This window comes from Drosophila novamexicana, unplaced genomic scaffold (genome assembly GCF_003285875.2).
Source record: "Drosophila novamexicana strain 15010-1031.04,08,12 unplaced genomic scaffold, DnovRS2.1 tig00002069-arrow-arrow-pilon, whole genome shotgun sequence".
NCBI lineage: Eukaryota > Metazoa > Arthropoda > Insecta > Diptera > Drosophilidae > Drosophila > Drosophila novamexicana.
The window spans coordinates 112853-183475 of record NW_020824935.1 but is presented as its reverse complement, the minus strand read 5'-3'; the positions used below and the strand labels follow the sequence as shown (position 1 = coordinate 183475).

Here is a 70623-nt window from a genome sequence, read left to right as displayed (position 1 = left end):
GTAAGGATCAGTACTATCGACTGGCATCAAAACAATGAAAATCTAAATTTTGACCCAAATCGACCAAAATGGCAAGGGGTTACATCACGTTTTTTATCAAAATCGGGGTCGGTTCGAAAATCAAAACTTTTTTGATGATTTTTTTGAATATCTCGGGTAAATAACGTCTGATTTTCAAATATTATACCTTTTTGAATTTGTACGGATCCCAACTATCAATTGACATTCAAACAAATTAAAAATCGGTGGGTTAAAAAAAGTTGTGGACCCAAAAACGATTCGTTTGTAAAGTCAACCTTCTTGATGATTTTTTTGAGTATCTGGGCCAAATAATGTCCGATTGCGGAATTTTATACCATTTTGGACTCGTAAGGATCAGTACTATCGACTGGCATCAAAACAATGAAAATCTAAATTTTGACCCAAATCGACCAAAATGGCAAGGGGTTACATCACGTTTTTTATCAAAATCGGGGTCGGTTCGAAAATCAAAACTTTTTTGATGATTTTTTTGAATATCTCGGGTAAATAACGTCTGATTTTCAAATATTATACCTTTTTGAATTTGTACGGATCCCAACTATCAATTGACATTCAAACAAATTAAAAATCGGTGGGTTAAAAAAAGTTGTGGACCCAAAAACGATTCGTTTGTAAAGTCACTCCTTCTTGATGATTTTTTTGAGTATCTGGGCCAAATAATGTCCGATTGCGGAATTTTATACCATTTTGGACTCGTAAGGATCAGTACTATCGACTGGCATCAAAACAATGAAAATCTAAATTTTGACCCAAATCGACCAAAATGGCAAGGGGTTACATCACGTTTTTTATCAAAATCGGGGTCGGTTCGAAAATCAAAACTTTTTTGATGATTTTTTTTGAATATCTCGGGTAAATAACGTCTGATTTTCAAATATTATACCTTTTTGAATTTGTACGGATCCCAACTATCAATTGGACATTCAAACAAATTAAAAATCGGTGGGTTAAAAAAAGTTGTGGACCCAAAAACGATTCGTTTGTAAAGTCACTCCTTCTTGATGATTTTTTTGAGTATCTGGGCCAAATAATGTCCGATTGCGGAATTTTATACCATTTTGGACTCGTAAGGATCAGTACTATCGACTGGCATCAAAACAATGAAAATCTAAATTTTGACCCAAATCGACCAAAATGGCAAGGGGTTACATCACGTTTTTTATCAAAATCGGGGTCGGTTCGAAAATCAAAACTTTTTTGATGATTTTTTTGAATATCTCGGGTAAATAACGTCTGATTTTCAAATATTATACCTTTTTGAATTTGTACGGATCCCAACTATCAATTGACATTCAAACAAATTAAAAATCGGTGGGTTAAAAAAAGTTGTGGACCCAAAAACGATTCGTTTGTAAAGTCACTCCTTCTTGATGATTTTTTTGAGTATCTGGGCCAAATAATGTCCGATTGCGGAATTTTATACCATTTTGGACTCGTAAGGATCAGTACTATCGACTGGCATCAAAACAATGAAAATCTAAATTTTGACCCAAATCGACCAAAATGGCAAGGGGTTACATCACGTTTTTTATCAAAATCGGGGTCGGTTCGAAAATCAAAACTTTTTTGATGATTTTTTTGAATATCTCGGGTAAATAACGTCTGATTTTCAAATATTATACCTTTTTGAATTTGTACGGATCCCAACTATCAATTGACATTCAAACAAATTAAAAATCGGTGGGTTAAAAAAGTTGTGGACCCAAAAACGATTCGTTTGTAAAGTCACTCCTTCTTGATGATTTTTTTGAGTATCTGGGCCAAATAATGTCCGATTGCGGAATTTTATACCATTTTGGACTCGTAAGGATCAGTACTATCGACTGGCATCAAAACAATGAAAATCTAAATTTTGACCCAAATCGACCAAAATGGCAAGGGGTTACATCACGTTTTTTATCAAAATCGGGGTCGGTTCGAAAATCAAAACTTTTTTGATGATTTTTTTTGAATATCTCGGGTAAATAACGTCTGATTTTCAAATATTATACCTTTTTGAATTTGTACGGATCCCAACTATCAATTGACATTCAAACAAATTAAAAATCGGTGGGTTAAAAAAAGTTGTGGACCCAAAAACGATTCGTTTGTAAAGTCACTCCTTCTTGATGATTTTTTTGAGTATCTGGGCCAAATAATGTCCGATTGCGGAATTTTATACCATTTTGGACTCGTAAGGATCAGTACTATCGACTGGCATCAAAACAATGAAAATCTAAATTTTGACCCAAATCGACCAAAATGGCAAGGGGTTACATCACGTTTTTTATCAAAATCGGGGTCGGTTCGAAAATCAAAACTTTTTTGATGATTTTTTTGAATATCTCGGGTAAATAACGTCTGATTTTCAAATATTATACCTTTTTGAATTTGTACGGATCCCAACTATCAATTGACATTCAAACAAATTAAAAATCGGTGGGTTAAAAAAAGTTGTGGACCCAAAAACGATTCGTTTGTAAAGTCACTCCTTCTTGATGATTTTTTTGAGTATCTGGGCCAAATAATGTCCGATTGCGGAATTTTATACCATTTTGGACTCGTAAGGATCAGTACTATCGACTGGCATCAAAACAATGAAAATCTAAATTTTGACCCAAATCGACCAAAATGGCAAGGGGTTACATCACGTTTTTTATCAAAATCGGGGTCGGTTCGAAAATCAAAACTTTTTTGATGATTTTTTTTGAATATCTCGGGTAAATAACGTCTGATTTTCAAATATTATACCTTTTTGAATTTGTACGGATCCCAACTATCAATTGACATTCAAACAAATTAAAAATCGGTGGGTTAAAAAAAGTTGTGGACCCAAAAACGATTCGTTTGTAAAGTCACTCCTTCTTGATGATTTTTTTGAGTATCTGGGCCAAATAATGTCCGATTGCGGAATTTTATACCATTTTGGACTCGTAAGGATCAGTACTATCGACTGGCATCAAAACAATGAAAATCTAAATTTTGACCCAAATCGACCAAAATGGCAAGGGGTTACATCACGTTTTTTATCAAAATCGGGGTCGGTTCGAAAATCAAAACTTTTTTGATGATTTTTTTGAATATCTCGGGTAAATAACGTCTGATTTTCAAATATTATACCTTTTTGAATTTGTACGGATCCCAACTATCAATTGACATTCAAACAAATTAAAAATCGGTGGGTTAAAAAAAGTTGTGGACCCAAAAACGATTCGTTTGTAAAGTCACTCCTTCTTGATGATTTTTTTGAGTATCTGGGCCAAATAATGTCCGATTGCGGAATTTTATACCATTTTGGACTCGTAAGGATCAGTACTATCGACTGGCATCAAAACAATGAAAATCTAAATTTTGACCCAAATCGACCAAAATGGCAAGGGGTTACATCACGTTTTTTATCAAAATCGGGGTCGGTTCGAAAATCAAAACTTTTTTGATGATTTTTTTTGAATATCTCGGGTAAATAACGTCTGATTTTCAAATATTATACCTTTTTGAATTTGTACGGATCCCAACTATCAATTGGCATTCAAACAAATTAAAAATCGGTGGGTTAAAAAAAGTTGTGGACCCAAAAACGATTCGTTTGTAAAGTCACTCCTTCTTGATGATTTTTTTGAGTATCTGGGCCAAATAATGTCCGATTGCGGAATTTTATACCATTTTGGACTCGTAAGGATCAGTACTATCGACTGGCATCAAAACAATGAAAATCTAAATTTTGACCCAAATCGACCAAAATGGCAAGGGGTTACATCACGTTTTTTATCAAAATCGGGGTCGGTTCGAAAATCAAAACTTTTTTGATGATTTTTTTGAATATCTCGGGTAAATAACGTCTGATTTTCAAATATTATACCTTTTTGAATTTGTACGGATCCCAACTATCAATTGACATTCAAACAAATTAAAAATCGGTGGGTTAAAAAAAGTTGTGGACCCAAAAACGATTCGTTTGTAAAGTCACTCCTTCTTGATGATTTTTTTGAGTATCTGGGCCAAATAATGTCCGATTGCGGAATTTTATACCATTTTGGACTCGTAAGGATCAGTACTATCGACTGGCATCAAAACAATGAAAATCTAAATTTTGACCCAAATCGACCAAAATGGCAAGGGGTTACATCACGTTTTTTATCAAAATCGGGGTCGGTTCGAAAATCAAAACTTTTTTGATGATTTTTTTGAATATCTCGGGTAAATAACGTCTGATTTTCAAATATTATACCTTTTTGAATTTGTACGGATCCCAACTATCAATTGACATTCAAACAAATTAAAAATCGGTGGGTTAAAAAAAGTTGTGGACCCAAAAACGATTCGTTTGTAAAGTCACTCCTTCTTGATGATTTTTTTGAGTATCTGGGCCAAATAATGTCCGATTGCGGAATTTTATACCATTTTGGACTCGTAAGGATCAGTACTATCGACTGGCATCAAAACAATGAAAATCTAAATTTTGACCCAAATCGACCAAAATGGCAAGGGGTTACATCACGTTTTTTATCAAAATCGGGGTCGGTTCGAAAATCAAAACTTTTTTGATGATTTTTTTGAATATCTCGGGTAAATAACGTCTGATTTTCAAATATTATACCTTTTTGAATTTGTACGGATCCCAACTATCAATTGACATTCAAACAAATTAAAAATCGGTGGGTTAAAAAAAGTTGTGGACCCAAAAACGATTCGTTTGTAAAGTCAACCTTTCTTGATGATTTTTTTGAGTATCTGGGCCAAATAATGTCCGATTGCGGAATTTTATACCATTTTGGACTCGTAAGGATCAGTACTATCGACTGGCATCAAAACAATGAAAATCTAAATTTTGACCCAAATCGACCAAAATGGCAAGGGGTTACATCACGTTTTTTATCAAAATCGGGGTCGGTTCGAAAATCAAAACTTTTTTGATGATTTTTTTTGAATATCTCGGGTAAATAACGTCTGATTTTCAAATATTATACCTTTTTGAATTTGTACGGATCCCAACTATCAATTGACATTCAAACAAATTAAAAATCGGTGGGTTAAAAAAAGTTGTGGACCCAAAAACGATTCGTTTGTAAAGTCACTCCTTCTTGATGATTTTTTTGAGTATCTGGGCCAAATAATGTCCGATTGCGGAATTTTATACCATTTTGGACTCGTAAGGATCAGTACTATCGACTGGCATCAAAACAATGAAAATCTAAATTTTGACCCAAATCGACCAAAATGGCAAGGGGTTACATCACGTTTTTTATCAAAATCGGGGTCGGTTCGAAAATCAAAACTTTTTTGATGATTTTTTTTGAATATCTCGGGTAAATAACGTCTGATTTTCAAATATTATACCTTTTTGAATTTGTACGGATCCCAACTATCAATTGACATTCAAACAAATTAAAAATCGGTGGGTTAAAAAAGTTGTGGACCCAAAAACGATTCGTTTGTAAAGTCAACCTTTCTTGATGATTTTTTTGAGTATCTGGGCCAAATAATGTCCGATTGCGGAATTTTATACCATTTTGGACTCGTAAGGATCAGTACTATCGACTGGCATCAAAACAATGAAAATCTAAATTTTGACCCAAATCGACCAAAATGGCAAGGGGTTACATCACGTTTTTTATCAAAATCGGGGTCGGTTCGAAAATCAAAACTTTTTTGATGATTTTTTTTGAATATCTCGGGTAAATAACGTCTGATTTTCAAAAATTATACCTTTTTGAATTTGTACGGATCCCAACTATCAATTGACATTCAAACAAATTAAAAATCGGTGGGTTAAAAAAAGTTGTGGACCCAAAAACGATTCGTTTGTAAAGTCAACCTTCTTGATGATTTTTTTGAGTATCTGGGCCAAATAATGTCCGATTGCGGAATTTTATACCATTTTGGACTCGTAAGGATCAGTACTATCGACTGGCATCAAAACAATGAAAATCTAAATTTTGACCCAAATCGACCAAAATGGCAAGGGGTTACATCACGTTTTTTATCAAAATCGGGGTCGGTTCGAAAATCAAAACTTTTTTGATGATTTTTTTGAATATCTCGGGTAAATAACGTCTGATTTTCAAATATTATACCTTTTTGAATTTGTACGGATCCCAACTATCAATTGACATTCAAACAAATTAAAAATCGGTGGGTTAAAAAAAGTTGTGGACCCAAAAACGATTCGTTTGTAAAGTCACTCCTTCTTGATGATTTTTTTGAGTATCTGGGCCAAATAATGTCCGATTGCGGAATTTTATACCATTTTGGACTCGTAAGGATCAGTACTATCGACTGGCATCAAAACAATGAAAATCTAAATTTTGACCCAAATCGACCAAAATGGCAAGGGGTTACATCACGTTTTTTATCAAAATCGGGGTCGGTTCGAAAATCAAAACTTTTTTGATGATTTTTTTGAATATCTCGGGTAAATAACGTCTGATTTTCAAAATTATACCTTTTTGAATTTGTACGGATCCCAACTATCAATTGACATTCAAACAAATTAAAAATCGGTGGGTTAAAAAAAGTTGTGGACCCAAAAACGATTCGTTTGTAAAGTCACTCCTTCTTGATGATTTTTTTGAGTATCTGGGCCAAATAATGTCCGATTGCGGAATTTTATACCATTTTGGACTCGTAAGGATCAGTACTATCGACTGGCATCAAAACAATGAAAATCTAAATTTTGACCCAAATCGACCAAAATGGCAAGGGGTTACATCACGTTTTTTATCAAAATCGGGGTCGGTTCGAAAATCAAAACTTTTTTGATGATTTTTTTTGAATATCTCGGGTAAATAACGTCTGATTTTCAAATATTATACCTTTTTGAATTTGTACGGATCCCAACTATCAATTGACATTCAAACAAATTTAAAATCGGTGGGTTAAAAAAAGTTGTGGACCCAAAAACGATTCGTTTGTAAAGTCACTCCTTCTTGATGATTTTTTTGAGTATCTGGGCCAAATAATGTCCGATTGCGGAATTTTATACCATTTTGGACTCGTAAGGATCAGTACTATCGACTGGCATCAAAACAATGAAAATCTAAATTTTGACCCAAATCGACCAAAATGGCAAGGGGTTACATCACGTTTTTTATCAAAATCGGGGTCGGTTCGAAAATCAAAACTTTTTTGATGATTTTTTTGAATATCTCGGGTAAATAACGTCTGATTTTCAAATATTATACCTTTTTGAATTTGTACGGATCCCAACTATCAATTGACATTCAAACAAATTAAAAATCGGTGGGTTAAAAAAAGTTGTGGACCCAAAAACGATTCGTTTGTAAAGTCACTCCTTCTTGATGATTTTTTTGAGTATCTGGGCCAAATAATGTCCGATTGCGGAATTTTATACCATTTTGGACTCGTAAGGATCAGTACTATCGACTGGCATCAAAACAATGAAAATCTAAATTTTGACCCAAATCGACCAAAATGGCAAGGGGTTACATCACGTTTTTTATCAAAATCGGGGTCGGTTCGAAAATCAAAACTTTTTTGATGATTTTTTTTGAATATCTCGGGTAAATAACGTCTGATTTTCAAAAATTATACCTTTTTGAATTTGTACGGATCCCAACTATCAATTGACATTCAAACAAATTAAAAATCGGTGGGTTAAAAAAAGTTGTGGACCCAAAAACGATTCGTTTGTAAAGTCACTCCTTCTTGATGATTTTTTTGAGTATCTGGGCCAAATAATGTCCGATTGCGGAATTTTATACCATTTTGGACTCGTAAGGATCAGTACTATCGACTGGCATCAAAACAATGAAAATCTAAATTTTGACCCAAATCGACCAAAATGGCAAGGGGTTACATCACGTTTTTTATCAAAATCGGGGTCGGTTCGAAAATCAAAACTTTTTTGATGATTTTTTTTGAATATCTCGGGTAAATAACGTCTGATTTTCAAATATTATACCTTTTTGAATTTGTACGGATCCCAACTATCAATTGACATTCAAACAAATTAAAAATCGGTGGGTTAAAAAAAGTTGTGGACCCAAAAACGATTCGTTTGTAAAGTCACTCCTTCTTGATGATTTTTTTGAGTATCTGGGCCAAATAATGTCCGATTGCGGAATTTTATACCATTTTGGACTCGTAAGGATCAGTACTATCGACTGGCATCAAAACAATGAAAATCTAAATTTTGACCCAAATCGACCAAAATGGCAAGGGGTTACATCACGTTTTTTATCAAAATCGGGGTCGGTTCGAAAATCAAAACTTTTTTGATGATTTTTTTTGAATATCTCGGGTAAATAACGTCTGATTTTCAAATATTATACCTTTTTGAATTTGTACGGATCCCAACTATCAATTGACATTCAAACAAATTAAAAATCGGTGGGTTAAAAAAAGTTGTGGACCCAAAAACGATTCGTTTGTAAAGTCACTCCTTCTTGATGATTTTTTTGAGTATCTGGGCCAAATAATGTCCGATTGCGGAATTTTATACCATTTTGGACTCGTAAGGATCAGTACTATCGACTGGCATCAAAACAATGAAAATCTAAATTTTGACCCAAATCGACCAAAATGGCAAGGGGTTACATCACGTTTTTTATCAAAATCGGGATCGGTTCGAAAATCAAAACTTTTTTGATGATTTTTTTTGAATATCTCGGGTAAATAACGTCTGATTTTCAAATATTATACCTTTTTGAATTTGTACGGATCCCAACTATCAATTGACATTCAAACAAATTAAAAATCGGTGGGTTAAAAAAAGTTGTGGACCCAAAAACGATTCGTTTGTAAAGTCACTCCTTCTTGATGATTTTTTTGAGTATCTGGGCCAAATAATGTCCGATTGCGGAATTTTATACCATTTTGGACTCGTAAGGATCAGTACTATCGACTGGCATCAAAACAATGAACATCTAAATTTTGACCCAAATCGACCAAAATGGCAAGGGGTTACATCACGTTTTTTATCAAAATCGGGGTCGGTTCGAAAATCAAAACTTTTTTGATGATTTTTTTTGAATATCTCGGGTAAATAACGTCTGATTTTCAAAAATTATACCTTTTTGAATTTGTACGGATCCCAACTATCAATTGACATTCAAACAAATTAAAAATCGGTGGGTTAAAAAAAGTTGTGGACCCAAAAACGATTCGTTTGTAAAGTCACTCCTTCTTGATGATTTTTTTGAGTATCTGGGCCAAATAATGTCCGATTGTGGAATTTTATACCATTTTGGACTCGTAAGGATCAGTACTATCGACTGGCATCAAAACAATGAAAATCTAAATTTTGACCCAAATCGACCAAAATGGCAAGGGGTTACATCACGTTTTTTATCAAAATCGGGGTCGGTTCGAAAATCAAAACTTTTTTGATGATTTTTTTGAATATCTCGGGTAAATAACGTCTGATTTTCAAAAATTATACCTTTTTGAATTTGTACGGATCCCAACTATCAATTGACATTCAAACAAATTAAAAATCGGTGGGTTAAAAAAAGTTGTGGACCCAAAAACGATTCGTTTGTAAAGTCACTCCTTCTTGATGATTTTTTTGAGTATCTGGGCCAAATAATGTCCGATTGCGGAATTTTATACCATTTTGGACTCGTAAGGATCAGTACTATCGACTGGCATCAAAACAATGAAAATCTAAATTTTGACCCAAATCGACCAAAATGGCAAGGGGTTACATCACGTTTTTTATCAAAATCGGGGTCGGTTCGAAAATCAAAACTTTTTTGATGATTTTTTTTGAATATCTCGGGTAAATAACGTCTGATTTTCAAAAATTATACCTTTTTGAATTTGTACGGATCCCAACTATCAATTGGCATTCAAACAAATTAAAAATCGGTGGGTTAAAAAAAGTTGTGGACCCAAAAACGATTCGTTTGTAAAGTCACTCCTTCTTGATGATTTTTTTGAGTATCTGGGCCAAATAATGTCCGATTGTGGAATTTTATACCATTTTGGACTCGTAAGGATCAGTACTATCAACTGGCATCAAAACAATGAAAATCTAAATTTTGACCCAAATCGACCAAAATGGCAAGGGGTTACATCACGTTTTTTATCAAAATCGGGGTCGGTTCGAAAATCAAAACTTTTTTGATGATTTTTTTGAATATCTCGGGTAAATAACGTCTGATTTTCAAATATTATACCTTTTTGAATTTAAACGGCTTCCAACTATCAATTGACATTCAAACAAATTTAAAATCGGTGTGTTAAAAAAAGTTGTGGACCCAAAAACGATTCGTTTGTAAAGTCACTCCTTCTTGATGATTTTTTTGAGTATCTGGGCCAAATAATGTCCGATTGCGGAATTTTATACCATTTTGGACTCGTAAGGATCAGTACTATCGACTGGCATCAAAACAATAAACATCTAAATTTTGACCCAAATCGACCAAAATGGCAAGGGGTTACATCACGTTTTTTATCAAAATCGGGATCGGTTCAAAAATCAAAACTTTTTTGATGATTTTTTTTAATATCTCGGGTAAATAACGTCTGATTTTCAAATATTATACCTTTTTGAATTTGTACGGATCCCAACTATCAATTGACATTCAAACAAATTTAAAATCGGTGGGTTAAAAAAAGTTGTGGACCCAAAAACGATTCGTTTGTAAAGTCACTCCTTGATGATTTTTTTGAGTATCTGGGCCAAATAATGTCCGATTGTGGAATTTTATACCATTTTGGACTCGTAAGGATCAGTACTATCGACTGGCATCAAAACAATGAACATCTAAATTTTGACCCAAATCGACCAAAATGGCAAGGGGTTACATTACGTTTTTTATCAAAATCGGGGTCGGTTCGAAAATCAAAACTTTTTTGATGATTTTTTTTGAATATCTCGGGTAAATAACGTCTGATTTTCAAAAATTATACCTTTTTAAATTTGTACGGATCCCAACTATCAATTGACATTTAAACAAATTAAAAACCGGTGGGTTAAAAAAAGTTGTGGACCCAAAAACGATTCGTTTGTAAAGTCAACCTTTCTTGATAATTTTTTTAATATCTGGGCCAAATAATGTCCGATTGTGGAATTTTATACCATTTTGGACTCGTAAGGATCAGTACTATCGACTGTCATCAAAACAATGAACATCTAAATTTTGACCCAAATCGACCAAAATGGCAAGGGGTTACATCACGTTTTTTATCAAAATCGGGATCGGTTCAAAAATCAAAACTTTTTTGATGATTTTTTTTTAATATCTCGGGTAAATAACGTCTGATTTTCAAATATTATACCTTTTTGAATTTGTACGGATCCCAACTATCAATTGACATTCAAACAAATTTAAAATCGGTGGGTTAAAAAAAGTTGTGGACCCAAAAACGATTCGTTTGTAAAGTCACTCCTTGATGATTTTTTTGAGTATCTGGGCCAAATAATGTCCGATTGTGGAATTTTATACCATTTTGGACTCGTAAGGATCAGTACTATCGACTGGCATCAAAACAATGAACATCTAAATTTTGACCCAAATCGACCAAAATGGCAAGGGGTTACATTACGTTTTTTATCAAAATCGGGGTCGGTTCGAAAATCAAAACTTTTTTGATGATTTTTTTTGAATATCTCGGGTAAATAACGTCTGATTTTCAAAAATTATACCTTTTTAAATTTGTACGGATCCCAACTATCAATTGACATTTAAACAAATTAAAAACCGGTGGGTTAAAAAAAGTTGTGGACCCAAAAACGATTCGTTTGTAAAGTCAACCTTTCTTGATAATTTTTTTAATATCTGGGCCAAATAATGTCCGATTGTGGAATTTTATACCATTTTGGACTCGTAAGGATCAGTACTATCGACTGTCATCAAAACAATGAACATCTAAATTTTGACCCAAATCGACCAAAATGACAAGGGGTTACATCACGTTTTTTATCAAAATCGGGGTCGGTTCGAAAATCAAAACTTTTTTGATGATTTTTTTGAATATCTCGGGTAAATAACGTCTATTTTCAAATATTATACCTTTTTGAATTTGTACGGATCCCAACTATCAATTGACATTCAAACAAATTTAAAATCGGTGGGTTAAAAAAAGTTGTGGACCCAAAAACGATTCGTTTGTAAAGTCACTCCTTCTTGATGATTTTTTTGAGTATCTGGGGCAAATAATGTCCGATTGTGGAATTTTATACCATTTTGGACTCGTAAGGATCAGTACTATCGACTGGCATCAAAACAATGAAAATCTAAATTTTGACCCAAATCGACCAAAATGGCAAGGGGTTACATCACGTTTTTTATCAAAATCGGGGTCGGTTCGAAAATCAAAACTTTTTTGATGATTTTTTTTTAATATCTCGGGTAAATAACGTCTGATTTTCAAAAATTATACCTTTTTGAATTTGTACGGATCCCAACTATCAATTGACATTCAAACAAATTAAAAATCGGTGGGTTAAAAAAAGTTGTGGACCCAAAAACGATTCGTTTGTAAAGTCACTCCTTCTTGATGATTTTTTTGAGTATCTGGGCCAAATAATGTCCGATTGCGGAATTTTATACCATTTTGGACTCGTAAGGATCAGTACTATCGACTGGCATCAAAACAATGAAAACCTAAATTTTGACCCAAATCGACCAAAATGGCAAGGGGTTACATCACGTTTTTTATCAAAATCGGGATCGGTTCAAAAATCAAAACTTTTTTTATGATTTTTTTTTAATATCTCGGGTAAATAACGTCTGATTTTCAAATATTATACCTTTTTGAATTTGTACGGATCCCAACTATCAATTGACATTCAAACAAATTTAAAATCGGTGGGTTAAAAAAAGTTGTGGACCCAAAAACGATTCGTTTGTAAAGTCACTCCTTGATGATTTTTTTGAGTATCTGGGCCAAATAATGTCCGATTGTGGAATTTTATACCATTTTGGACTCGTAAGGATCAGTACTATCGACTGGCATCAAAACAATGAACATCTAAATTTTGACCCAAATCGACCAAAATGGCAAGGGGTTACATTACGTTTTTTATCAAAATCGGGGTCGGTTCGAAAATCAAAACTTTTTTGATGATTTTTTTTGAATATCTCGGGTAAATAACGTCTGATTTTCAAAAATTATACCTTTTTAAATTTGTACGGATCCCAACTATCAATTGACATTTAAACAAATTAAAAACCGGTGGGTTAAAAAAAGTTGTGGACCCAAAAACGATTCGTTTGTAAAGTCACTCCTTCTTGATGATTTTTTTGAGTATCTGGGGGCAAATAATGTCCGATTGTGGAATTTTATACCATTTTGGACTCGTAAGGATCAGTACTATCGACTGGCATCAAAACAATGAAAATCTAAATTTTGACCCAAATCGACCAAAATGGCAAGGGGTTACATCACGTTTTTTATCAAAATCGGGATCGGTTCAAAAATCAAAACTTTTTTTATGATTTTTTTTTAATATCTCGGGTAAATAACGTCTGATTTTCAAATATTATACCTTTTTGAATTTGTACGGATCCCAACTATCAATTGACATTCAAACAAATTTAAAATCGGTGGGTTGAAAAAAGTTGTAGACCCAAAAACGATTCGTTTGTAAAGTTACTCCTTCTTGATGATTTTTTTGAGTATCTGGGCCAAATAATGTCCGATTGCGGAATTTTATACCATTTTGGGCCCGTAAGGATCAGTACTATCGACTGGCATCAAAACAATGAAAATCTAAATTTTGACCCAAATCGACCAAAATGGCAAGGGGTTACATCACGTTTTTTATCAAAATCGGGATCGGTTCAAAAATCAAAACTTTTTTGATGATTTTTTTGAATATCTCGGGTAAATAACGTCTGATTTTCAAATATTATACCTTTTTGAATTTGTACGGATCCCAACTATCAATTGACATTCAAACAAATTTAAAATCGGTGGGTTGAAAAAAGTTGTAGACCCAAAAACGATTCGTTTGTAAAGTTACTCCTTCTTGATGATTTTTTTGAGTATCTGGGCCAAATAATGTCCGATTGCGGAATTTTATACCATTTTGGACTCGTAAGGATCAGTACTATCGACTGGCATCAAAACAATTAAAATCTAAATTTTGACCCAAATCGACCAAAATGGCAAGGGGTTACATCACGTTTTTTATCAAAATCGGGGTCGGTTCGAAAATCAAAACTTTTTTGATGATTTTTTTTTAATATCTCGGGTAAATAACGTCTGATTTTCAAAAATTATACCTTTTTGAATTTGTACGGATCCCAACTATCAATTGACATTCAAACAAATTAAAAATCGGTGGGTTAAAAAAAGTTGTGGACCCAAAAACGATTCGTTTGTAAAGTCACTCCTTCTTGATGATTTTTTTGAGTATCTGGGCCAAATAATGTCCGATTGCGGAATTTTATACCATTTTGGACTCGTACGGATCAGTACTATCGACTGGCATCAAACCAATGAAAACCTAAATTTTGACCCAAATCGACCAAAATGGCAAGGGGTTACATCACGTTTTTTATCAAAATCGGGGTCGGTTCGAAAATCAAAACTTTTTTGATGATTTTGTTGAATATCTCGGGTAAATAACGTCTGATTTTCAAATATTATACCTTTTTGAATTTGTACGGATCCCAACTATCAATTGACATTCAAACAAATTACAAATCGGTGGGTTAAAAAAAGTTGTGGACCCAAAAACGATTCGTTTGTAAAGTCACTCCTTCTTGATGATTTTTTTGAGTATCTGGGCCAAATAATGTCCGATTGCGGAATTTTATACCATTTTGGGCCCGTAAGGATCAGTACTATCGACTGGCATCAAAACAATGAAAATCTAAATTTTGACCCAAATCGACCAAAATGGCAAGCGGTTACATCACGTTTTTTATCAAAATCGGGGTCGGTTCGAAAATCAAAACTTGTTTGATGATTTTTTTGAATATCTCGGGTAAATAACGTCTGATTTTCAAATATTATACCTTTTTGAATTTGTTCGGATCCCTACTATCAATTGGCATTCAAGCAAATTAAAAATCTGTGGCATCAAAACAATGAAAATCTAAATTTTGACCCAAATCGACCAAAATGGCAAGGGTCGTTTCAGATCTCCGCGCGGAGCTATGTCGTTTTGGAACGTCATATCTCCGCGCGGAGTTATGACCTTCCAAATCATCACGTTTTTTTTCAAAATCGAGGTCGGTGCGAAAATCGAAACTTTTTTGATGATTTTTTTTTAATATCTCGGGTAAATAATGTCTGATTTTGAAATGTTATACCTTTTTGAATGCGTACGGATCCCTATCATCAATTGGCATTCAAACAAATTTATCATCGATGGGTTAAAAAATGTTGTTGATAAAAAACCGATTCTTTCGTAAATTCAACCTTTTTGATGATTTTATGGAATATTTCCATCAAATAATGTCCGATTTTGCAATTTCATACCATTTTTGACTCGTAAGGATCAGTTCTATCGATTGGCATCAAAAAAAGGAAATCCAAAACTTTGACCCAAATCGACAAAATCACGCTTTATTTTCAAAATAGAGGTCGGTGCGAAAATCGAAACTTTTTCGATGATTATACCCTGAACCCATCAAAAATGGGTATAAGGGTATATTGTATTTGTGCAAAATCCAAATGTATGTAACAGGCAGAAGGAAGCTTCTCCGACCCTTCTTGATCAGCATCAATAGCCGAGTCGATCTAGCCATGCCCGTCTGTCTGTCCGTCCGTCCGTTCGTATGTATGAACGCAAGGATCTCAGAACCTATAAGAGCTAGAGATTTGAAATTTTAGATGTAGGTCCTCCTAGTGCCTGCGCAGATCGAGTTTGCTTCCGATAATCGATAACTTACTCCGTTTCCAAGCAATCGATAAAAATCGATATCGATATCATGTTTTTTGGGGCAATTATGGTAAATAATAAGACTCACCAAACTTGACATATAGCATCTAAAATAGAATATATATATGCATTTGATGTTGAAAGAAGACGGTTCAGGGTATCCCCTAGTCGGGAGCTCTCGACTTGAGCCTCTTGTTTTATAATTGTTTATTGTATTGAATCAAAAGTAGCATACATTTTTATTATAACACAGTTGACTAAGGTGATATTTCGCCATGCCTTGTTGGGTCCTCAGGCTTTAATGTGGACAAACGTCAAAAGCGTCTTTAAAAACGGCTGCATCGTCACGTAGGTAGTCGGTGTGCTCTGGAGCGTCTCCTGTGTCGTGGTTGAAGGAGATCATTAAAGGATCTTCTCTTGAGCCTCCTGACTACACACCTCCCAGAGAGGTCATTTGCTACCCGATTGCAGTGTCGCTGCAAGCGTTCGTTGCATCGGTTGGCGAATGCTTTGGCTTTTCATAGTCTCCATTTTGCAAGGTAGAATTTCTGACGTACCAGTCAGCACTGAACGGCACAAGGCCAAGTCATCGAATCAGTTTTTGGTCAACCACTTTTTTTAACCCATCAATTTTTTTTTTTTTTTTTTGTATGCCAATTGATAGTAGGGATCCGTCCGAATTTAAAAAGGTATAACATTTCAAAATCAAACAATATTTCCCGGAGATATTCAAATAAATCATCAGCAAGTGCCGATTTTTGAACCGACTCCGATTTAAAAAAAAAGTGGCTTTTGGTCGATCTTTGATGCCAATCGATAGTACGGCTCCTTAAGAGACCGCAAAAAAAAATCGGACATTATTTGGCCAATATATTCCAAAAAATGATCAGTATTATGTAGAGCTTTGAAAATAACTTTGAAGCAAATCGGACAAAATTTACATCAGCAAAAAATATCTTAGAATTGCACTTCCCACTGAGGAAGCTTTAATTTTTTACGAAAAATGTGAAGCACGTCTCAAGTAATTTCTCATATAGATCTTAGGAAATGAGTTTGAGCACGAAACATCATCCACCAAATCTTTGATCGCCCTTTCCACCAAGGAGGAATGCATTTATCAAAAAGGGTGAAACATTCATCAGATTAATTTAAACAATGATCTTTTAAAATGATTTTGAGGCCAATAGAATGGTAACCAAAAAAGCTTCATAAAAATGTTTTTCGCAATTTTTCCTCTCATGTTGATGGAATTTCTCGAAACTCAGCTTAACGTGCACCTTCATCATATACGGTAGCTACTGTGACAATTTCAGCTTCCTGGCTCTTACGAGGAACACTTTTTTAAAAACCTAATTTAAAAAACCTAAAAAAACATTTACCCCACGAATTGCAATTATTAATTACAGAGACATTCAATATTAATCACCGAACTCTGTTAACAAGCATTTAAAATGTAGCGCTTCGCTTGATCATAAGTAAATGTATGTGTAGGTAGTTTGCAGAACAGCTGATAACTTATCGATATTTGCTGTTAATCTTGATAGCACACCAGAGAACTCAAAGATATGGCCGATGCTGAAACGCGTTTATTAAACGCAAATCTCAATGGAATTTAAAACTGCAAAAACTCTCAAGGACGAAAAATCTCCGACGATTACAACTGACATAACACCGCTCGATAAATGTCTGCGAGGTGGCATTAGACCAGGCAAAGTATACGAATTGGTCGGCAAACCAGGTACAGGAAAGACCCAATTATGGCAAGTAACAACAAATGCTTTATTTAAAACATGCACTAAGCAATCGATATTCTAGTATGAAGCTCTGCTTAAATGTTCAAATACCCAGGTATGCTTGTGGTTTAGCGGGCAAGGCATTATATTTTGATACCCGTAAGGATTTTAATCCAGCTAGACTAAAAGGTTTGTGATAAGGTGTTTTACAGCCATTGATCAAATTTTTAATCTACCCTATTTCATGCATACAGAGTTGGCCGAAGACCTTGCTGCGCGTCTCAGATGCACATCTAAATCAGCACTCACAGCAGCCCAAATGCTGCAGAATGTGTATTATATAGACTGCCGCAATACTGCTCAACTTTTGGCTGGCTTATTGAATTGCCATAAGTACCTAGAGAAGGAGCCCAATGCACGCACACCAGCGAATGCTCGTCTATTAGTAAATAAGCTTGCTAAAGAAAACCTTTTTTACCCTTGCAGATAAAACTGATCATAGTTGATTCAATATCGTTTGCAATTCGTATGGTAAATAACGTCTCCGATCGCACAGAACTCCTGATGGAAGTACACGATGGTATGCGTCAACTGCAGCGGATGCACGATGTAGCTGTAAGTCCTGATATTTCAACTAGTGTTGCCAATTCAGCTATTTTCGAGCTGAATTTGTCTATTTTCAAAAGGTTAGCCAGTGAGAATCGTTTATTAAGTTTGTCCTTTTTAAAGAAATTTTGATTATTGGCAATTTAAATTCTTAGTTAACTTTTATTATACTATATATATATTATTATTAGATTCGGCTTATTTTTTGAAGTGACAGTTGGCAACACTGATTCCGATCTTTATTCATATCATAAATTTGATAACTGATTACTTCTTCGCAGTTCGTCCTAACTAACAATCAAGGATATCGACGGCGAATGAGTCGCTTTCAATTAGAGGCCGTCCTAGGTCAAAAGCATTCGCAATTGATAAATAAACGCATCTGGCTTACAGAAAACGAATGTTTTGTAGGAAAAAGGTCGAAAACAAAGAGATTAATTTGCAAATTATTTAAATACACATTATAATCAGGCGTTTTTAAATAAAAAGTCTGATTGGGTTAGCTTGCATACTATTGAGAGGTACATGAATCTTGTTTATTTTTTAATTATATAAACAATGTAAGTACATGATTATTTGAACTCGTTCGAATTTCTGTTCAAACAAAAAAAAACAGCTTAGTATATTTACGTAAAGTCGAAGCCTAATCTTTTTTGGTATTTTTTTGCACATTTTCATCGGTCACACGAAATAGGGCGTTTATTGGAAAATAAGTAACAGTTAGACAAAGATTAAAAACAAACCCATAGCGAAGCCTTTTATCGAAGATTTTACAAACCAGATCAACAAAGTGAAAATGGCACAGGCGAAGACGTCGCAGCCAAAATTCTTGCCCCGTATCGAAAAGAGCTCCAATACTTACGTTGCCACTGCCGGCGGAAACCCATTTGATGAGGCAGAAGATGAAGAAATATTCAGTAAGCGCAGGATGACACTTAATATACCCAGCAACTGCAGCGGGGACTTGATGCATTTGATCGTCGCAAACAACTGGCTGTTTTGTTTACTATCAGCAGAAGGGCGGTTGACACTGCTGCGATTCTTTCTACCTCGCGCAATTCCACCAGGCCGTGAGCTTAGCCGTTTTATATCGATTACGTATCTTAAAAATAATGATTCTGCACTTGCTTACAGAAACTGCTTTAGAAAAATATCTCGCTGGCTATAAAATTACAAATATTTTTCTTGATACTACCGGCCATCACCTCATTGTTTCATTAGTGCCCAAATCACCAGGTGTCTCGTCCGATTTTCTCTACATACACAGTACGGAATCGCCCCAAGGACAACAGCTTAAAGTGCGTCGAATTGAGAAGCTAAAAGATCACGAAATCACATCGGTTGCTTTTAACACATACCACGGTGACAAATCCACGACAGGCTATATACTAATGGGCACCAGTCGCGGGCTCATCTTTGAGACAGAACTGGGACCAGCTAGCGATACGCAGAAAAAACAGCTCTACGACCTGGGTCTGGGTCTCAGCAAATATCCCATTAATGGGCTGGAGGTGCTGCGTGTGCCTAATAGCAATCGTTGGATAGTTGTTGCCAACACACCGGACAGTATTTACACATTCTACGAAACGCTAAAGCCAGAAGAACGTTCCCTGCAGCCCATATTTGCGAGCTATGTAAATGGCGAGCGGGAGCTGTCCCAAAAACAACAAAAAACCGATTTGAGTTACTCAACGCTTCGGTTTTTTGCTCCTCCCAATAGCAAGTATCCAAAACAATGGGCCTGGCTGTGCGGCGCTGGCATACGCATTGGTGAGGTAAGTGCTACTGTCATACAATCGCTATATCCAATAGAAAAACGGCTATCATCGGTAATCCGAAGATTAAGAGCCCATATAATCATGTGGCTCTCAGTTTTGTACATATGTAAGAGCGATAGTAATTGCTGAGTTTGCTCTAGATATTGTGCAAACCAACACTTTTTCATTCGAAAACTTATTTTTCGACCGACCATTCCTCTGAGCTATGTAATTATATTATTTTGTTATATATTATTTTGTTATTAATGAGATATTAAGGCTGGTCAGATAGTAAAATATTAACCCGATCTGGCGAGTTCCGACATATGTACTGCCTGTGACGGACATACAACAAGATTTTACGACTAAAAAAGATTCCTAAAAACATACTTATAGACAGACAGACATGACTACAACATTTGATAAAAAATATACATACTTTTATATGCGTTACATATTTCCATAAGGTATCTACAGTTATTATTAAATACTGTTCGTTCCTGATTATAGCTTTCAATAGATCCTAAGAGTAGTGAACCGCTGATGGGCGACACGTTAATCAATTTGGATTTGGAAAAAGGCAAACATTTGTCTTATGACGAGCGCCGTATACATGTGCCCAAATCCTTCGTGCTGACGGAGTATCATGCCGTGCTACTTTACGCGGACTACATAAAAGCCATATGTTTGCTTAACCAGGAGTTAGTCTACCATGAATCATTCGATGAGGCCAGAGTTGGGAAGCTTTTAAATATGGAACGGGACCTTGTGACAGGTGCCGTATATGTTTATACAGACAAAGCGGTCTTTACGCTAAAAATCACCCACGAGGAGCGAAACATATGGCGTATATATTTAAATAGGGGCCAATACGAACTGGCAACGGCGCATGCCGCCGGAGTGCCCGAGAATCTACAGCTGGTATTGGCGCAGCGTGCCGAGGCCGCATTTAAAGAAGGCGCTTATGAGGCGGCCGCAAATTATTATGCAGAAACCAATGAAACATTTGAAAAGGTGTGCTTAAAATTCATGGTGCTGCCCGATAAAAGACCAATAGTTAACTACGTTAAAAAGCGACTCACTAAGCTGACCATGATGAATGTGGAAGAACGGGCCGAACATCAAGCTGATGCCATCAAGGCCCTAATCATCTGGTTGATCGATCTCTATCTAACGCAAATTAACACGCCCGGCAACGACGAATCCTTGCGCCAAGAATGGCAAGCGGAGTACGATGAGTTCATGAGTGAGCCATCTGTTTTGGCATGCACAAATGAGCAGCGCCTTGCTGTGCGACAGCTCATTGCAGAGCATGCGGATCCGCACAACTTAACGCAATTCGCAATCTCTATAGACGACTACGAGGAGGTGATCGGACAACAGCTGAAAGCAGAAAGGCATGCTGAAGCGCTGCAAACGCTGTGTAAGCAGCGAGATCTGACGCTCTACTACAAGTATGCTCCTCAGCTGATGAAACGGCTGCCAAAGCAAACGATCGATGCCCTGATGGCACAAGGCTCGAAATTAGACATTGAGAAAGTAGTGCCCACCCTTATTATAATAGATACGCAGGAACAGCGGGAGCAGGTCATACGCTATCTCGAGTTTGCCGTCTATAAGTTAAATACCTCAAACGATGCCATACATAATTTCCTCCTGCATCTATATGCGCAATACGATACAAAGCAGCTAATGAAATACCTGGAGATACAGGGCCGGGATGAGACATTGGTTAATTACGACATTCACTTCGCATTGAAGGTCTGCACTGAATTGGATGTGAAGGTGGCCTGTGTGTTCCTGCAGTGTATGCTGTGCATGTGGACAACTGCTGTCGACTTGGCGCTACAATTCGATATGAAGTTAGCCAAAGAGACGGCATTAAGGCCACAGGACAGTGAGACGCGCCGCAAACTGTGGTTACGCATAGGTAAATATATTTATTGCAGGCGTGACAACCCCAATAAAATTATCCATGGTTTTTAATAATCTTGTAGCCTACCATGAAATTAAGGGTACGAACGATGTAAAAAAGGCCCTGAGCCTGCTAAATGAAAGCGAGTTGTTGCGGATTGAGGATCTGCTGCCATTCTTTTCAGATTTTGAGAAGATCGACAATTTTAAAGAGGCTATTTGTGATGCTCTAAAGGTAAGCTTGACGTATACAGCAAATCATATATATTAATTCCATGTTCCCTCCTTGCAGAAATACAACGAGCGCATACAGGTCCTGCAGAAGGACATGGCTGAAACAAGGAAGCAGTCGCAACTTGTGTGCAAGGAACTGCGTCAACTGAAACAACACAGCATTCGAATGGAGGCACAGGACGTGTGCGACATCTGTGATCTTATACTGCTGGTAAAGCCGTTTTTTGTGTTTATTTGTGGGCATAAGTTCCATAGCGACTGCCTAGAAAAACAGGTTTTACCAATGATCAATAAGGAACGCAGTCGCCGACTTACAATGCTGAAGCAACAAATGGAAACTTTAATGGCACAAACAATAGGCTCGACCAATCACACACCCGAGCAACAAGTGAAACGCGTTGATCTCAAAACAGAAATCGAGGAAATACTTGCGTCCGATTGCCTCTACTGTGGCCTGTTGATTGAGACCATAGACCAGCCTTTTTTCGACGATTGGGATCAGGTGAACGTCGAGTGGGAATAGCAGAGCCTTAATTATTGCAACGTATACATGTATATACTAGAATAAACTACCCGAATCGCACGATTCTGGTTCCAATGTTAAAAATGCAAGTGGTGCCGAAATTTGTTGTTATTCGTGCCAACTGCAGGCAGATAAAATGGCAATACTGCTTTACGGTTCAGGCTGTGCGTACATCAAAGTTCCATGTGAGGGCAAATATTTTTCAGTTATATATTTATATATATATATATATATATATAGTATCTAAGGCAATTATTATTAAAATTGCATTTGCGTATGTACATCAGTAAAATCGGTAATTGGACCAGGACGCATTCACTTATCAGCTTATCAGTCAACAATTTGCATGCGCAGTTCATTGGTAACAAACGACATAATTGTACTGAGCACAGCCTGTTGAACGGAGGCGTTCTGCGTTATCAACGGAAGCAGCATTACCAAGTCTGTGGGGTGTACCTCGGCGACGGCTTTTGTCACATGCTGCACTAGCTGCTCGCGCTGCATGTCTGTCAAATCGTTTAATATTACCTCTCCCAGCGGCTTAAATGTGCCTGTTAACAAAACCAATTAATAAAGTGCAGCACGAGTCGTGATCAACACACTCACCACAGGTCACTTTGTAAGCGGCAATTCCTCCCGCAGCGCCACCAACAGCTAGGCCCACTGGACCCATCAGTAGGCCACCTGCAAAACAGCAGGCAGCACAGATCGCTGTGCCCTTTGCAGATTGTTTCACAGCTACACGTATATTCTGCTCATCAGCAACAATTGCAATAGCTTCCATTAGCTCACGCGTATCAATCGGCATTTTGATTATCTATTTTCTATTCCTGTTAAAATAAAAGGTGATGAAATAGTTTTGGTTTGGCACAGATGTATGTATGGCTTAAAAAATCTGCGTACTTCTTCGGCTCCGTTATTGTTGGTTATTGCTATTGTTGCTTGCGATTTATTAATATTACGCGATATTTCCTCAAATAACATCTGATGTCGCGTCATGGCACAAGGAACAGTTATTATATTGCTATTCCTGCAAAAAGACCTTTTTACAGAAAGAGACCGATATATGGTGTGGGCAAAACCGATAGTTTTAATATTTATAAAAAAAACAACGCAGCATTACTCATTCCCAGAATATTAAAAACACATATACGATAGTGTCATCGAGATTCTAACATCTCTAATGATACCAATTAAAATATGATGTCATTGCGAAAAGAAATTTAGTATTTTAACACACACAAAAATGCCGAAAAATACTGCATTTCTAGATTATATTACCATGTTTAGTATTTTAGTACATGAAAATCGCGCTTACTTCTTGCTGGCAGCCTTAAAACACTGTTGCGTGCGTATTGTTGTCGATAACATACGCTGTTTCTTGATTTTGTTCAATATTTCGGATTAAACTGTATATTACTAAATTTATGTTAACAAATGTATCAATTTGCTTTTTAACATAAAAAACCACTGACTGATATGACTGAAATTTGTTCTGTAGTGTTGTAGTTTTTAGCATATGCAAACAATATAAGAGATTAAAAATGTCAATAGTATGATCATGTTTTGTTTTTAAAACATACAAATGCTGATTTATCAAATCGCAGTTGTCGTCGCGCTTCAACAAAGGCAATGGTTGATTGTAAAGTTGTAAGTCAATCGCGCATACGCAATATGTTCAAGTGTACCCACATATGTACTGACAGTCATATATGCATGTATATTTATGTTTGCTAGTATATGTCAACTTTTATGTGTACTTTAAGCTTTATTTGCAGTTGCATGCACATAAAATGCATTTCTAGAATATAATTTAACAGCGATTAAAACTCACGGCATATTTATTTGTTTGTATATCGATCATTTTAATGTGAGGATCATATTGTAATGGATAAATATTGCGAAAAAATACGACGTCAAAATATTTATTTGTATAATGTGTACATACATACATATTTTTAACATATATGTACGTACATACATACATACGCGAATTCTCGCAGATTTAATGTTAATATGGCTTTATTAGCAAACATCCATTAGTTCTCGCATAAACATAAAGAAATAATTCAATCTGCGGCAATTCGTTAATAAATTAAAGAATTAGCAAACCGGCGTCATGTGAAATTTACTAGAGTTACTAAAATACGCTGAACAGATTGTATATATTCATGTGTACGTATGTATGTGTGTGTTTATCTATGCATCTTTCTCATAAGGAAAAAGTACATGTATAAACGTTTACGTACATTTATCCGGACTTCGTGTGTATATCACATAATAAATGTGTATGTGTAGGTACATACATACGTAATTACTTGTTGATATAGCCTTCTGTGTCTGAGGCGCGCCTTCGACTCGCGCGTTATTCAGTCGCCTACGTCTATCACCAGTGTTGCTTTACATAGCTGAATTGGCTTTATTAGCACAATGTGCCAATATGATGCTATAAAACGCTAACTGTTTCTGCCCCACGGCCACTGTAAGTAGCCAAATAAAGCTAGAAAATAGCTGAACTGGCAACATCACCAGCAACACTCAAGTCAATTGCCGCAACCGCGGGCCAAGCCTTGTTCTTATTGAATTACATGTGCGCTAATTAATTGTGTAAACATCCCGCTGGCTGGGCCAAGCGCCGTATTATTATTTGAATATCCGTTTTGTGGCTATCAATAGACAATTTCAATAAAATTCGCGCCCCTTATCCTGTCCTTGCAGCTGGTCTTATTGTTAATGCTGCTGGCCCTAGCATGCGCGCGTCCCGAGCAGCAGGTGACGGTGCCGCCGCAGTCTCTGGCAGCAACCTCATCAGAGCCGGAGTCCCCGTTGGTAACCCAACCGATAGAGGTGTCTATGGTATCGGCGCCATCGCCCACATCGGCACCTAATCTGCATCGTGTGAACGAAGCAGTCAACGCAGATTCATTGCCAGCTATAACACCGATGACCAGTACGACGGCTGCTACACCATCAGCCGCAGTGTCTTCCGAATTGCCCGAATATCTGAGAAATTGTTTTTATGCGGAAGAGGAGCTGTGCCTCAACTGGCGCCGCCACAACGCTAGTGGCGATGATCCACACATACCCGACCGAGCGGATATTCTGCTAGATACTGGCGCCGAAAACATAACTGCAGATAATATGACTGCGTACAGTGGACAAAATGGCAGCCTGTCACAGGCTCACGGTCAGCAGAGTCCTGGAGAGCGCGACTCCAACAGCTGTCAGTGCCGTGAGCATCCGACGCGTGCCAACTCTTGGTACTGCTGCAACATTACGCATATTTCAATGATCTCAAGTTGCAGCAACATATCGAAATGGGCAAACCTGCATGTACGCAATCTTACCGTGCAGGCTATGAACCTCTCCAATCCAATATATCGATCGCTGCAGTCACTTGCCGTCACGGATGGAAATATAATGCAACTGACGAATGCCTTCCCGCGACACTCCAAGCTAAAGTGCCTTAACATATCGAATAATAACATTTCAGAGATCGCATCACGGGCTGTCAAGGATGTGCCCCACCTAGAATTTCTTGGCATATCGAACAATCTGCTTTCCCGTGTGCCAAATCGAAACCAGAACAAGAACATTGCCTTGGACATTAGGTGAGTGTTGGTTGTCCTAGATTTGTAGAGAGTATTTAAGATTATTTTTGAGATATCTTGAAAAAAGTTGAGTAGGGAAGATTAGTTATCAGGACTTTACTAGTATTTGATAGCTACCGATCACCAGGATCCCAGATTAATGCAAACAGGGCAACTTACAAGAATTATTCCTGTACATATTCGATTCTGTCTTAATAATTATAATATTATCATATCTTACAGTGGGAACATGCGTTTGCTTTGTGAGCCCCTTAGCGAGATCATCTATATCGACTCATTCAACATTGTTAATCCGGAACACTCATTTTGTTTGTATAACGCGACACACAAGTGGTTTAATTCCACAGATCTGGTTTCCGTTAAACAACTTGAAAGCATCAAGAAATGTGGTACCAAGTGTCCGAGTATACCGAATTATGGCAACTGTTCTTGCAATATATACAGTATCATGATAATACAGGGCGATCAATCCAGGACCGTGTGTAATGTCGATTGTTCTAACCTTGGCTTGGTTGAGCTACCATCCCAGTTACCGGACAACACGTTTACGTTAAACATAAGCAACAACAAAATAAGCAGCCTGGGAGATCATTTCCATACAAATCCCACCTATTACAATATTGTAAAACTGGTCGCCGATAATAATCATATATCTTCTATATACGAATTTGAGGGTACCAAGTTCATTGAGCAATTTCAACGCCTCTACATGCGGAACAACTCCCTAAGTAAAGTGAGCAAACGATGCCATTTCTACTTAACATGGATATACTGCTGTTTGCTTTCTTCCAGATTCCCGAATATTTTTTGAACAATGCTCTTATGGATACGGGCATTGGACGGCGCATTTATCTGGCTGAGAACAGACTGCAATGTGACTGCAACTCGGCAAAAACGTTGCAAAACTGGCTTAAGGAACGCAGTACCGATATACCCGACTACATGGACATAAGATGCCGCAATTTACCTCAAAGCGTCATTGAGCTGCAGGAAACAAAGCTGTGCCAGTCACCGCCCGACTGGACGGACTACATATACTATTTAATAGCAGCGGAGGTAATTCTTCTGCTAGCTCTGATCACAAAGGTTTCCTACGACTACTGGGTTTTCAAGACAGCCGGCTACTTACCATGGCCAGCAAGTAAAATGCCGAAACTGCCCTGCGACTGGCTGTGCGAGTCCTAGATTAACTAACCGATAAATAGCCAGACTGAACGTGGACATAGCATATCGGCTTGACACTTCACCATGAGCGACTATAACGAATATCGATTTTGATGTGCCTTCTTACATATGCCTATATATACATAGATTTATTTATATTGCATCTATTTGCTGCAATAAAATGTTGTGTACAATCTAAACGATATGTACCTATATATATATACCTATAGCCTGACTGGACGTCACCATGACACACTATGACGGATATCAATTTCAATGTGCCTTCTACTATCTAGTTTTTAAATAACCCCTTATAATGAAAAGTTATGTATATTTGTTGTCAATTATTGTATGTAAATTTGCGTATTGTCGTGAAATATCTAGAATTTACTGCGCTATATAAAGAAATAATGAATATCCAAAATCGTATAGTCTTAGTTACTTAGTACGGTTTTGCAGGATTCGCTTTTGTGTATGTACATGTAAGTACGCCTTCTAAAAATTCGATTGAAATCAGTACAGCTGGCTACTTTGCGTATGATATTTATTGTTGTGGTTTCTTGCAATTTAAATATGTATTACAATAATTTTAAGAAAAAAATGCGCTTTTTTATGTTCACATCTATGCATGATGATTTTGTATAGTTTTTTTTTTATATTTTTATTATTGTTATTAATCTTTATAGTACCTACTTTATGCCATGTTACTAGACGTATTGCCACGCATGTTTGCAGTTGATTGTGTAAATGTTTGTGCCTAATAAGAAAAACATTTACGTATACATACATACATACATTCAATACCATTGATTTTGTGGTGTTTTTGCATAACTATATTTTAAAATATGTTTAATAAGTTTTATCATTATTATGTTTGCCGCTTTATAGTATTTAAATACTTTCACATATGTAGTTTCGTACTTATCGCTGTAATCAATTCTTTTGAATGTATTTTCGTTGCGTAACGTTTTTTTGTATGCTATACATATTTGTCAAAATGTGAAAATAAATTAAAATCAAAGTGCTTTCATTATTGAAAATATGTATTAATATTGTATAAATATTTTGAGCGCATCTTTTTATATTCGTTATATTTGTATATATGAATAAAAAGTCAATTAATTAATTTGTATTGTGATGTGTAATTTAACTATAATAAAAAATACTCAGTATTCGTCGATTTTGACGTAGGTCGATTTAGAAAGTCGAGCTACGTTAAAACCAAGCAACATTTTGTTTGTATAATTATGTTTTTCTGAACTATGAAATATACAAATAACGATTTTTACAAAATATGCTTATTAACTGAAAAATGTGTATCATTGGCAGGGCCAGTGGACTACGAAAATTTAGGAATAGTTACATGTAACCGGTTTATATATACATATAAAGGCATAAATACGTAAAATTACATCCAAAAACTGGGAAATGCATTTTAAGTTTATATAAAAATCTGGTACAAGTGCAACAAATTTTTAATTGTATATATGAATATGTACATCTAATACCCTTATGGTACGTGTATTATACTAAATGTATAATAAAACATTTTATATATGTTTGTAAGTATGTATGTACATATGTATGTCAGTGTACACATAATTTATATTTCAAATGTGCCTTTTTATCAATAAATCAAAATCATTTCAATTTGCTAAAAACATTTAAAAACTTATAAGTAGTTAAAAATGACTAGCTATGAAGAGCTGTGCTATGAAATATATTAAATATACAACTTGGAAAAAACTGAGTGCCTAAATATATAATTTGTATAATTAAAAAAAAATAGCATTGATTAGGTGCACTAACAAATAAATGGGCGGACCGACATGGCTCTAATGAGATGCACATTCGTACAAATTAATAAATATTCCCATTTAATGGGAGTACGGTTTAAGCAATAACATTTCTTTTCGGTATTCCGAAGAAATCGACTCTTCCCATAAACGTAATGCACCTTAATAGTATTGGTTTTCAAGAAAACGCTTTTTGCGAATTGGGTGTCGTCGATTTTGGAAAGAGTACACCGTGTCGGGGATAAAATTAGCTAGTTTTATTTTCTAAGAAATATAATCGTATCTATTGATTACTTAAGTAATTATTCATTACTTTTTGATGACCTAGATATATAGAACTATCAGTCTCACGTCCCATACCAAAAAAAAAAAAAATCAAGTAACTAAATATTTTAACCTAAATATTTAAGGACCAAAATGTTATTATGTAATGTTTTTCTTTGACATTGTGGTCTGCCTATTTATTGTTCCTTAAGTGTGCGACCAAAAAGACTGTAAAGACCAGTTATTTTTTTTCTGAACCAGGTTATAAATATTTCTAATGGATAATAGGTAGATATTTCATGCGTTAGGGTTCTTTTATATTCTACTTTGGATATTGTCCAAAATCTTTTGAACAGGGACATATGTAAGATGTACTCATGTGCATACATACATATGTGCTATGTGCTGCTATGTTGGGTGCATGTTTCAAAGTTTTTGATTTTTATTTGGCAATGGGTACATACATACAATAGCATATACACGTATATGAATTTATATATATATGTATGTACGACATTTAGATCTAACCCGTATAATTACGAGTTTAGTTTCTTAACATTTCTTAACAAGTATTATTCAAGTATTAATGATATTACAGAGTCCGAAGGCTTGTCTAAGTCTTCATATGTTAATGACGGCTGTTAGCAAGAGTGACAAAGATAGTGATATACGCATAGAGCTGAAACTCGTGCAAGTGACAGAGATAGACACATAATGCTTCAATTAACCGGGCGCTACAACAGATTAAATATCAATTTTGGTTTCGCTCCATGCCAATTTCCAGTTGTGTTAAAGTATTTCCGTCTCATACACCTGCTTAGTGGTCATTGTAGCTGTTTGTAATTGTGTGTTTGCAGCAGCAGCAGCAGCTCCTGTACCAACCGTCCCAACAACAACACCACCGCCACCAACAACGCCGCCGACCACACCACCCGTAGCATCACTGATCAACACACCATTTGTACCCACAGTAGTCTCAGCCGCCGCAGCATCGCCACCACTACCGAACTCACAGGCCAGGTTCAATGCGGCGATTTTTTGCTGTATATTTGATTCGCTGCCCAAGTGTTTGAGCATTGCGTTCGCGTTACCACCGCTGGCTGCGTCTTGTGACGGGCAGGATATGTCCACCGAGGGTATCTTGCTCATTTGTTGCAAACGCTGGTATTGCTCCTGCAATAGCTTCTGCTTCTTTAATAGTTCCTGGTGCCGCATTTCAAGTGCAACCTGGCGCTGGGCATGATCGTTGCCGGACTCATTGCCGCTGGAGTTGTCGCCACTGGAGGTGTCGCCGCCACCGGTAACGACAGTTTCGATGCTGATGATATTGTCACCAATGTTATTGGCAGCACCTGCGGCAGCTATGTTCTGTGGCACATTTGGGCTTGTCGGACTGGCCAGTGGACTGCGTGAGCTGGTACGCGGCGGCGGTGGTGGCGGTATGCGTTTGTGACCCACTTTAGTTATTAAATCGGCGTTACGTTCAGGGACTGGTGGTTTGATGATGCTGCTGCCACCACCATTAGCGAGACTGTCACGCGGACCAGGGGCTGGGAATTCGTTGTCCGATTCGCTGGGGAAGGAGTGCAGGCGACGTAAACTGCCCATATTGGTGTGCACCATTAGCTGCTGCTGCTGCTGGGACTGGGACTGGGACTGTTGATGGGTCAATGGGCCACGTGAAAGTTGTGCAGCACCTGTTGCCACAGCCATGACCATGCTGTTAGTGTTAGCCTGTTGCATATTTACGTTGGATTCAGTGAAAAGGCGAGCCTGGGATATTTGCGTGGTGACGGTACTCTGTACAGCAGCCTGGGCGCTCTCATCGGATGCCGATTCTTCGGGGCGTACCTTTGTCAATACACTCGGTAGAGGTCAATAAATCTATATATAATATGTTTAACTAACAAGCCTGTTTAAGATTTTGATTCTTGATTTCGCATGCACTTTGACTCGATTTGCTTTTGCTGCTTTTAATTCTGAGGTTAAATCGATTTCAAACAGGTTGATTGGTTTGTTAACCGAAATCATTTTTACTCAGGCAACACTTTGGAATACGGTAGATTCGAATAGAATTTATGTAAGGAACACCAAATCATTATGATTCCAAAATCTTTCATCAGAATCGAAATCTAAAATAGTCCCGTAAATCACTTACCTCGAATTGTTGTTTTTGTTGTTGTTGTTGCTGTTGTTGTTGGGCAATTGGCTTTGAAAATGTCTTCAGCTCGTCTAGCAGAGCATCGAGTGCGTTTTCGGGTGCGAATCCCCCGCTGACAGTGAACGACCCCATCCTGGGTGTTGGGATTGGCTACAAAAATATATAATTGTACAATTGTGAATGCATAAATTATGGCCGAAAATTGAATGAAAATTGAAGATTAAAACATTTATACATAGGTATTGTATGTATATACTTCATGTGGTAAAGTATTGATAAATAAATACATTTTGTACAACTTTTAAAAACCCATCAAGTTAGTGGCCAAAAGAAAAATGACAAAGCCATGGTGCCTCAATTTACAGGTTGCATACAAATGAATCATGCTGTGCACAAGGACAATAGTTATTATAGGACATCTAAGAATCTATAACATCAATACTTTACAGAATTACCTCGTTCTTGGATTCACAACAAAAATAAGTGTATATAGTATGTTATTAAGAGACCTACTTGAAAAATAATACAAATCAATGTTTAATGGGTACAAAATCAGAGACCAAACTAAAACTTAGGCTCGATTAAGATTTTATGTTACGAATTGTTTTGTTTTTAGTTTAATTTACAGCTTACTTGTCATGCAAAAAATTAAATAAATAAATGTGTTCCAAGCCTTTCCATACTGTAATTAAAACTGTTTTTTTTTGTTTTAAACAATAACTTTATAAGCTAATTGGATTTTGTTTATCTATAACTTCGGACAGATGTGGCTGAAAATATGTATGAATATTTTTTAAGGTTTGAAATTAGACCAGTTTCATGCAGCAATATGTATGCAAATTGTATTTATAAAGTACACAGAGTATGCGTAATCAAACAAAACAAGCTCTTACATTTGTGATTAAAAAGTTTTCAAACAAATTAGAATGGGAGGAGGTTGACGTTAATTAGGGCTTAGCGTTCAAGATCTGTGGTATTAGACTATGTGAGGTTAAACAGAAATACATAAGCGACATGAAATATGTAAGATGTATATTAAACATAGCTCCAAATGAAGTCTTCACCGATTAAATATTTGGGTAAGTTCAGGATCAATTGTATATTATTAAATAAATAAGCTAAAGTATGTATTGACTTAAGGTTTATAAATTGTTTTTTTTTTCTTTTTTGGATAGATAGCATCATAGTTAAAAATAAATATATGTATATATTAAGGCGTCGATGACTGAGTGTACGATGATGGGTAAATAGATGGTTAAAACTTCAAAGACAACAATCGATGAGTGAGAACATAAGTGACTGACTGCTTGCATACATTAATTTTTAAAAACTTGGCCTTTTATTTGTTTTGATTTGGTTATTTTGATAATGATATATTGACTGCACGCTTTTAAATGATTTGTGTATGCATAAACAAAGGTACATTTAAGTTGTTACGAATCTTTATAAAGACATACTCTTTTTTAACTACAACATTAATATACAGATATTATTTTCTTATAAATATTTTTTTTTGTTTACTAACTTTTGGCTAATAATAAATATTGAAAACAAATTCTTGAAAGCAAATAAACATTCTATAAATATGTTTGCATATTTGAAGTCTTCGGAACACCGAATCTTACTCTTTCCAAAAGTTGCACAATTTTAATTTAATATTTTAGCCAATCAGAAAGGCAAAGGCAGTTTGTTTAGGAATTTTTTATTCTAGTTTTTAAGGCCACCTACGAAATCATAAATTCCAATTACTAAGAAAAGTCAGCGGCAGTCATCAGAGGAATAATAAAATGATAATAATTGAACAGTGTTATTTGTTGTTGTCTTTTAAATAAAAAAAATATATATATTTGCAATTGTTTCTGTAAACGTTATGCATGTATGATGAAAAAGAAAATCTGAATTGCCATCATCCTTTATCTTTTTAATGAGTAAGTAGAAAGTGAAGGCTGGAGAAGCCCCACATACATACATGCATGCACACAAGTTAATGAATTTGTTTCAGTTATGGTAAACTTTTTGCGAAAGAGATTTTTACATAAATAATTGACAAAAACACAACAGAGGAGTTGAAGAAGAAACAGATTGTAAGTATTTTGTAAAGAATATGAAAGTCGTCTCGAATTGTCAAAGAACAGCAAAACATTACTGTTGAAATTTACTAATCATTTCGGAGCTAATACATACATATCGACTGTTTGTAAATAATAATATCCGAACCAATGCATTTATAAACAAAAGACGTACTTTCTTATCATAAAGCATTGGTGCCGACAAATAAACAAGATAGCTGCATTTGGCTTAGCAGGAGCTTTAGCACAACACGTACTACATTGGTCTTCTTAGGCTGAATAATGTAATCTCTTTTACGATTTAAAATATATGAAAATAAATAAACCTATATTGGAACATAATTACCAAAAAACCATACATGAGATACATAGAGAGCTCACTGTACCTATACACATCAGAGCATAATATTTCTATAGTCAAATTGAAGATGGAATATTGCAAATTATAACTCAGCATACAACATATTTAATCCCCTTATAGCGGGTATTATAATTATGACAAGCAATGCGTAACGTATAGAAGAAGACATCTTCCAGTCCATTAGGTATATATTCTTGATATGTATCAACTATTCTCTCAGTCATTAAATTCTTCAGTATTCCTTTCAGAACTTACGTCGGAATTTGCCGAATCGGACTATTATATCATATAACTTCCTTTGGAAAGATCTGTCGGAAATGAATTTCTTGGTTATCCAGATATCTTGAATTTATTAGTTTGACAATGCTCTTTACATATGAAAAATTTTAATAGCATTGGATGACTACATCATATAGGAGCGATCAGGAATAAGGTTTTTTATAGTCATTTTTGTGATATTTGTTATTTTTTGGATATATTTTCTATTTATTCCTCTCGCATATTTCCTAAGCCTTAAGTCATATTCCTACAAGGGCTTCTTCTTCCTAGATTTAAATGTTTTTGTTTTATTTTGTTTGCAAATATATATGTATAAGTTTTTTCAAATCATTTTGTTGATAGTTTTACAATCCAGACTGTATAGAAATAGTAAGATGTGTAGAGGGGTGCACGGGCAGACCACAGACGAAAGCAATGAAAACAATTATTAAAAATATGAATATTTGAGCACACAAGGAGGTGTTTAGGAGCACATTTGAATTTGTGTTATTTTTATTTATAGGGACATCTGGGATTTAGTATTTAATGGAACGGGGGGATAAAAACGATATTTCTACCACAGAGGTTGTAGCTGTTAAGTCTTTCAAAACATGTATAAAAAATTTGTGTCAATTCCATTTACCTTTATTTTTTTTGCTTGCCTGTCATTGCCTACGTTCAAGCATTGATTTTGATAAATTTTGACTACAAAATTGGCGATCTATTATTATATTTAGGTACTTTGATCCGTAGCTTTTTTTTAACATTTTTAGCTGTTCATATCATTTGTAATTTGTAATTCCTTTAGCGATGAATATATAAAGGAATTGTAGCCCAGAAGTGCACACACACACACACACACGCACGCACACACACACACACACACGCACACACACACACGCACACGCACACACACACACACACGCACACACACACACACACACACACACATACACACACACACACACACACACACACACACACACACACACACACACACACACACACACACACACACACACACACACACACGCACATTCAAGGTGTATTGTTTTGCCTAGGACAAACCCCTTTTGGAAAGCACATTACGCACACACATTCATGTGTATACACATAAGTTATATATTATATATGTAACTAATGATTATTGCAGTTGGTAAGTGTGTGTGTTTCGGGCTTATATGTAGCTTTTTATATAAGTTTTAAAATGGTTTTTGAGTTTAGTATTAATTAGAAGTTTATAGCAGTAGTAAGTAGTATACAAAAATATAAACTAGTTATGTTTAATGCGGAGCAAATAATGTTTAGCTAAAATAAAATGGACATAGTTTTATGAGTTCATCATTTTAAAAATGGTTTTTAGTAATTTTAGTTTTTATGTTTTGGTTTTTTGTTTTTTTTTTTTAATATTTGTATTTTCAGTCATTACTCAGTAATTGCCTCTTTGAAGTTAGAACTCCATCGCCAGTTAAACTATGTGGTTGTTGTTGTTGTTGTATACGATATCAAAATTGTTAGTTCCAAAAAAGGCAAGAAGAAGAAAATGAAATCACTAGGTAAACCTCATTTGATAAGACTTTTAGCTTTGATTGGTGTTTTGTCATCATATCAATATGAATAGCGTGTTCAATACGTAAAACGTTTTTTCGCTTTTATTAAAAATAAACTCATCGGTGAAGCTTCGGTATGGCGCACGAAACTGCACTTCGCCTTTAAAAAAAACTTGTGGGATTTGGAGTTAACTATCTAATCAAATAAAGCATAAAGAAGGTGTCGCAGTATGAACAAAAAACTACTTATTAACAGCCAATTGCAACTTGTTTATAGTAATCTGCACAAAATAATTAAAAAAAAAAAAACCAAAAAACAAAAATAAAGCATACAAACCAAGTAGTTAATAAATTATTATGATTGATTTACTAGATAGCACTAAATAGCTTGCTTATTGAACCCTTGCAAAGTTTCGAATTTCAATCAAAAATAACCGTTTATAGTCGATGCGCACTATTAAAGATGAAATTTGATTAAAATAAGTTGCACATTCCTTTCATATATACATACAAATTAGGTAACTATATTTTTTTGAATATTCCAAAAGATTACGTTGTTTGCACTTTACTTAGCGTAACTGCAATATCTGAAGGTAAACATGACATTTACTTGAGGAGTAATCACATTAAGTGTAAGTCTCCTACAATGATTACCTCAGAAAAACTCTTTGAGATTTGCAACTTATGCGGATGATATGAGACGCACAAGTGAAACTCATTCAATTGCTGATTTTAAAGTTAATTTGGCCTATTTACCTTTCATGAATTGGGTTACAGACAATAATTTTAATGAAAATAAAGTATGAGTATTTAAATTTTTCCTTTTTTAATAAATTGTAAGCATTTATACATATGTTGAAACATAAACATGATTTAATGCTGAAATTTTAACCTAGTAATCTACTATGAATGAATATTTGTATATACTATTGTGTATGTAAGCATGTATATAAAAAATATACAATTCATTTACCAAATTGAAATGTAATTAAAAAAGGGTTTAACAGTTATTGTTGAATATGATGACACATTTTTGTTTTTACTAGATTTGCTTTGTTTGTTTCTCATGTAAATATTCACTTACCTAGTTCAAAGGCAAGAGTACCTATTCTTTTACAAACAATAATATTAAAAGTATTATTATATTGTAATCAGCAATTGAATTGTTAAATAATTTCATTTTCATCTAACAATGATTTTCGTTTTGCAGACAGACTTTATGACCGATCAATAGTCAAAGGTAATGTTGTTTTACGTTTCATCGTTTGTATTAAGTGAAATCTCGAAAATATCCCAAATTTCGCAAGCAAAGTTACCTCTTAGATACTCTATGTAAATTGATCATATATTTAGTCTGCGGGTTTTACGATATTTAGCAAGGTTACTAGTGTGCAAAAGAAAAGTTCATTTTTAAAAATTAAACTTGGCCAATGCATACTTCTTTCGGTCAAAAGCAACTAGTTTTTGTCATCGAAAAATTACAAAGAATATTTTTAAACATTAGTATATATATTTTAATATGTATGACACGGTATGGTACGGTGTTTTATGCGTAAAAATAGCAATGGCAGTACAGCCCTAGGTGTTTTGTTAATAACTATTTTAGTGTACTCGTTTTTCAAGAATATATTTTAATGGGCATCTATGGAGGGACTCACCTTGTCAGGCACCGAAATATCGGCGGAACGTAAGGACTCTTCATTTACTGACGGCTCATTGGGTGGTAATCGTTGTTCCTGTACGCTGGCCAAACTATTCGGGGAAGTGTATATTAGCAATAAATAAACATCTTTGAAAGTAAAGTCTAGCATCGGTTAATTAATTTGCTTTCATTTCGGATAGACAACTTGAGAGAATCAAAATATCAAGTAGGTCGAGCTACAAAATTTGACTTTTGACTTGTTTGACCGAATTAATTTTTCAAGTATCCGAAACGCATTCAATGCAGTGTTCTTTTTGAAATTTACAAACCGTTTAAGTGTCACTAACGTGCCCGTAAGCTTTTTGCAGCGTCGCAAGGCCGACTCCAGGCGGTCGGGCTCTTCTTTTAGGAACTTTTCTTCACGTACCACCTTCTCCATCTCGTTAGATAATATGCACCGCAAACCATTTGATAGTGTCGGAAATTTAAGCTTCAGTTCAGCAACAGTTTTGCTATAATACGCCAGTAGTAAGATCAGAGTTGGTTGCATTTTTGAACATTAACTTGTTGTACATACCTTGCACGACTTAATACCAGTGCCATGTCCTCGACAGCTGTCATATTGACGCGCGTGCGTCGATTGATTACCTCGCCGCGTAAGTTCTCCACCGAAGCTTCCAAATCACTTAGATCCTTTTCAAGACGTATGACCTCCTGTTTGTATAGTTCTTCTTCCCTCGAGATGCGCGTGGTGTCCTGGTCGCTTTGCCCCCAAAAGTTGCCACTGCTGGCCAACAATGTGGCACGTATGCGCATAAAGGTGCTCTTGATATCTTCCCGTACGGCTACAGACTGGGCCTGCGATAACCGCCTCAAAGTTCGCACTTCCATGCGCAGGTCCTTTGCCTTTTTTTGCAGGCCACGCAAATGATTGTAGACCTCTGGTGCGAGTGCAATGTCCGCGCGGTAGCTGGGATGGGAGGACTGGGCCAACACAATGGGTTTTGGCGGTGGAGGGGGCTTTAGGCGATCGCGCTCTGCGGGTTGTTTTAATTGTAAGTGAACGAACAGCAATTAAAATCATTTAGGAATTTGATTAGTTGTAAAAAGTATATTTTAAGTGATTTTCGTTTAAAGCATGCGTGATTATTGTAACTCTTTTAAAGTAGCCCTGCGTTTAAGAAATGATTCCTTTCGTTTCTTTTATAGCGCTCTTACCTTGAGACGACGTACGTGGCAAGGTAGACGATTTGATTGCTGGCTTTGTTGGTTTCGTATCAGCTTTGGGTCCGGTGCAGAATTATTTGTTTGAATAGGGATGCGTGTTAATAAAATGGCAACAAGTTTGGAACAGTAGTCTTTGGTTCTACTCTAAGGGTATATCAACTTTACTACAATTGTCTAAGTGATTTATGATATATATCTGAATGATATATAAACAAAACAAAGTCAAGGAATGCAATGTCAATGTCCACACCATTGAGATTATTAAACATCGTTTAACACAATTCATGTGATGTTTCAACAAAAACCAAATGAAGCAAAAAAGCGAAAATAAAGAATGAAGCAAAAAAGCAAAAATAAAGAATGATGTATAAAATTTTGATGATAATTAATTTCTTGGATTTATTTTTATTTACCGGCATGTAGGGGACTATGAGACTTGGGTATTCCCTGTATATCGTCGCTAAATGAAACAGATTTCTCAAAGGACACGGATTTTTCTGAAAAAAGCACATGTCTGGGACACTGATGTATGTGCAAAAGTTGGACAACACTTACGACAGGAGTTCTTTCCCAGTTTGGGTGCCTTTTCTCTTATATATAGTTCATCAGCGGAACCATTAGCTAAATAAAAGTATAAGGTAGAGATTAAAAATCAGAAATCGTTACAATTGTATACATAAAAGTATATACTTTTTTGTGTCAACGTTTGGTTGACGAAAGCATTCAAGCAAATCAAGTCCTACCCGTTCGAGTCGCATGTTTGGTCAAGTCAATTTTTTGATTGCAACTCAATGAGCTCGAGCCGAAAAATGTAGTCTTAACTTGCTTGAGCATTGTTCGAGTTCACGATTGGGTTACCTTAGAATCATAAATAAAACTACTTACCTTGCATTTGTGATGGCACAACGAGATAGTTGGAATCTAATGTGGGCACAGTCATTGGCGCAATTTGGGGATTTTGATTGACTAAAGCCTTCTGGACCAATCCAGTCAGGTTGGCCAATTGACGCTCCATATGCTCAACGCGTATGCGATGTAAATCTTCAGGTCTGTAAAGATAAATAAGAACATTCGACACGCTATTGAACAGATACAGTTTATGATTTACACACAAGTTTGGCCCGCAGTTGTGACAAGCATATTCAGTCGCATTTCCACCGCGAGGCGAGTTCTAATTGAGCAACCAAGCCTAAAAACAGGCGTCGGATTTTAAGCTTGAAAGTCGAAATAATTTACTCAGGCAAGCGTTACAAAGACGGCTGCACAAATTGTACTCCAATCGCATTCATGGCCATTTGTTTACAAACAGTCGCTTCTTGCAGGCCCACGTGCCAGGCAGAACCATGGCCTATTGCAGCGGTAGATATTCACGCGATTAACCAATAATCTGAACCAATTTACTCTGATCAATATCTTGTTGCTTAACAGTGACCAGCACGCCACAACGCTTTGCAAACTGTTTGTCAAATTTTCAAATACAAGATTTGCTTGTGTTGAAGAAATCAATGGAACTCATGACTCGCGCCGAGAGTCAGCGCGGAGACCTTACCGATGATATTGCAAGTTGCACCAATACGACTGAGCCCCAGCGCATGGCTTTAATGGCTGCCGATCGGTAGGTCGGTTAACGCACTTCTTCAGATCATATTCACAATCTTTTCATAGGGGTGACCATGGCATGTCGGGCGGTGGCAGCCAACAGCCCTGGCAAAGTGATCCGGCAGCCTCCTGGGTCGAGGAGAAGCCATCTAAGCTGCAGACATTGTTTCAAATAAGCATTACTGCCTTGGCTTTTCTTTCGTTTGGCGGCTATTTGCTTTGCCTCATAGTTCAGGCCATTAAGAGCAAAGGCACAACCTATTTTCATCCGGTGGCCACAGCAACTACAACTAATACAAATGGGAATGTGAAGCGTATAAAAATTTACAGACGCAGTAGACGTAGACGCAGCATCAAGTCAGCTCACATCTCAAATATACTCTTGGCGGACTATGCGACTTATATGGAATCTGTACGAAGCCAGCGTTTGGGCTATGCTCACCTGGTTGGGTCGTAGATCTGATTACCACGATGCGGCAGACGGTTAGGGCCCACTTTAATGCCGTACAACGAGTACTGGTCTTCCGCGAGGGCCACATCGCTGTAAAGATAGTAGAAAGAGAAGGATTATACTGCTGAATGCATGCACATACATATATGTATATAGATTAGAATAAACTCCCGGCATTGACCGGGTCACGCAAAGCGCCAACCTAAGGCTGATAGAATGTCACTCAAGCTCCCATTCCGCGGCTATGCACATTGAAAACAGATATTTTGTCTACACGGAAGCCTACTCTGCTACTCAATACACTGATTATAATTATTATTGTTAACTTTCATTCGATTATTTTCCATTTCTTTATTTATTTATAACAAACTAAATAATCAGATATAGAAATTGCTGCTTGATTTGAACCGACGGCCTTTCGCTTATTAGTTTGATGCTCAGACACCTATTTTGCTAAATGTTTTTCATACTCATTTCAGTCTAAAAATAAGCTTAAGCAGCTTCCCAGCTCTAACAGAGTCAGTTGGCTGTTGGTCTCCATCAAGTCAGTAAGTCTGGACAGTAGGATAACATATATATATATATATCTTATAGCTAACCTTTGTTCCTCGTCAATGATGGGAGCCACAACAGCGCCGCGAGTACCGTACTGGCTATAGTATGGTTCCTCATAGTTGCCACGTACGCTCCGTTCTGGAGAGCTGGTATATCCGTCTGCAAGATCAATTCAGTTAAAAGTGGTCTATCGTTGGCGACTTTCGTGTGTAACTTTAATTTTTGTAGTATATAGGATACAAAAATAAAAATAAACACTATTCATACAAGACAATAACAAAAAAATATATTTACGAATTAGTTAAATATATAAATCTTACTAATTTGTAACTGTCACGCTCAATTTTTGAACCCATAAAAAGCGTAACCAATGCATTGTATACATGAACTTATATTATATATGAATGTACATGGAAAAAAGTTATTTGTTCTTATCGTAAGTAAAGAAAAAGAGGTATATATTCGTGTACCTGGTATACTGTATAATTGATCCGAGGAATATGGAAACAGGGGTTCCATGCTACCCCTTCGATTAATCGATCTGAATGGTTTCACAGGCGTTCCTTTCATATTTTATTTAATTATACATAATATATTTACGCATGGGGTTTTTAAACAAAGCATGTTCAACAATTGTATGTATAAATATGTATGTATTCTATTATTCATACATATTTATAAAGATAGAATATAAAACAAACTCTTTTATTTATACCCAATATTTGTTATAACGTGAATTAACTTATTGAACATAAGTCTAAAGAAAACACAAGAAACAACAATTAATATTTAGTGTGCCGAAGATTAAGTAACCCTTACAGACAAATTATTTACATTCCAACGGAAACTACATATATATTTTATATATATATATATATATATATATATATATATACATATATATATACATATATATATATATATATATATATATATATATATATATATATATTATAATAATATATATTTACATCTGAATATTATTCAGATTTGGTCAAACTCATAAAAACAGACAAACGGACTTCTCTTTATCAAGATTGTTGTTCTGATCAAAGGGATATGTCCTTTAAAGGGTTGAGGAAGGTCCCTTAATTTACAACACTTTCAACGGACTCGTTTATTTACAAGTATTTAATGAATTAGACACACATACACTCATATCTATTTAAAAGTACGTATGTGTGCATGTACACAGTCCTTCGTGGTATTGAGATAAACATAACGTATAGAATAAGCAAACCTATTATATAATACAAACATATGTCCAAATAAAACATGTAATTAACTAATGAATGAAAAACAGCTGTAGCTAAGCGTAGACTAATAAATAACTTTTTTACGCACCCATCGAGACTTTGTTACGTTCTGAGGCGTACATGCCACGTGGCAGCGTCTGTGAGGAGCCAACATAATATGGAGCTGGTTGTTTGCCAATCTGAAAAAAAAATCAATAATATGAACATGAATAATTGAGTCAACAAACTACAATTTATTAATAAATAAAGACTTACTGATACGGGTTATGAATCGAAGCGTTGTGTTCTGCAACGAACCCGTTGGAATCTGAAAATCCTTACTATTTTCTATATTTAAAACCAGAGGTTCTAGTCGGGAGCTGCCGACTAGGGAATACCCTGAACCCTCTTCTTCCAACATCAAATGGATATATATATTCTATTTTAGGAGCTATATGTCAAGTTTGGTGACTCTAGCTCTTATTATTTACCAAAATTTCCCAAAAAACATGGTATCGATATCGATTTTTATCGATTGCTTGGAAACGGAGTAAATTATCGATTATCGGAAACAAACTCGATCTGCGCAGGTACTAGGAGCATCTACATCTAAAAACTTTCAAGTCTCTAGCTCTTATAGGTTCTGAGATCCTTGCGTTCATAATTCGGTCGGACGGTCGGACGGACGGACGGACAGACAGACGGACATGGCTAGATCGACTCGGCTATTGATGCTGATCAAGAATATATATACTTTATGGGGTCGGAAATGCTTCCTTCTGCCTGTTACATACATTTGGATTTTGCACAAATACGATATACCCTTATACCCATTTTTAATGGGTTCAGGGTATAATGAGCCGAATCAAAAAACAAATCAGTCACCCAAAAAGCAACTTCGCCGAAACATATCTATTTTAAAAGCTGGCTTGTCTAAAAATAAAGTACTTGTAAGGGCGACTCAACCCTACAGCCCCAATCAGCCGGAAGCCGGTTCAAAATGTAAGCCTAACCCCCGATCATGAATACAAATTTATCAATGTATGTAGATAAATAGTTTCTGGTTGCAAACTATTTACTAAAGTGAAGTACAAATTATTATGGTTTACAGCCTTGAGATTTTCATACGGGCAATTGGCCTTCATTCGAGTGGCAAAAATGTTAATAAGTTTCACTTCAATTTCAAGTCAACTGTTTAGGTTAACCGCGATACTCACACAACAATGTTTGGCTGGAAATTCCAGAGGGCTGGGCCAACAAGACAAAACATAATCGATGCACACATGTTGTAACAAAATAACACACCCAGTGAATCAAACTCTTTGCCAATTATTGACGTGCCTGCTCGTTCAGCAGCTGATATTGATAAGCTTTCTCTTGTCCGAGACCTTTATTTTATATTTCAATCTAAGGGCATTATAAGAATAGTATATCACATGAAAGTTATAGAATGTTAGGGTATTCGATAACAGATCGAAGGATCCACAAGCAACAGAAAAGTTATTTTACTTTACGCACAAACAATAATTTTGTATAAAAATTTCTTAAATCAGCCTGCACAAATTTGTTTTTTGCGAACTTCCTTCAAATTAGAATTCTAGAACACATTCGTAGATACCTCCTACGAGGGAATCTAATTTGCGGCGTAGTAAAGACAACTGTTCTCTTTAGATCAATTTTCTTAGCTGTAGCATTTAATATTTGTCAATCGGATGTTGACTGATTTATTAATGATGAAAGGAAACCGCTAGAGTGATTATAACACAAGCAGAGTGGAGAGTTGGCTTATAATAATTCGCATTCAACTGGCTGTGAGGGGCAGCAGGTGGGCAGGTGGGCAGCTGTGTCAGTGTTTTAACTAAGCTTGAGAGTGCATACTTACATAAATTTGAGCATACACAGACATGGTTTATTCGTTGCAGTCAGATAAAAAGCTCGGCTCTGGAGCAGACAAAAACAAAACGCCAACCAGTTTCAATTTCAATACAATTTTACAATTTGTTACAACTGGCCGAGAGGCGTACTCGCACAATCTTCGGGGATTGCTACGGGCTCTCGGTGTTGTATGCGGTTTTAGTTGTTTTTATTTTTATTTTTCTTCTTCTATGCGGCTCCGCTCGACACAGCTTCGGCGCATGCGTAGACGGCCAGTAAAGTGCGAGACAGCGCAGCAGACGGACGTAAAAACGGTATAAGTTAAATCCAAAACAATTCCAAAAGCCAAAACCAAAGGTACTCCCCGGTAATAAGTAATATGGCTAGGCTGCACAACCGATTATTTTGGCCAACAGGCTGTGGAGCGGGATTGCTGCTCATCACATTGCTCAGCGATGCGCGCGTTTCCTTCGCCTGGAAGCCTATTGTCTCTGGCAGCCCCATAACATCCTACAGCCTCAAGCAATCGCATCCAGGTGAGGCCAGCAGCAGCCACGAGCTGGCCACCAGCTATGCCCAATTTGGTGGCGATCAAAAGGAGGAGGACGATCTATTGCTGGCGCGCGCCGCTGTCGTAAATGGCGTGGAAACTGGCATCACGCACCCCATCACATTGGCGGACGATCACGAAAACCATTACGAGTCGTACAGCTTAAAGGATGATGTTGCTGAGGAACCTTCTCTCAGCTTTCCCCGCACTCCACTCTATGTCTCCGATCGCTGCAGTGTCAAGAAATTCGCATTCAATCAGGACGGCGCGGTGGAGTACAGCAACGAGTTGCCCGAGCTGGATCAGTTCACGTTATGTTTCTGGATGCGTTTTACCAATCACAGCGGCGACCATGTCATGTTGACCTACCAAGGTGAGTGTGGGGCTTAAGCCGTCAACCGAAGGTAGGTTCATCTGAGGGATTTTTGATTTTTGATGACGAAATAATTATGTATACAAAAAAGAAGGGCCGGCCCGTTGAAGATACTTTCTTTAATCAAACACAACCGACCTTTTACATAAACGAACGTTAATTGTTTCGATGCCCCTTTCAGTCAAGTTGAGAGACCTTCGCTTTGTGAGACCTGTGACCAACATAATTTTTGTGGGCCACGATCCAGCATTCGAAGCTGGCCCCAAAAAGTGAAAGGGATCCAACTTCCTGATGCCAACCGCAGCGAATAGACAGAGTGAATGTTTTTGATCTCATGCAGCAGACGGTTTGTGATCATGTTGATGTTTTTGTTTGATTTGACAGATAAATGCGTGACAGCAGGGCTTAACACATTTTTTGATGGTCAACACAGACACAGACGCAGATACGGGTCGACAATGACGCGAAAATACGGTCATTTATTTTATTATACCAAGTATCTTAGAGATGATTTGACTACTCTTTGCTTTTTATCTTCCAACTATTTCCAACTTCCCCACAACGACGGCATCGTCGCTTGAGATACCACATTACATAAGCGCTAAATTTACCTGTTTGCAGTAAGCGGCTGCTGCTACCGCCTGCTTTTGTTATTTTAACTGTTTGAGATTATTTTAAATATGCAATTTGAGCTGCGTGAAAAGCTTCCGGAACCTGGACAGATGCCGTCTTGACCCGAGACAACACCTTCCACTAAACCTGCACTCAAACACATTTACTCTGCAAAGCTGAGCCAACTAAACTGGTCGACGATAGTCTACTCTGCCATAAGACATTGCATTGCACCTCGTATGTTAACATGATTTCTCTATATTTCCCGCTTAATACTCTGGCATCATAGGCGAGTGGCAAATGAAAGAAAGATAGATAGATAGATAAATGTGTATTTAGCCGGTCATCGGAGGGTTAAATCAGACTGACAAACAGTCAATTTAAGGGTCGAAAGTGAGCTAAAACTAAAACGGGCATTGGAATACTTAAGCTTCAAGTGTTGAAAATAGTAGCCAAAGTTTGTAAAACATCAAAAACGCAGCTCAGGTGTGCCATAAAATTTACAATGGTTTTTTTTTTTCTTTTTCATTTTTCCAACTACAATTATTCTTTGCACACTGAGCACGAAGTTTCGGAATCATAGACAGAAGTCAACATATTTTTGGAAAATATGTCCCTATGTTCGTTATAGCTGGTGCGAATTATCCAAACAATTTGGGTACCATTTGTACATTTAACATTATGTATGGGTAATTTCTTCTAGTAGATAATAAAAGAGATAATAAGAGGGGTAAAGTTCTTATATATATGCTTGGTCCAGACAACGAACTGATCAAAAAATCTCAGACTATATAAACTAGACTTCCACATATGAAAATGTAGATTCTCATGCACCATTCAGATATCAAGTATCTCTCACTTTTTGAATATCACTCAATTAGTTTGGGAATTGTAGCCCCTTAAACACAGAAGTCAACATATTTTGTTAACTTATTTTTCCTTGAAAATATGTAGCTTTGGCCTGCATCTGCCTGTAGTTAGCGCAAATCCAAACAGTATCGGTACCTTAGCATTATTTATATAAAATTCTCAGACTAAACTTCATAAATTAAAAAGTAGATTCTCGTGCACCATTCAGCTATCAAGTATCTTTCACTTTTTTGATATCAGCTAATTAGCTGAGCTCGTAGTTGCAACAGAGCAGCATCACGCAATTTGCTCTGATTTCATAACAGCCAATTAACGCTGTCTCACTTCTACAGTGGAAAAGGAACCACGCGAAATACAAATCTGGGTCGCGAATGCGCAAAATTCCAGTTTCCTATCGATGGCCATAAAAGGTCAGCAAATGTACAGGTACGTTTTAATTCATTTCAATCATTCAAACTGCATACCTTCCCATTCATGAGTAGGTTTATAATATTGGGCTGTTCTCTCTTTTTTCTTTTCTGTGGCGTTCACCTGATTTTGGTTTAGATTGAATTACCCGCTGCGTATGCGGCAATGGCATCACATGTGCAGCTCGTGGAATGGAAAGACCGGCGAGTGGCAAGTCTGGCTTAAGGCAGAACGTATTGGGCGTGGCTTCCACAATTCGGTGAGTAACGAGTCCAGCTCAAACTGGGCGCCACTCTCAAATTACGCATTTAATTCGAGCAGCGGAAACAATATTAACCAAGCCGCTAAACGAAAACTGCCTACAGACGGCGACACAAATTGCGGCAATTGGTTACCAGCCATATTTGAATTATGCCATTGCTGAGATATTAAATATCAGTTTTCTCACAATGTGCACCGTGCCCATATATACATATATACTTATAATATCACAAAGCTGCCTAATTATGGCAAATAAAAAATTATGTTCTTCACAGCTTGTTTGGCGCGAATTTTATGTATCTGTATGAATCGTCGAAAATTATTCGAGGAAAATCGAAATTTTTGTATTAACCAAAATTCTTTTCAAGAATAGTTTAAACTTGCTTGTAGGAGGTAGAGTTAGCTTTAGTTTAACATTTGCGCAAGTTATGGTATATATATGATATAACCTTGAAAAACGTTCCTATAGCAGCTATTTGATATATTGGTTCGATGCAAATGAGATTTGACATAAATGTAGAAAACATAGTGAAATCTCTAAATATCGAGTGTAGTCAAAATATGTAAAAAAAAGTTTTCCATACAACAACTTTATTTCGACCGATCGTTCCTATGGCAGCTATATGATTTAGTGATCCGATGTTAATAGAATTTTGCATATATATGAAAAGCATAGTAAAACTACTAATTGCCGAGTTTGGTCAAGATATCTAGAGAAACAAATAAGTTTGTCATACAATAACCTACTTTTTGACCGATCGTTCCTATGGCAGCTATAAGATATAGTATTCCGATGCAGCCGGCCCCGAAATATGTACTGCGTGCAACAGAAAGAGGCATTTCTCAGTCAAGTAAGGTAGCAGTTTAGCCGCATTAAAGAGCCTACAGCTGTTGCATGTTTAATTATGTTTAAAATAATTTTGTAATATTTTAAAATCGAATTATGTAGAGTGTCAATGATTTTACAGCTAGTGGGCCATAAAATACCTGCAAAAGGAATACTGCGATCAGGCGGCAGCTCAGTTACCGGTGAGGTGAGCCACGGTCTGCATTTCGAGGTTACCCTTGTGCAAATTTATCGCGTAGCCTTGAGCGCGGGCAAGGCACATCGGGATCACAAACACCACCATGTGCACCATGTCGACCACGATGGTCAGGAGGTGTCCAGCACAGCGCGTGCGCCGCCAATGGTTAGTATTTAATGGTTGTGCTCCCCTATCGGACGACGTCTAATCCTTTCATGATTTAATTCAGATTAATCGACCTCAGCCCATGCACTCGCTGCTCGCCAGCGGCCAAATCCCCACTAGAGTGCGCATCAATCTGGCCGGGTCAGGGCCAACGCAAAAACCGCCCGGCGGCGGTGGCAACGGTGCTGAATTCCAGCCTCAACAACAAGCAATAACCGTCAACACGAATTTTGTCAACGGTCAGATTAACGCTGGTTCTCGATTGGTGGCCCAGCAGTTGCTTGGTATTTCGCCCATACCCCAAAGCCGACCTAGCTCGCCGCCCATACCCGCAAGTGAGGCAGGTCGGTTCCAGATGCTCAGCAACTCGGCCAATGTGCAGTTCATAGATGAGACAGAGACGCATATACAGTTCAAGCGACACGCGGCGAATGCGGATGCGACAACGCAAAGAACTCCAACTAATGATAAGAAGCTGCGGAAACGAGGCCTGGTGTTACTGGACGATGGTTCTGTTGTGGATGATGGTTTGGGCACCAGCAACGAGGCATTTAGCAAATACAACGGTCTTGCCGACTTTGGAGGTCAGCAGTTCAAACAGGATTTGACGTTGAAAATGACACTTGAGGAGGAAATCAGTTCACACGACCGCGAGCCTGCCGAAGAGGAAGTCAAGGCAGTTATGGGCATCTGCAGCAACTGCGACCCAGAGCCTTTTCAGGGTGCAATTGTGTTCGCCTGGAAGAACGTGGAGGAGCACATGAACAACACGCTCAAGGGTCTCAGTGTGGGCACCTGCGGCAATTTCTAGCTGCCTCTACCAGTCAGAAAATAGCCCGAGGGCTAAATACATTTAAGCAGCAAGGAGCAAAGTGGTGCATATAACGCTTATTGTACATAATTACATATGTTATTTTGTTTTTTTTTTTTTTGTGCGTGAATATATGTATGTGTACATAAGTAAATAAGCATCCACGTATGTACGTACATAGACATATTAACGGCTAGACATATGTATGTACATACGTACTAAAGCAGGGCAACCGACTTTATAACAAAATCCTCACCTCTATGTATATATGCATATATTTATATAAATATATATCACGATGGGTATCCACGGTCTTGAAAAAGTTGTTCATAAAACCGACGAAACCATTGACAATTAAATCGGGGATACTAGCCCCCAAAAGTAAAAAATGTTTTCAGTTTTGAGCCTGCTTTCCCTATCAATAAACCCTTGATACCCAAAACATTAGATTTAGAATTACTTTTTCTACTAAAATCAATGCATGTCACACACACTATATAAATATGAACTCTATCTAAAATCGGCATTTGCAAAATATGGTCAGATAAATCCAATGGTTGGGGCCCAAGTATAAGGTTCGGTTCATATGGTTCAAATAAAATGGAGCTGGTTTGTTTATAAATTGGTTTTCAGCCTTAATTTGAAAAGCGTCTTACCTTGGACTTGTGGATGTGCTGGTGCTTAAAGTCTGAATCGAATTCTGGCTCACTGAAGTAGCTCTGATCCTGATCCCAGCTAGATGGTGCCTGGGGCAGTGGCTGTGGTATGCCGGGACCACCTGGCAAAATCTGAGGCGGAGCGGCTACCTCTGTGGACTCGAAGAGACGCAGCACCGAGCGATCACGTATTTCGCGCAGATGAGAACGCACATCTTCCAATTCATAGAACATGTCCTTGCTGGCATCATGAATGTATATCTTAACGTTCGGTCCTTCCAAGTATGACATGGTCAACTGACGGGGAAACGAGCGCACAAACAACGCCCTCACCGTGTCTATCGACGTAATTTCATTTGGGAGTAGTGCTCGCTTTGTTTCTGATCGGTATTGTAAGAATACAAGCCCCAGCGGTCTCTCCAGTGTCTTGGAGGGTGTGCGCACTACTGGCAAAGATGAGCGCTGTTTACCGCCGCGCCGAAAGCCAGTGCTAGCAGTTTCCACCTCGGACATAATGCCGGGGTCATCGTCGAACAATGGACCCTGATTAACGGGTGCATAGCCGCGCATTGGCTGATTCTTCTTGTTCTTTAGCGCTCGTGTACTCATCTGCAACAAAAAGTACGAAAAGTGTTGCAATTGGATTTCGTCTGGATGCTGGTTCCTTGCTTACTTCCAGGTCCATGGCACGTTGCTGTTGTGGCATTTGATGTGCGTGAGGATGTTGAGAACTGCCATAGACTAAAATGTCGCCACCAAGTGTGTGGCGCCGTGGATCGTCGCGGCGCATTGCGCGTCTGCGCTCGTCGCCTCCTTTAAATGAATACGGAAAAACCAATTAGAGCGTGCATTAAATAATGGTGCTGCCGATGTATTCATATTTGGGTTATTATTTACCTTGATCGTTAGTCGGCAAGCGGCCCGGTTTGTTCTCATTTTGCCAGTCTTCTTCTGAAAATGTAGCCAAATATGCGTTAATAAAACGGAAAGACAATAAGCAATCGAGCGCACTCGTTATCGATAGTTGATAATTGATATCGATTATTGCAATGCCTGCAAGTTCCAATGTATGTACATATTTTGCCAGACCCGGTTTTTTTTAAATAGCATACATTAAATATATATATATATATATATATATATATATATATATATATATATATATATATATATATATATATATATATATATATATATATATATATATATATATGTATAAGTTTAAATACATATATATTTATATATGTATGAGCATTTGCATTTGTATGTGCAATTATTTTGCTTGCCTCTCTTTTATTTTATATTATAAGCAATTCGTTGCAATTACCTCCTTCTCGTCCTTTGCGTTTCTTTTTCGACGATGAGCTGCTGTTCGCACTGCCACTTTGATTAGTTGATGCACTTTTATCTTTGCTCTTCCAACGAATCAACATTTTGCCGATTTACTAGCTGTTTGTTTAATAGTTAATTGTATTTGGCTTATAAATTATTACGCGCAAGATTTGTGCACTGTAACAAGAAACCAAAAAAGTCAAAATACGTATTATTCACATATGTACATTCACTTAAGTGGAAAATTAATATGGATACATAAATATGTATGTGTAAAGATACAATCCGAATCTTTAATATGTAAATACTTAAGTATAAAGCGTGTTAAATAAGTATATGTATGTGTGTGTTTGTATATGTTTATGTATTCTATTAAAATTGCACTCCAATTATGTACGCACATACACATGCAGAGGTGTATACATACATATGTATGTTTCATTTTAACTTTATTTACATTTTGTGCCGGCACGAATATTCATAAACATACAAATATGTGTATGCTCGCATGCAGTTACATACATATGTGAATTTGTGTAATAATTTTATATCTGCTTGCATGTACATACACACATCCCATCGAACATAACCATATATTTGACACTACTTATAAATGCAAAAGCACTCATGAGCAAGCATGTGTAGGTATTTAGTGTACATATGTATGTATGTATAGAGTGTATGTGGGTGTGGTGGAAAATGGCAAGCATCAATAACCGCCGAAAAAGTACGAATACTTTGTGTTCCTTTCGGGGCCTACATACATATATATATATATATATATATATATATATATATATACATATATATGTTCACATGTATGTACATACATACGTACATGCAAGCTTCAAAATAAATATTTCGGAAATACCGCACAGTATTTAAATCAGTTTGGATATCAAAATATCTTAGTGTAGTGGCATTTGAAAGGACATTGCAGCTGTATTTACATATGAATATGCATAGATGCATACATACATACGTCTGAATTGAGGGTACAATGATATATGTATGTATGTATGCGCATATATGTATACGAATGACAGTATTTACCATCTAGAAATTGTTTGATGCTGACTGCACTATGTAGATATGCATCTAATTATGTTTAACAATTATAATTCTTATATGATGCTTTATTCATACGAATAAGGGCAAGGAAATTGAAGTATAAGTACATACATATGTACTGCTGTGAGCCAGATGCGAGTAAATGAAAAATATGTTGTACCAGTAGCATGACCGGGCCTGTTTTTGTTGCTTAACGTATAATTGATAATTATGCACTTTGCCAGTTAGATCTCGAGATTTAATGATGTTTTAACTCATCTCGCGCTAATCGCAGCCGTCGTAATTGACCGCGTTTAAAACCCGTTCGATACGTTTTAACACTCAACAGCAAAATTATTTCTGGTATATCAGAATACGTTTCCGCCCTAAAAGGTACGCGGGATAATTTTATGGCGCATGCGTTGGCCAATTGCGCCGGTGTGGCCAATTTGCAAAAAGAAATTCAAAGCTTTCAACGATAAGCGCCGACAAAACGCAATCAGCGAACGAATAAAGAAACAAATTCGCACTAAAATATAAATTTTGACAGATAAAATAATTATTAACTTAATGCAACAGTCTATTTTTCATTTGCTAAAAAACTTTGCTTGCGATTGCTCTAGACATTGCTCGCATAGCAAATAAAAAAATATTTAATTAATGTTACAATTTTTCAAATCAGCCTCTAATTTTGCCTTCTCTATTGAGATATTATTATACACAATGCGATTGCAGCTTAAATTATACGAATTCGGTATACATTTTGAACATTTTGGGTTAATAGGCCTTCAGGAATAAATACAACCCATGAACATAACTTTGCAAAATATTGTTTTATCCCAAAATAAGAAAACAGGCTTTAAACATAAGAACCACTTCTTATAGTCTCCGCGATCAAGCACATAAACAGACATTAATTGATTCTATTAAATAATTTATATAGTTATTAAAATAGAATATGCCTTCTTCATCCGCCTACATAGATTTTAACTTAAGTATATGGCTTTAACAATCCAATTTGTGGTTACATGGTATGACTCTTAAAGCATAAATCAATAAAAAAGTATAAATAAATAAAATTATTTTGTTTTCCATTAGGATTTTCAGGCCAAAAGCATCAGCTTTGAATTTTTCTCCTCGTTTAATTTACATCCATAAAATGCGGTTACGAATAGGGTTGAGAAAGAGTACTACAGAGTTCAGAGCACTCATACATTCACTATTTATAAATTAGCATAAAATAAGTTTAGGGTTGAGGACCCTACATGTTGGTCAAATTGAAAATTCATCATAAATATTTCCAAGATCACACACAAATATTATGCTCTATACAAAATGTAATGTTGTTCGCTTAAAGCCCGAAAAATTTTATATCAATAGCATTTTATAGCATTCACATAGAGAGGATAAGATCATCGAGATCCGGGGTCTTTCTATTAAAAAATGTAGACAAGTAGCACAATGACAATTGATATATTTAATATTTACATAAAACTGTCCAAACGAATACAAATTGTACAGATAACAGTTGTATAGTTTTCGTATACAAATATAATTCTACTTTTTGTCTATAATTATATTACATAAATATTGTGTATCCCGTTCGCATAAATATATTTCTATTATTCTTTATAGGTTTACTGTTTTTTGTAAGCTTTGCAGACTTTTTCTGCCCGATTTTGTACGTTCAAAAAGGCTTAAAGTATGAGAGAGATGGGAGATGGCAGACACAAGCGAGTACGAAAGAGAAACACAATCTGCACCATGCTCGGAACTGCTGAAACTGCAAAGAATCGGAACTACATATCTATGTAAATATGTTATATATTTGCACTAGAGGCTAGTTAGAGAAAAATTCTGGACCGCTACATTTGTTTTGTATGTGGGGCAAGGGTGGGGATGCAAGTGTTCGGGTCGGGGAATGATTTTGTGGCGTTCCAAGAACTTTAACCTAGTTTGCGACGCCTAGTCGACTGTGGCCCTGTCAAAGTCGGTGGCGCTACGACCGGCAGAGCTACGGGTGAGCCATGGCCGGGATACTGTAGATGCTGCACAACAGACAATTGTGGCTGTTGCTGTTTCAGTAGCTTGGCGGCAGCATGTGCCTCGGCCGCTACCACGGGATGCAGCACATCTATGCTCTTGCAACCGCCGCCGCCGCCAGCATTTCCACCATCACACTCGTCGTCGTCTGAGATCAATGATATGCTTAGGTCGCTGGAAAGCTTAAGCGAAATGGGCGCCGGAGGCGACGGTGCCACCATTGGCGCTACCTTGGCACGCATCGCCGGCGACAGCTTTTGCAGCTGTTCCGGCAGCAGATCGTGTGCGTATTCCGGCACGCCACTGGAGGCGAGTCCTTCACGCAGCTTGCTTAGCGACAGCTCGTAGATGCGATTGGCGATGACCGTGTGCACGGTGGTTTCATCCGGTAGTGTAGCCGTCACATCGCTGCCCACATCCACATTTAGGAAACCATCGAAGTGGTTTGTGGCGTTGCTGGGCGTGCTGCAACTGTTTGGATGACTAAACGATGCGTCTCGTGGCTGACGGCGTCTCTGGCGCGCTTGACAGTTGGCAGTAGTTGAAGTCCGGGGAACCAACGACACAGTCACCTCTTCCATGTTATCGGAAAATGTGAGCGGCGCCAATGGTGGCGGCGAGCGCATCAATTGACGGCTGCCATAATTCAGCGTGCCGTTCTCGTCGTCACTGGTGAGCACAATGCTGTCGGAAAATGTGGTTGCCGTTGTGGAGGTGACATCTGCATAACGTTTTCGAGGCCGATACAATTTGTCATCACCACCCCGACTTCTAGCAGCTGGCATCAGCAGCATGGTAGAGCTTTGCGCCGGCGCCAACTCAACCGGCACTAGGCTTATGTTCGGCATCGTCGATAGTTGCAAGCTGCCAGGCATAGGCCTAGATGGTAGATGATGTCCGTTGGCCACTGATAAGTCAGGCGCTTCGTCGTCATCATCATCATCATCCGACAGCAGATCAATTGTGATGTCCGCGGGCAGTGCAGCAGCCACGTGACGTCGCGATAACATTAGATGGCAACGTTCAGTCTTGGAGGCAGGCGCCATGTAGAGCTGTTGCCGTTCCCGCAGGCGTTCCATCCATTTGCTCAGGCGGCGCTTAAGGCGCCTGTTGTCAAACAAATTGGATGAGATATAGAATGGTTCGGAATGTTTGGTATTCATTGCTGTGAATTCGAAAGAAATTCAGTCAGAGCTTAATTCAGAATATTGAATTCGGATTATTTTGACAGTTTTACTCACAGCTGCTGATTCGACTGTGATTTTTAAAACTTCGAAGCGCTTAGCATCGCCGATTTGTGGAGTCTCTGCGCAACCACCACAACAGGAGGCCTACCACCAAGTACAGTTAGTTGTTGCCGAAGTTGCAACTTGCATAATTGCGTCAGATCCACAAAATATTTTCTCGAAATGTTGCCAATTGTTAGTGAATTTACTTTTTTCTAATTACCATTTTATATTCGTATTTTACGCAAATATATAATTTGTTTTTGTTGCAGTTTATCGCTTTCAGTTTGTGTTGCCTTTTGTTTTTGTTGTAGTTTTTTTTTCGTGCTGTTTATTTTTGCGTAGGGATGTAAGAAAGTGCATCGATGGCAATGTTATCGATATGTCGGAAGGCAACACTGCGCTTGGGTGTAGAAGTGTGACCTCGCTAAATGATTGTTGTCCCTGCTAAACAGCTGCTATACCTAAACGGCGGGTATATTCAAAATGTTGATATTTGCAATTTTCCATACATATTTAAAAATAACTTTGTAGTTTAGTAATGGCGTAGTCGAAATGCTTGAAGCATCTGCTGATAGAGTTTTATCTCTGCCAAAAATTTTTAGGTGCTTGCATATATACAGTACTAGAATTCAGTTTGTGGTAAAATTTAAAAAAAATGACCAAGTTCGTCTTTTTACCATTGCTCTTAATCAGAGGTTCGGCTAGGTACTGATTTGTCAGTTCTGTTGTAAGACGAATGCCGCTGAAAGTCGACCCGAAGCCAGATTGGAGTTGGGACGACAATTAACAAAGGTAACCTACCGACACGACAGCCAGTACGAACGAAAGTTAGTAATAAAAAAAATGTTGAGCAAAAATTGGCGCCACCCACAAATTTTGAGCTGCTCGCACAATTGGGCACATGCGCCATGGCTTTGAGTGGTATTTCGAGAGCTTTCACTCAAAACAGCCAAGAGCTTTCAGCATAATTGTGCTCCGATAACTGTTAAGATACGGCCAGTCGGCGTTTAGCCGTTAACGTTGCTATGCATCAGAGGCTTCTGTTACTTTCAATTTATTTTACAATTTGGGTAAAGGCCATAAGTTTAGTTGCTTAAATTGTGGGGTATTATAAAAACTTCTTGTTTGCTTGCCAAATTATCTACTACAATTTTTTTAATTCTTTAATTTTTTATTAATGTGTGTATTGCAAATTGATTGATTTAACGACTTAATTTGAATGAAGTTATTAAATGTTTTTATAATATTATTATGCATTGCCTTGTGCATTTACTTTTGGGAATGTTATTGAATGAATGAATGATCTAGGTAACTTCTGTTTAGAAATTCTTCGTTTATGGCTAGAAAACATTTGGGCACTTTTCAACACTTTTATAGCGATCACGAGCGTGATCACGCATATCAACACAGAACAGTTAGGCATGTCCCGAAATAACAATTATTAAATAATCGGTATTTCCTACAATCTATTCTAAAGGCAGCATAAATTACTAAGGGGCAGTCATGAATACATATATTCATCTAAGTGTTAATTCAAATTCAAGCCATACTCATTCCGTTAAGTGTGATTTTAAAGGCGTCGTTTAATTCAAATCTGCGAGTCAGCTAATGTCTACTTTAAATATTGCAAACGAAAGACTCGGTCGCGGCGAGGACAGAAAATTGGGCGCAGGGTGGCGAAAGCAGCGTAAAGACAATAGACAGGAACCACAACAAAAATTATAGACTCAACTTGGCTTGACTTGCCACTTGGCCGCCCACAGTCTCCAGCTCCAGCTCCAGCGCCAGATCCAGTTGCAGCAATGCGCTTTGGCCGCTTAAATTCAACAAGCGCGGAGAATAAAGCATTTGCCGCGTTTAGGCGCACGCAGACCTCGACACCGACTCCGGCTACGACTCCAATTCCGAGTCCGACCCCGGCCACGACCTCACTGGCAATGGTTTCCTGTCTCAGCAACTGCTTGGGCCGCCTGTGCCGGCTGTGCATTAAAATGAATTTCTTTTGTATGCGTTGTGCTTCGAAACGGTGAGACTCGAGCTGGAGTCGATTTGAATGAATGCACGTCCTTGCTGCTTTTGTAGCGGAGCTCAGGCCAAGGCTCAGCAGCTCCGAGCGCCGAACTCCGTCTCTGTCTCCGTCTCCATCTGCGCGTCCCTCCTCGTCATCGCCCTCATCAGTGGTGAAGTGCTGGCGCATCGATATTGCCTGCGTCCTTGTCGACCACGTCGGGTTTGCTTCTTGACGTCGTCGTTGGCGGGACGTCTTTTAAGTGTTTGCATTTTTCAGGTGTTGAATTTTCATTGTACTTGTCTTTGCTTTTGCCGCACTTGTATTTTGCTTTGCTTTCTTTCCCTTCCCATTATTTTTTCTATCTTTTTTTTTTTTATTTTTTTTTGTATTTTTGGCATTACGCCAAATGTGCAAAGCCAACAAAATACCAAAAGATTGCACATTGCACCTGTCTTTTGGACGGCATTTTGGTTTACGGCTTCAGTCTGTTCAGCTTTTGTGTACGTGGCTGAATCTGTGTGTGTGTGTGTGGGTAGGCGTGTGGGTGGCTGCTTTAGGGTAATTCTCTGACATGTTTGTTGCTGTTTGCTCTTATAGTTGTTGTTGTTTTATGGATGCTACTGGTTAAAGCTGCCGCTGTCATCGGCGGCCAAACACTACTTATACCCTGCACCGCTAAATGAGTATAAAAGGAGTTTTTAATACGTTTAATATGTCAATCATAAATTTTAATAACCTTGGTAGTGGATTGTTGACAATACTGTAATTATCGATAGTTCGATTTATAAGTATACTCTTGAGCCTTGCTTTGGCATGATTTGGATATCGCCTATCTTCTGTTCACAGCTCTTTAATACAAAATTTGTACGATGGCCTGATTTAGATTTGAATTTGATTTCGCATACCAGTTTTCTCCGAAGAAATTTAAGCAGTCGAGTTTTTATGAATTAATAGTAATGTATTTAAATGACATGTACTAGCAACCCTGTTTATTGACCTTTTTTAAAAGCGGCAGCTGGCCACACTAACGCTTCAGTTTTGCGCGTCGACCGCGAATATATTTAATAAGATAATGTAGAATGTCTTGGTAAATGACTGGCCTACTAGGTAACGTCAAGTTGAATACGCCATAATACAACATTACGCTTAGTTATAGTTGTTGCTTGTGTGTGTGAGGATAATAAAGCCGTCTAACATGAGCAACATCTTCGGTCGCCGCTATTGAGATTATACATATACCAAATTCTAGCTAAATACACATATGCATACATACATAACTGATACTTGACCAAGCTTTAACCAAGTTCAATCGGTGTTGAATAAAGCAGGCGTTAATGTCAATTTTTGAGGTGGGCCGTGTAATGAAATCTGGCTGTGGTGAAAAATAATAACTACATGATGGGCATCTGCAGCTGGACCTGCACCTGTACCTGTGCGTCTGCAGCAGGGGGCAAGTGCCCTGCAACGGTAACGGTAAGTAGAAATTTGCGTCAATAGGATTGTTAAAGAGGCTTAAGTTAAATGGGAAAACTTCCGAATCAATGAACCGCATATTGCATGCGAAATGCCAAAACGAAAATGTCGCCGACCAACTGTTCTAGCAAACTGCTATGTATATACATGTGTATGTGTGCGTGTGTGCATACAAACATATGTATGTACATACATATGTCTGAAATACTGGACTGGACTGAAAATGAAAGCGATCCGCTCGGTTCCAAACCGAACTGAAATCAAAGCCGAATATCTTGAGAGCGGCTTAGTAATCCATATAATTCTAATAACACTGAGCACCTTATGTATGAACACAACCACACACATACACTCGCATACATATACTCAGGTGCGTAGTCCGGCGGGGGATTGCCCACACACGAGTAAGAAATGCGAAATCGTATAAGAGTGCGCTGTTTGGGAGGGCTCGACTGAGAAATACCCTTCCGAGCGCACACATGCTGCGTACTTGTGCAGCGGCTGTACTTTTTCGTCATACGATGGAAAGTATATACTATATCTACTTCGTTTTTTATACCTTGGCAGAGGGTATTATAATTTTGTGGTGAAATGTGTAACGCAAAGAAGGAGACGTCTCTGAATACATAAAGCCTATATATTTTTGACGAGTATCATCCACCGCGTCGATAAAGCAATGTCCGTCTGTCTGTTTCTATACGAACTAGTCTCTTTGTTTTAAAGCTAACGTCATGAAACATTGCACGCATTAAATATGTCGGAACCGGCTGGATCGGAACACTTTTTCATATAGCTGCCATAAGAACGATCGGTCAAAAAATAGGTTAATGTATGAAAAATTTTTTTTTTTATCTTGTCTTGATCAAACAGCATTTATAGGTTTCACTATGTTCCCTATATCTATGCAAAATCTTATTTATAACGGACTACTTTATCATATAGCTGCCATAGAAACGATCGGTCGAAATGTAAAACGTTATTAATTAAAGCATGTTACATATATTTGCACAAAACCATTAAACCCTTTTACTCATATTCTAAGTGTTAAGGGTATTCAAATAAAACCCATCTGAGTTTAGTTTTTATTTTATTTATTTTTGTTGTATACAAAACGTGCCAACTTCAGAGATGGCTTCCCTTGGAGACAAAGGGCAGATAGAACAAGTATTGAAGGCGCTTTGTGAATAAGTGCGAAGAAATGACAAATGTTGACTGATATACTCGTATTGCAATGAAACTTTATATATATCTAGACTTGGTATTGTAATCACAATCTAACGTCTACTTATGTTCTAACAAAGTGGATGTAACTATTCATCAACACAATTCAGGTACATAGTGTTGCAAGGGATGTATGTTTTTATAGGGTATTTGGCAATAAGGCACTCTTCTGGTTTTTACTGACGAGTACTCACTCGCCCTTAATGGCAATTTCATTTCCTTCAACAAGTTATAAAACATGTGCGTGTGTTTGTGCGAATGTAAGGGATGGGGGCTGCGATGACAGGGAATTCAATTTCGCGTATTTTCTTAACTTAATCCTTTTGGCAAGCCATCGACACTGCGCCCACAGTGTATGTGTATATGTACATGCAGCATATTGATGCAAGGACACATCCTATTTATTTATGAGAACAGCAAACAGCCATAAATACATCCATATAAACCGGCATTAGTATATAAATGCGTTTATCCCTTGATCATAGACGAACTCATTTTTGGTATAAAGCCAGCGATTGTCGTTCAAGTTGTCGCATTTGGAGGTGCCGCTTGGTTGGGTTATTTAAATAATAATTACTTTTATTCAAGTAATAATATCATATCCTATTATTCTAAGCCACATAGAATATGTGTAAGTAGGCATTACGGTATTACAATGGGCCAATAAGACAGTAGATGAAAAACAAGCTGTATATATTAAAAATCAAAGTGGATATCTTTCTGTCTGTCTCAAGTGCGGGGCGCGGATAATAAACTCAAGGACATGAAAGACGCTGTATGGTTTTACTATAAAACAGTGGTACCTTATTATTTGTACTTGTTAAGTGATATGATAGTTCTCTTAACTTTTGTGATTGCTTACATATTTGCTAAATGAATGATGAATTGTGTGGACACAGATTTAGTGTTGTTTTTGTCGGTGAAGAACACAGACTCATGATAGGACTCTATAATTTAGTTAAATAAAAATTAAACTAAATGTTTAAAAACCACAATTCGCCCACATGACTGTGAGATGACTTCTTGGTTAACTTCGGGGAAATCTCCAGGGCTTAAATATGGCGTGAGCTTAACATATGAGTTATTATATTATAAAAACACGATATAAAATAAATATATATTAATACCGTGGAAATGGGACGAAATATAAAAAAAAAATAATAAACTTGTTCTGCGTACTCAGCTCGTCGTCCTGATGAAGAATATATATACTTTTATAGAGTCTATATTAAACAAGTTTGGGAACTTCTTGAAAAGAGGAATGTTCCAATCACAAGTACAACTACAACTGCAATCGCGAACATTGACAAACAATTGTCGACTAACCTGACCCACTGTTGGTGTCTGCCTATAAGCCACATGCTGTCTGTGTGTGGGTGTGTGTGTGTTTGTGTATTTGTTTATTATCCTTGGTAATGCATGCAAAGATGCTGCAAAGTAGCTTAATACTTTATGCACGCAATGAAAAGACTTTTTACGATCGCATTATACTTGTAGGTACTTATATTTTTGTAGATATTCCACTCGTCTATTCGATACAAACATATCATGCGACTGAACACATGTCTAGATACATGTATGTATATGTATGTATTTGTGCTTATTCGCATGCGTTTCGGCTTCGAGACAGTTTTCGTTTTCGTTTTTGAAGCACTTGAAGCCGTATCGCCTTTTACACAAGGGTGCATGTTAAATGTGCGACACCATGTCGTATGAGTGATAGCTGGTGCGCATAAACTATGCTATAAATAAGTTTATTATCGCGCTGTTTTCGCTCGTGGTACCCCAATGCCATGCGTATGGTGTTTTTTGTTTGCCACCGAAAAACTTTACAATATATCTCTGGTTTGTTGTTGCGAATCGGACCACAGCCTCCTATAATCTGCTCTCTCTCTCTAGATGTCATCGAATCTGAATTAGTTTTATTCCTCATAGCTTCAATTTACCAAGTTTGTCGCTTTGGCAAACGGATTGCTATTTCCATACTGTGAGGGTAGGGGGGCTTAACAGTTTTCTGTAAATGTATGTAAATGTATGGAAGTTATTTATATAATAATTATAATTATTAAAATTTTATAGCCTTCTGCGTCTGTTCGATCGTCTATGTGAACGTGTCGTTCTCAGAAATTACAAACGCTTTAGATTGAAATTTTGAAATACATACGAATTTAAACGCACCCATTTTTTTCATTGTACTATTCTTATGAATCGGGCGAGAAAAAGTACAAATAAGTGAAAGAGAAACCAAAATAAAATATAAAAAGTGTATTCAGGGTATCTCCTAGTTGGCCACGCCCGCATCTAGTGTAGATTGTACACTGATTGGTAATTTTTGACTTTTTGGATTCATCACCAAATTGCAACATGAATTTTCAATGCTAGATTATTTGCTGTGATTTAACAAATGTAGATTTTATAAGTTTTATAGCATAATTCCACTATGCTCAACATATGTTACATTTACAAACTTCGCATTCTGCGATTCTATTAGCAAGTGCCAATTGTCGGTAACATATGAACGAATGAAAGTGCCGCTTCTTTAAATTAACATCTGATCAGTTTGATTTGATTTACCTAAGCGCCGCAGAGTTTTCCTTTCAAAAGTCAAATATTACGACCTGGAAGTAGGGGCTCCATTTAATAGTCTCTTTGCTCATCTTTAAATGTTAAAAACTGTGTAATTTAAAGTTACCGCTTGCCTTTGTTGCAATATCAGCTGTTTATGGTAATGCATCTTTTATATTTTTAAGAACATCGACACGAAATTCGATAAATCATTGCAAAAGACACAAATTACTAGGGGCAAATACAAAAATTTTTTGAAAATGTGAAAAATGTGGTTTCTTAGGAAAAAATGTGTTATTCGCAAATAAATGTATGAAATGTTGACAGTGGAGTAAGGCTATTACTAATAAACATTATAATAACTTAATGGAAGGTTGTACCACAACTGATGCATACTGTTTGAAGAGACTTTAAACTTTTAAATTAAATATATTTTTTGCGCAGGCAAATGTTAAAAGGACCCAAATGGACATAAAAAGTGCACAAAGCATTTGGTATTTTTGGTTTGTTTCTCCTCTATATACTTTTGTAATTATTTTGCTTCTGCTCCTAATTAATACAAATGGTTTGATACACAATAAAGATTTTTCAACTTGCCTCGTTACTGACGCTGGCCTGGCCTGGCCTGGCCTGGTTTGGTGGCCGTTGTTGTTAGTGTCCTTGTTGTCCTCGCCGAGTAAAAAAGTTTTCCCATTTTGAAAACTTTGTGTTTTGTGGCGTTTTCTGTTGCAGTTGCACCCATACACTTGCACTAATACACGTACGCACATCCTATCGCTCATATACACGCACACACACATACACATGCTCTAATATTACCCCTGCCCTATAGCCGCTATCTCCTTTGTTTTTGGCATTGCTTTTGCCTTTTACTTTTCGACGTCGACGTCGTCAACACTGCCGTCTTCATCAACGTGCATTGTTTTTGTGTAATTTTGCAATAAACAGCAAAACAATTTAAAAAACGAGCCAACAACGTCGACAAAGCAAAGGATGTAACGTTTTGCCAAGTGGACCGACACCGACTAGCCTCATACCCCTCGCGAGCGACCAACCGCGCACAAAAGTGGGCAATGAAAAAAAATTCAACCCAAACAAAGCAAGCAAAGTGCTTACTTTTAAAGAGTTCAACTGTGTGATACCCAGTTCGAGTAAATTTGAGACAATACACACGCACAACAAACGATTAGCTCGAACGCAACTGAAATTGACAAGTTTGAAGCGAGCTCGAGCTAATTTGTTCGTTTGAACTTTGGATCGAGTTGATCAACTGCACGAGCAGTCGCGCATCCTAGTCGAAACGGATTTTGGTTGCGTCAATGCAGGCCAACATATTCTTAGCGAGCATTAATTAGGCATCATGTCTGCAGTCTGTTCGACTTCTGTGCAAATGCAGTATACCCTCTTAAGATATATTTGGCTAAAGGGTACGCATAAGGGAGTAACACTTACTATGGCAATGTTTTGGGCCTGGTCCTTTAAAGTTTTAAGATCGAGCGACCCACTGTCCATTTGCCAATTTATATAGTAAACTTTTTTGCTGCAGAAATACTTTTGGTTAAGTTTGTTTACTGTAAAAGAAAATGTTATGCCTGCTCATTTAATATGTGCCCTTACCCCGTGGCTTCTTGGATTGTGGCTACTCGCTTGGGGTCTGGGAAAGGGCTTGGATGCAAGGTTCTTTGCATCTGGCGCAGTTAATTTGTTATTGTTTAGTGGCTGCTACTGTTTCTGCCCGCTTCGTTTCGCTCTGCTTTCAGTTAATTGAAATATATTTATTAACTTTGCGTTCAATTTGCATATAGTTTGGTATTTAAATATGTTTGCATTCATGAGCGTTAATTGTTAATTGTTATCTGTATCTGTATCAGTATCTGTATTGTAAATCTATGTACCAATGGGCCATACCAGACCGCTTCAAATTTCTGGCCAACTTGCTGGGGCAAAGGGAGTTACGTAATTACCGCCGCAATTCTGCTTAAGTCGATTGGTAGGGTAAAGGGTCGGGGTAAGGGGTAAGCTTTAAGCAGTAAGCTGGCTTAATGACCACTCATTACCGGTAATTGATTTCAATTAAATCACACCCGAAAAAGCAGCTTAGAGGGTACATAAAGGCAAATGCGACTGATGTAGCCACAACAACTTAAACAACAATTACAAAAATAATCAGGAAACAACACAACAACAACAATAACAACAGGGTATGGCTGTAGCCTTCCGACGATAACGACCAGTCCAACAAGAACAAGGCATCCGCACAACAGAAGAGGAAATGTCTGAAAGTAAAACAAGCTAGAGGAAAAGAAAAAGTGCGGGACGCCCAGTGAGTGTGTAAGAAAAATAGGGAGATGTGCCTTAGGTGTTTGCTTTGGCACATGGAGCACCAGGACACGCACCAAATGACCACGCACTCGCCCACGCCCACGTCCACGCCAACACCAATGTCCACGCCCAGCCATAATAAATTAAAGCATCTTTACACAATTTCAGCTGCTTAACTTAATAAAAACGCCAGCATGGAAAGTGGCAGCAAGGCAGCAGGGACCAGTATCCAGATTCAGATAGAGCTTCAGAACCAGCTTTGACTCCAGCTCCCAGCTTCTGTTTCATCTTCAGCTCTCAAGCAGTCAACCATCGACCATTCGCTGGCACTCGACGGCTGTTGCGGCAAAGATTTTCGGATAAAGTTAATTACGGCTCATTGGATATTCGAGGGGGCAAAAGGGAAAAGTTGCGCCGTTGGCAACAATCTAGATGTGGTTGTCGTCGCGTCGCTTCGCGCCGGCCCAGTTTGCATTTGCATCTCCATCTCAATCTCCAAGCACTATCCGCTGAAGCAATTAACAATAAAACAACACTTTTCTAATTGGATGAAACGTTTTGCAAGTTTTGCATCCGATATGCTTCGCTTGAATTAAAACCCAGTACTTAATGGTCTGCGGGCAGACCGGGCTTTAAGGGGGCGAGCCGACGTTACGAACTGTCCATCATTTAGCGACTATTTAGCTCAGAAGTGGAAGTATAGGCAAATGGGTTGAGGGATATAACAATACGTTACAGTACAGCCCAAAGAAAGATGTAGCCAACAAATAAATACTCGAAAAAATATCAGGGAAGACACACAGCTACAGATTTTACATTTTTAATACCACGAAATTACACGGTATTAGCATACAATTTCATTCTCGACGTCCTTGGTTTTTTTTTTATAATTTCGATCAATATCTTTTATGAGATCTGCTTTCTGAAGCATGAGTCAAAAAAAAAAACACAAATGATCCATTTGTTATTGTATTGTATGTGCATATTTCACAGTTTAGATAAATACTTATTTTCTCCTATATAAAATATATAGCCAGAATTAGTTTTATTCTTCTATAACTTGCTAGTATATTAAGAGCATACATCTTGTCGTAGGGGCTTGCGTTACTTTTAATCAATTTGGTATACTGGTTGGATCGTTTTGTAAAAATTGCAAGAACAAATTCCTTGGAGCTTTTAGCTGGTTGGCTGCTGCACAGTTTTCATATTCAATAGCTGCTTCGTGCGACAATAACAAAAACAACAAATTAATACAAATAGTCTGCAGTGGTCTGGGCCATAGATTATACTTTTGTAGACAGTTTCGCACTTGCCGGCCGCGTGGTTGTGGAGCTCCACAGCCCAGCCCAGCCCCGCCACGCCCAGTTCTCAATTGCCCAGTGCCTAGCACCCATCGTCTATTGTTCGGGCAGAGCTTAGGTTTTTTTTTTATTTCAAGGAGCTTCTCAATATCTTATCCACACCACTTTACTTTGGCCATGGTATCCGGCTATCTTCAGAGTCCTGCCGCCGCATGCCGCCGGCCGCCGGCGAGTTAGTAGCTAATACCCTTTAAGACTGCGGAATACATAGATAGGCACATATATAGTTACAAGTAGGTATGTTCGTATATAAATTATTTATTGGTATTTTTGGCTTTTGAATTGAACCAACAAAAGCAAGAAGCTGGCGCACCCATTTGCGCACACATTGAAAGCGAAAAGTGAAAAAGTTTTAATAGAATTTCTTTCTAGAAACTTATTATTTTTTTTGCTTTTGTATTTGTTTGCTGCACGGTATTGCCTTAAGGTGCTATCATTCACCATCTCATGCGTTAGTTTCTCAATTTGTTTCTCAAGATTATAATGGTTTTTTAATTGTCCTGATAAATTCAGCTAAATGAACTGAATGTATGTATATGTTCCATATTCGCCCAACCCCAACAGGATCATACCTGCTTTTACCTCTGATTTAATATCAATAGTTAAAAGTACCCAATTATGTTTTGATTATTATTTTACAATAAATGCGTGTATTACAGGCTTATAGCCTAATTCCACTGTCAATAGTTCTTGAATTTTTGTCAATGTCACGTTTTTTTCTTATGTGACAAATGAGGCATGTACATTTTCCCTTAAGAAACCACATTCTTCACATTTGCAAAAAATGCACATTGCGAAATGCAGAAAATAACTCGTTTTTTTGCGATACATTTTTGAATTTCGTATCGATTTTATGAAAAGTATTAAAGATGCATTACTATAAGCAGCTAATATAGCAACGAAGGTAAGAGATTACTTTAAATTACAAAGTATTCAACATTTAAAGATGGCAAAATTCCGCAGAGTCCATTAAATGTAGCCCCTACTTCCAGGTCGTATTATTTGACTTTTGGAAAGAAAACTTTGCGGCGCTTAGGTAAATCAAATCAAACCGATCACATGTTTATTTAAAGAAGCGGTACTTTTGCCACTAATATGTTACCGACAACTGGCCCTTGTCAGTGGAACCGTAAAATGTGAAGTTTGTAAATGTAACATACTTTGAGCATAGTGGAATCAGCTTACAGTATTTTACAAAGAATGCGTATGTTACAGGCTAACTCGCAAACGACGCCGACTTTTCTTTTTCGATTTAGTTAGTAGTTTTTGCTTTGGCGCAAGGCTCTTGTCGCAGATGTCTTATCGCAGGACTCTATGCACTATGGTAATGTGTGTGTGTGTGTGTGCGTGTGTGTCTGTGTTAACCGCAATTACGCAATTAGGGAAAGTATTCGTCAACATTCAATAAAGTTAACGTTCATTAAACACTACTACCAAACACAAATAAAGATCCCTATCCTATTCTACGCAACTTTATGAGTATTTGATTTTTGTGCTGTAACTTTTGCTTGCTTAACTCTCGTCCGAATTTATTTGTATGCGTGCTAATTTGAATTATCGAAGTTGATGTGTGTGTGTGCGTGTGTGTGTGTGCGATTCTGTGTGTACCATTCAAATGGTTAGCCAAAATATGGCGTTATAATAATTTTCATAGCAAAATTTACACATGCATAATTAATTAGTATCAAAAATTTAATACTCACACTTTGTATCTGCTTAAATATTTACACTTCGTGCCAAATTTGTATGCAAATCGCTTTGCTACAGACTGACAATTACACACACACACTCACACAAACATACACACACAATGTCTTGCAATTAAAAAATATTACAGTCTGTCTCACTTTTATAGGGTTTGATCAACAGAGCTGTGTGTCCTTTAAACAACTTGATATGCAGACCAAAAACACACAATGAAAAAGAATATATATATATATATATATATATATATATATATTTAGGGGATAGTGTCTTATTTATTTGAAGACCATATGTCTGTAAAGATGTATGTGCAACTATGTCGTTATTTTCAAGTCAAAATTCAAGTGTTGCTATTCACATGAGGGGCACTGTGAGCTACCAGTGCAGAACAAACAGAATCGAAAACGGGTGGTTGTTGCCGTTGGCGGTGGCCAACGTTGGTGCCGCTGATGCCCTCGGGGTATTTCGTTGGATTGCCCTGCCGCCTGCTCCTCCTCCTCCTGCTGCCCCTGCCGAGTTACGAGAGCAAGTGGTTGTAGTAGTTGGCTGGTCGGTCACTAACTGGTAACTGGATGGGTTGCCCGTTGCCCATTGCTCATTGCCCATTGCCCGTTGCTGTTGCTGCTGGCGTTGATTGTTGTTTTTTTTTTCGAAAACCCTTTTTATACCCTGAACCCATTTAAAGTGGTTAAAAGGGGTATCATGGTTTGTATATATGAAATTAAGTACACATGTTCCTGATCAGCATCAACAGCCGAGTTAATCCAGCCATTAACGTAAAAGTTCTCTTTGTCCATCTGTCTGTACGTGTCGATCAATGGACTTGACATTTTGAACGTTGGTCCTACCAATCCTTATTCAAACGAGCGATAGCTTGACCCGTTTCCAAGCAATCGATAATATTCGACATCTATATATAGTTTTTTGAGCATATCTTAGGAGATAAGAACACCGAATTTGGCCAGCTTGGCGAGGGGTTCAAGGTATCTTCTGACCGGGCACTCCCGACTATAGAACTCTTATGTTTTAGTGTTTGCATTTAACGGACAACGCCGCGACGACGCAGCGGCAACAATAAGGGCAATAACAAGCGTGCTTGCCGTACATTCCGCGCCAAGGCCGGTAATGGGACTAGGTGCGGGAACTAGGGGCAGAAGCTGGTGTTAGTGATGTGTCAGGCAGCTGGTTGTGCTGCTGTTGTGTCTGGAGCTGGGGGTGTGTGGCTAATAAAAGGCTTGTTACAATGAAAACAAATCAAATCGGCGCCGAAGCCATCCATCAAGTCAAACCAAACTCGAGTTCAAATGAATCGCGGCTAACGAATACCAGCTACCAGCTACAAACAGGAAGTAGTTTGAATTTCCGGTGTCACTCAGCCTCCACGTCACGCCAATTGCTGAGCACCAGTTTTATCCGACCAGCCAGTAGAAAGAGGCAGTAACCACGTTCAAATTTTCAAATTGATTACGGGCCACGTGGCGGCATGGGTGGCGATGAGGCGCAGAGTCAACTCAGGTTTACTTTGAAATGCCATTAAAATGTATTTACAAACGCAAATTGATAGCGGTTTTGGTCTAGGCCTCATCCGCGATGTGTTGAAGTTGAAGCTTAGCCGGCCATTTGGTTGAATGTGCTTTGTGCATGTGTTGTGCATGTGTGCGTGTGTGTATGTGTGTGTATGTGTGCCCGTGTGTGTGTGGCTGGTGCGCTGAGGGTCGACATGCGGCAGCGAGGGGACGAGAGTCTGCTATCCTTTTGAATGTCTGCCCATGTTACTTATACGAATACCCAAAACAGAAAGTCCTTTACTAGGGCGCATCTGTGTGTGTGCATGTGTGTGTCTGTTTGAGTGATAAATGCAATTTCCATATCGGAAATGCGTTTTTACCGTTGAAACCTTCGTGCGACTGTCCCTCCTTGATATTGCGACAGTCATGCCTCTTGTGGTATATGTAATGTTATTCCTGCGCTTAACACGCTTTTTAGTTGGTGATTAGTCCCTCAGAGTTGGCACCACGATGTGGCAAGTCGTCTGGTTGCTGTCATCGTTTGGCTTAAGATTGGTAGCGGTTAGTGGTCGTTCCAAGGCTGGATGACTTGAACAGCGGTTGGCATTTTGTTCGTAAATTGTCCTATTATAAACATGTCACAGTGGTATTTATACCCTGAACCC

The 70623-nt window shown here is 37.5% G+C and overlaps 8 protein-coding genes across 18 annotated transcripts; 5 read left to right on the top strand and 3 right to left on the bottom strand.

Moving 5' to 3' along the window:
• The first annotated feature begins 17382 nt into the window (after positions 1–17382).
• Positions 17383–18678, top strand: LOC115768908 (DNA repair protein rhp57). 3 transcript variants are annotated; one of them, XM_030713634.1, is made up of 5 exons: positions 17383–17583; positions 17639–17745; positions 17811–17971; positions 18043–18171; positions 18444–18678. In XM_030713634.1, the coding sequence occupies exons 1-5, from the start codon at positions 17429–17431 to the stop codon at positions 18627–18629; spliced, it is 738 nt and encodes a 245-aa protein (XP_030569494.1). In that variant the 5' UTR covers positions 17383–17428; the 3' UTR covers positions 18630–18678. The 3 variants fall into 3 exon arrangements, with proteins under 3 accessions (XP_030569494.1, XP_030569496.1, XP_030569495.1); XM_030713635.1 differs by lacking the exon at positions 17811–17971 and having other exon boundaries at positions 17564–17583; positions 17639–17671; XM_030713636.1 differs by lacking the exons at positions 17811–17971; positions 18444–18678 and having other exon boundaries at positions 17639–17671; positions 18043–18095.
• A 158-nt stretch (positions 18679–18836) lies between these two features.
• LOC115768910 (vacuolar protein sorting-associated protein 18 homolog) lies at positions 18837–22674 on the top strand. Its single transcript, XM_030713637.1, has 5 exons — positions 18837–19232; positions 19297–19937; positions 20430–21849; positions 21917–22068; positions 22126–22674. The coding sequence occupies exons 1-5, from the start codon at positions 18959–18961 to the stop codon at positions 22588–22590; spliced, it is 2952 nt and encodes a 983-aa protein (XP_030569497.1). The 5' UTR covers positions 18837–18958; the 3' UTR covers positions 22591–22674.
• A 141-nt stretch (positions 22675–22815) lies between these two features.
• LOC115768902 (protein C19orf12 homolog) lies at positions 22816–23670 on the bottom strand. The gene is made up of 3 exons (XM_030713619.1): positions 23494–23670; positions 23197–23420; positions 22816–23141 (listed from the first exon to the last, which is right to left on the bottom strand). The coding sequence occupies exons 2-3, from the start codon at positions 23396–23398 to the stop codon at positions 22921–22923; spliced, it is 423 nt and encodes a 140-aa protein (XP_030569479.1). The 5' UTR covers positions 23399–23420; positions 23494–23670; the 3' UTR covers positions 22816–22920.
• A 264-nt stretch (positions 23671–23934) lies between these two features.
• On the top strand, positions 23935–28423 carry LOC115768901 (protein halfway). Of its 2 annotated transcripts, none has more exons than XM_030713618.1 (4): positions 23935–24240; positions 25309–26201; positions 26424–26929; positions 26994–27154. In XM_030713618.1, exons 1-4 carry the CDS (start codon positions 24223–24225, stop codon positions 27059–27061), a joined length of 1485 nt encoding a protein of 494 aa, XP_030569478.1. In that variant the 5' UTR covers positions 23935–24222; the 3' UTR covers positions 27062–27154. The 2 variants fall into 2 exon arrangements, with proteins under 2 accessions (XP_030569478.1, XP_030569477.1); XM_030713617.1 differs by having other exon boundaries at positions 23937–24240; positions 26424–26934; positions 26994–28423.
• Positions 28424–28996: 573 nt separating this feature from the next.
• LOC115768906 (coiled-coil domain-containing protein CG32809) lies at positions 28997–52841 on the bottom strand. Of its 8 annotated transcripts, none has more exons than XM_030713624.1 (17): positions 52654–52841; positions 51467–51648; positions 51037–51090; positions 50813–50952; positions 50140–50748; positions 42643–42733; positions 41343–41457; positions 40735–40833; positions 39579–39742; positions 39249–39314; positions 39107–39190; positions 38685–38747; positions 38044–38503; positions 37796–37978; positions 37483–37576; positions 31584–31736; positions 28997–31276 (listed from the first exon to the last, which is right to left on the bottom strand). In XM_030713624.1, the coding sequence occupies exons 2-17, from the start codon at positions 51570–51572 to the stop codon at positions 30215–30217; spliced, it is 3543 nt and encodes a 1180-aa protein (XP_030569484.1). In that variant the 5' UTR covers positions 51573–51648; positions 52654–52841; the 3' UTR covers positions 28997–30214. The 8 variants fall into 8 exon arrangements, with proteins under 8 accessions (XP_030569484.1, XP_030569485.1, XP_030569488.1 ...); XM_030713625.1 differs by lacking the exon at positions 52654–52841 and adding an exon at positions 52525–52569; XM_030713630.1 differs by lacking the exon at positions 28997–31276 and adding an exon at positions 35704–35747 and having other exon boundaries at positions 31595–31736.
• Positions 40017–40755, top strand: LOC115768907. The gene is made up of 3 exons (XM_030713633.1): positions 40017–40052; positions 40122–40308; positions 40359–40755. Exons 1-3 carry the CDS (start codon positions 40037–40039, stop codon positions 40747–40749), a joined length of 594 nt encoding a protein of 197 aa, XP_030569493.1. The 5' UTR covers positions 40017–40036; the 3' UTR covers positions 40750–40755.
• LOC115768899 lies at positions 44788–49546 on the top strand. The gene is made up of 5 exons (XM_030713615.1): positions 44788–45331; positions 47146–47239; positions 47360–47480; positions 48451–48672; positions 48737–49546. The coding sequence occupies exons 1-5, from the start codon at positions 44788–44790 to the stop codon at positions 49481–49483; spliced, it is 1728 nt and encodes a 575-aa protein (XP_030569475.1). The 3' UTR covers positions 49484–49546.
• Positions 52842–53912: 1071 nt separating the features above from the next.
• On the bottom strand, positions 53913–56079 carry LOC115768900 (protein a6). The gene is made up of 2 exons (XM_030713616.1): positions 55806–56079; positions 53913–55729 (listed from the first exon to the last, which is right to left on the bottom strand). Exon 2 carries the CDS (start codon positions 55725–55727, stop codon positions 54468–54470), a length of 1260 nt encoding a protein of 419 aa, XP_030569476.1. The 5' UTR covers positions 55728–55729; positions 55806–56079; the 3' UTR covers positions 53913–54467.
• Positions 56080–70623: the final 14544 nt, after the last annotated feature.

Excerpts from the sequence above, each read along its gene's own strand:
- LOC115768901 (XM_030713617.1), top strand. Across the intron at positions 26,202-26,423 it reads AACATTGCCTTGGACATTAG|TGGGAACATGCGTTTGCTTT; the intron begins GTGAGTGTTGGT and ends CATATCTTACAG. Across the intron at positions 26,935-26,993 it reads GGAACAACTCCCTAAGTAAA|ATTCCCGAATATTTTTTGAA; the intron begins GTGAGCAAACGA and ends GCTTTCTTCCAG.
- LOC115768907 (XM_030713633.1), top strand. Across the intron at positions 40,309-40,358 it reads GCTTTAATGGCTGCCGATCG|GGGTGACCATGGCATGTCGG; the intron begins GTAGGTCGGTTA and ends ATCTTTTCATAG.
- LOC115768899 (XM_030713615.1), top strand. The coding sequence starts at position 44,788 with ATGGCTAGGCTGCACAACCGATTATTTTGGCCAACAGGCTGTGGAGCG. Across the intron at positions 47,240-47,359 it reads AAAGGTCAGCAAATGTACAG|ATTGAATTACCCGCTGCGTA; the intron begins GTACGTTTTAAT and ends ATTTTGGTTTAG. Across the intron at positions 48,673-48,736 it reads CAGCGCGTGCGCCGCCAATG|ATTAATCGACCTCAGCCCAT; the intron begins GTTAGTATTTAA and ends GATTTAATTCAG.
- LOC115768906 (XM_030713624.1), bottom strand. The coding sequence starts at position 51,572 with ATGTTGATTCGTTGGAAGAGCAAAGATAAAAGTGCATCAACTAATCAA. Across the intron at positions 50,953-51,036 it reads CTTGCCGACTAACGATCAAG|GAGGCGACGAGCGCAGACGC; the intron begins GTAAATAATAAC and ends ATTCATTTAAAG. Across the intron at positions 40,834-41,342 it reads ATCATTGACGAGGAACAAAG|CGATGTGGCCCTCGCGGAAG; the intron begins GTTAGCTATAAG and ends CTATCTTTACAG.
- LOC115768902 (XM_030713619.1), bottom strand. The coding sequence starts at position 23,398 with ATGCCGATTGATACGCGTGAGCTAATGGAAGCTATTGCAATTGTTGCT. Across the intron at positions 23,142-23,196 it reads CGCTTACAAAGTGACCTGTG|GCACATTTAAGCCGCTGGGA; the intron begins GTGAGTGTGTTG and ends TTTTGTTAACAG.
- LOC115768908 (XM_030713634.1), top strand. The coding sequence starts at position 17,429 with ATGGAATTTAAAACTGCAAAAACTCTCAAGGACGAAAAATCTCCGACG. Across the intron at positions 17,746-17,810 it reads TAATCCAGCTAGACTAAAAG|AGTTGGCCGAAGACCTTGCT; the intron begins GTTTGTGATAAG and ends TCATGCATACAG. Across the intron at positions 18,172-18,443 it reads AGCGGATGCACGATGTAGCT|TTCGTCCTAACTAACAATCA; the intron begins GTAAGTCCTGAT and ends ACTTCTTCGCAG.
- LOC115768900 (XM_030713616.1), bottom strand. The coding sequence starts at position 55,727 with ATGAATACCAAACATTCCGAACCATTCTATATCTCATCCAATTTGTTT.
- LOC115768910 (XM_030713637.1), top strand. The coding sequence starts at position 18,959 with ATGGCACAGGCGAAGACGTCGCAGCCAAAATTCTTGCCCCGTATCGAA. Across the intron at positions 19,938-20,429 it reads CTGGCATACGCATTGGTGAG|CTTTCAATAGATCCTAAGAG; the intron begins GTAAGTGCTACT and ends TCCTGATTATAG. Across the intron at positions 21,850-21,916 it reads CAAACTGTGGTTACGCATAG|CCTACCATGAAATTAAGGGT; the intron begins GTAAATATATTT and ends ATAATCTTGTAG.